The sequence below is a fragment of the Leuciscus leuciscus genome, assembly GCF_965113295.1.
Source record: "Leuciscus leuciscus genome assembly, chromosome: 4".
In the NCBI taxonomy this organism is placed as follows: domain Eukaryota; kingdom Metazoa; phylum Chordata; class Actinopteri; order Cypriniformes; family Leuciscidae; genus Leuciscus; species Leuciscus leuciscus.
The window spans coordinates 39055845-39127933 of NC_138728.1; the positions used below are offsets into that span (position 1 = coordinate 39055845).

Below are 72089 nucleotides of genomic sequence, written 5' to 3' on the forward strand. Positions count from 1 at the left end.
CATTGTGAACAAATGACATATTAGAGTATTAAGGTGTGTGTGTGTGTGTGTGTGTGTGTGTGTGTGTGTGTGTGTGTGTGTGTGTGTGTGTGTGTGTGTGTGTGTGTGTGTGTGTGTGTGTACACAAGAGTACACACTCCAGCTTATGAAATGTGTTTTGTGTTGTGTTTGTTGCACATTTTGTTGCCTTGATAACAGGGGTAGGGGGCTCCTCCTCTAATCTGGCAACCTTTTTAGGGGGCTTACCCTTTGGTGCCCAGAATGATAAAATATCTTTTTGCTTTTTCCCTGACATCTTTGAAAAATACAAATGCAATGGCAATGATTAATGTAAGTTTTGACAGGATATAAAATATTACCCAGAGCACTCTGCTTTAATACATGTAGCCTTAATGTAACTAGAAAGACTATTAATACAGTATAATATATCATTTTAAATAAAATGAAGAAATACATCTTCATTCCTTCCCATACCCACTAACATTTCCCTTAGTTTCAGATAACGTAAGCTAGCCAAACTGAGCCAAAGCTTCTGGCCTGGTTGCAAAGTAGTTGTAGAGTTTTTGACTGCATCAATAATAATGTATACGATGGGCTATATATTAAATGTTCTAGCCTAAAAATGTTAGACGAGCTTTCTTCCAACTTACCTTCTCCATCACGACGTGTGTTCGCGCAATGTTGTTGGTTACCTAGTAACGAACGTACGGTGGCCGAGAATGTTCCGTCAACTTCCGTGTGTTCGCGTATAATAACGAACGCAGTCTGGCCGAGATATGTGCTGGCGGCAGGAAACGTACTCGGTTACTAACGTAACCTCGGTTCTCTCTAGAGAGGGAATGAGTACTGCGTAATAGCTTACGCTAGGGGAAAAACTCTTTTCCACGAGATACTGAAGCCAAAAAATTATCCTTAATTTGTAATGTTGTAAAACGCGCTGCGGCAGCGTGCAGACATGGGCAAGACGGCTCGCGCGCCCATTGGCTGCTCTGCGGCAACTGCACCAGCCTATCGAGCGAGACCGCTCATGACGTCAGATCCAATGAGGGCGCTTTGCGCCCACTGCGTCACGTCCCGCCGAAATGGGCGGGCCTTGGGCTATAAATATAGGCTCGGGAGGCTGGTCTAGCTGGTTTTTCATCGCCGAAGCGAACCAGAGCGTGATGCATGCACGGCAAGATACGCAGTACTCGTTCTCTCTCTAGTTCTTCTCCCACTCCCCTCGCCAGTCTGGGAGAGGTGGGGGTACAGGGCTTCTCGTTTCTAACAATTGCAAATACTCCGCGCTCTCTTCTCTATGCAACAACAACTCATTTGAATATCATGCTATTACACTTACAACTCCCATTAAGATCCATTTTGTAGTCATTTATCGCCCCCCAGGTCAGCTGGGTAACTTTGTAGATGAGCTGGATGTGCTGCTGTCCACTTTCCCTGAGGACGGCACCCCACTTCTAGTCTTCGGTGACTTCAACATTCATCTCGAAAAGCCACATGCAACAGACTTCACCTCTCTCCTAGCCTCTTTCGATCTCAAACGACTCATCACCGCAGGTACTCACAAATCAGGCAACCAACTGGACCTGGTTTACACACGCAGCTGCACCACAGACAACATCTTGGTGAGACCTCTCCACGTTTCAGATCATTTCCTCATTACTTTCAGTCTACAACTCTCTACCCCTGCACCACCACCCCCACCACCAGTCATTTTCAGACGAAACCTGCGCTCACTTTCCCCCTCCCATCTTTCCTCTGCCGTGTCATCCTCTCTTCCCCCACCCTCACAATTCTCATCTCTGGATGTGAATACCGCAACGGACACCTTATGCTCCACTCTAATCTCTTCTCTAGACATTATCTGCCCTCTCTCCTCCAGGCCAGCACGCGCTACTCCCTCTAACCCCTGGTTATCTGAGGTTCTTCGGGAACACCGGACCGAACTCAGGGCAGCGGAGAGGAAATGGCACAAATCAAAAGACGCATCTGACCTGAGTATGTATCAATCTCTCCTCTCTTCCTTTTCTGTTGATGTTCATGCTGCAAAATCTTCATACTTCCACAACAAGATCAACAGCTCCTCCAACACACGATTACTCTTCAAGACATTCAACTCTCTCCTCTGTCCACCTCCACCACCACCCGCCTCCTCCTTAACTGCTGACGATTTTGCGAACTTCTTCACCACCAAAACAACAGCTATCAGCAGTCAGTTCTCAGCTCCACACACACAGGAACCCAGACCGACCCCTTCCATAGCCAATATCCCTCTGTCCTCCTTTTCCTCACTAACCGAGGAAGAAGTATCTACACTTCTCCTCTCCAGTCACCCTACCACCTGCCCTCTTGACCCCATCCCCTCACACCTTCTACAAGCCATCTCTCCCACACTTCTACCATCACTCACACACATCATCAACTCATCCCTCCATACTGGCACCTTCCCTACAGCATTCAAGCAGGCTCGGGTTACTCCACTGCTCAAAAAACCAACGCTAAACACATCATTTGTAGAGAATTACAGACCTATCTCTCTCCTACCATTCATTGCGAAGACACTTGAAAGAGCTGTCTTCAACCAACTAACATCCTTCTTGTCTCTAAACAACCAGCTGGATGTCAACCAATCTGGCTTCAAGAAAGGGCATTCAACTGAGACTGCATTACTGTCAGTCACAGAAGCCCTACGGATCGCAAAAGCTGCTTCCAAATCTTCAGTCCTCATTCTCCTGGATCTGTCTGCTGCCTTCGACACTGTGAATCATCAGATCCTTCTGTCCACCCTCTCATCACTGGGCATCACAGGAACTTCACTCCACTGGTTTGAGTCCTATCTCACAGGTAGGTCCTTCAAGGTCGCATGGAGAGGTGAGGTATCCAGAGCACATCAGCTGACCACAGGTGTTCCCCAGGGTTCAGTTCTTGGTCCCCTCCTCTTCTCCATCTACACCACATCACTGGGACACATCATACAGGCACACGGTTTTTCCTACCACTGCTATGCTGATGACACGCAGCTCTTCCTCTCATTTCAACCAGATGATCCCACAGTAGCTGCACGGGTCTCAAGCTGTCTGGCGGACATCTCCACATGGATGAAGGAACATCACCTGCAGCTCAACCTGGCAAAGACTGAGCTTCTCGTCCTCCCTGCCAATCCGTCTCTACAGCACGACTTCACCATCCAGCTAGAGTCATCATTAATCACCCCATCAAGATCGGTCAGAAATCTTGGAGTAACGTTTGATGACCAGCTGACCTTCACTGATCACATTTCAAAGACAGCTCGATCATGCAGGTTTGCACTGCACAACATCAGGAAGATCAGGCCTTTCCTAACCGAGCATGCAACGCAACTTATCGTCCAGGCCCTGGTCATCTCTAGGCTCGACTACTGCAATGCTCTTCTGGTTGGACTTCCAGCATGTGCGACCAAACCCCTACAGATGATCCAGAATGCTGCAGCTCGTCTTGTCTTCAACGAGCCCAAGAGGGCCCACGTCACTCCTCTGTTCACCTCTCTGCACTGGCTACCTCTCGCTGCTCGCATCAAGTTCAAGGCACTGACGCTTGCTTACAGATCCATCACAGGCTCAGCTCCCTCCTACTTTCACTCACTCCTACGAGTCTACATCCCTACCAGACACCTACGATCGGTCAACGAGCGACGTCTCGTGGTTCCATCACAGAAAGCCACAAAATCACTTTCCAGAACATTCTCATTCACAGTTCCATGCTGGTGGAACGCTCTCCCCACCCTCATCCGGAATGCAGAATCCCTGACAACATTCAAAAGACAGCTGAAAACCCATCTCTTCCGTGAGCACTTAACCTTATAAAAAAAAAAAAAAAAAAAATCCTTTCCCTTTGAAACATCACTTATCAGGCTTATGCTACTCTGAATAATACCTGAACTTCGTATTTTGAGCACTTCTTGCGTTGTTGTTGTTTTTGCCTCTTTATGATGACTCGCTGAATTTTTGTCCTAATTTGTAAGTCGCTTTGGATAAAGGCGTCTGCTAAATGACTAAATGTAAATGTAAATGTAACCGAGTACGTTCTCTTACGAGAGGTTCTCTCGTACTGCGTAATAGCTTACGCTAGGGGAACACAGTGTAAAACGCTGTGCGTGTTAAGATTCAACACTAAGATCCCAAGGGCAGGTGCCCGGGACTCATACAGTGCATAATCATAAGGGATTCACAGAGAATCTGGGAAGAGGGGCTAGAATAGCATCATTCCTGCAGAATATAACGCTCTATTAAGAGCAGATATATCAGGTGTTCCAAACAGCCAGGGCGAACTTGGCCTGAGCTGAAAAGTATTAGGGGACTTACATACTGCCCACAGAGGTATGTAGTCGATCAGTGATCGATGCTCTAGCGGTTTCAGCATCCTGAGCCGATAGCATCGGGCAGACAACACCGAATTATTAACCCTCTGGGGTCTGGGCTGTTTTTGGGGCCCTTGAGATGTTCTGACATGCCCTGACATTTGTGCTTTTTTCAGTTGCATATAAACATATTAATGGCAAAGGTGTAAATTCACTCTATATAGCACAAACAGGGCTACCATAATATGTGAGCCACGTGTATGTACATGTTTTCATTTTTGAGAGAATAATGTTTATGCATGGTTATTGAAAAAACTAAAAACTAAAATTTCTGAAATAAGGCCACAAAACACATAGTAAATATGTGTCAATAAGACTTTTGACTAATGGATGTCCTCGCCTAGAGTTTTTTCTTCAAAATTATGTGAAAATAGTCTTGCTTTATCGTTCACATAAAACCATACATTGATTTAAATTGATGTAAAACAGGTTTTGTTTGGAAAGCCAATATGAACGAGGAGTGGTTTACACCTGAAAATACAATGTCCCACCCACTCTGCATAATGATGAGCCATTCACTCAGGTGTGAAACTGACTGAGCCACAATGCAAGGACAAAAGATATATTTTAGAAGAAGACTTATATTGACCATTTAAGATTTTGCTTACATCTATCTTGTAAATATGTTTTGCTATTTTATTAAAAAGGTTACAATTACAACAATAATTACAATTTCAACAATATTTCAAGTGTACTCTTTCTTTGTAAAAAAAAAAGATTATAGGCCTACATTTTATCTATGTATTCATTAGTTTGAATATAGTCAACATTGGAACAGCTAACATCTTAGTTGATGACTTTATTTTTGACAAAAATAGATATAGAAATTGCTAAACAAAAGCTTATTTGACGTGGCAGTATATTCTACAGTAAAAACTGTACCCAAATCTAGTCAACAAGATGTTGTCTTTCATATTTCGCCTGACTGTAACGTTGTTTTCATGAAATATTAGGGCATATTGTTAATTTGCAGTTTAATACGTTGCTTATACAAATAGCCTACATTTTTACGATTTTTACTCATCTCAGTATAGCAATACAGTTTGCTAAAACATCATCATTCATTCACACACGCAATTTAAATTTTACTTCTGGCAAAGATGAAGTTGACGATAGGCTATTGACTCGCGATCTTCGCAGTAGGCTAGTGAACGCACCGGAGAAATGCACATTTATTAGGCTACATAGTTTTTTGTTTTGGATGGTTTTGTTTAGAACCAGCTTTCTGTAAATATATTTCACATTTTTTAGACATGTGAGGCGAGTAGGCTACGGTCTGGTTAATGATGATCTCCAGTTCAAGCACCTTATGTTGTGATTGCTAGCCTATATTTACTTTAAATCCAGGAAATTTGTTAATGAAAAAATTATTACAATTAAGATACAATTGATACAAAACGAAATTCGTTTTAAAGAAAGGATTTGTAGTTTCTGTTTTGAGGTCTCTGTGAAAGTTTGAAAGTCTTTTAGTGCGCTTTCAGAGCGCTCGCGTCCATAATGGAGAACTGTCACGTAATATTGTTTTTTCCTCATAAATGCGAACACGAAAAATAAAAGACAAAAGACTTTTAAGTAAAACTTACTCCGAAATTGTGTCCTCGGCGGAATTCGCTCTTCAAAATGCTGCCGTTCGTAGTCTGAGTTACAATCTTCCTCTCATGCATTCTTCCTCGCTGTCCAGAATCATCTGAAGAGCGTCTTTACTGGAGAAGCGTGCCATACTCAAAACGCGATGAACTATCAGTAAGTCTGATGAAGAAACTGTGTTTTTATGGCATTGATCTGGGGGCGTATGCATGCATACTAGATCACCTAAACTATTTACCATTTGAATAGCGCCGGGGGCGGGGCGGCCTCAACTCATTATAGAGATAATGAGGCAGAAGGAAAAACGGTACCTCTCCTTGCTTTCAAACGGATTACATGAGTTGAAAACCTTTGTTTTTTATATAAATTACTTCATTTAAAAGAAGAGATTTCAAGCTTCATAAAGACATATCTCACGTGTCTGTGTGAGAAGTATTCGGTGAGTTACAGTTCATTTTCGGACACGTTTCAGAATGGACTACACTGACAGAGAGAAGGCAGAACTCGCTTCGTGTTTATTTTTCTTTATTTGGCGAAAAGCTCAACACTTTGTTTTTATTATGAGTATACACAAAAATAATACACATTTAACAGAATCGATTGATGTACGAAACTCCTATGAAAAAGCAAAGTCAACAGAGTATTTATGAGTTTCTTTTACACTGATAAAAAAAAAGCGAGCTGGTATCGCCGGCGATACCGTCGACCTCAGGGGGTTAAGCCGAGAGCAGCTTAGCCTGCAGAGCGGGAACCTCTAGGTTGTAAAACCTTATAAATGTAGACGGGGAGGCCCAGCCTGCCGCCATACAGATATCTTGTAAGGCAATCCCACTAGACCAAGCCCATGACGAGGCCATGCCTCTCGAGGAGTGCGCTTTGACACCTAACGGGCACTGCAGGCCCTTAGATGTATAAGCTAGCGCTATAGCATCAACTATCCACCTGGATAGACTCTGTTTTGACGCAGCTAGTCCCTTAGAATGCCCGCTGAACAAAACAAAGAGCTGCTCCGTCTGTCTAAAAACAGATGAGCGAGACACATAGGCTCTTAACGCCCTGACCGGGCAAAGGAAGCCCGCGTCCCCTTCCTCTTCAGGGACCAGCAGGGCCGACAGGGAAATCACCTGTGCCCTAAACGGTGTGTTGAGGGATTTAGGAACATATCCGTGTTTCGGTTTGAGTATGACTCTTGAGTCATTGGGCCCAAACTCCATACACGTCGTGCTCACTGAGAGCGCTTGCAAGCCCCCTATGCGCTTTACTGAAGCGAGAGCCAGAAGAAACACTGTCTTGAAAGATAAGTGCTTTAGGTCTATTGACTGAATTGGCTCGAATGGGGTGCCTTTCATGGCTTCCGGAACCGTGGAAAGGTCCCAAATGGGAACTGAGGGAGGTCTGGGAGGATTCAGCCTCTTAGCTCCACTAAGGAAGCGAATGACGAGATCATTTCTTCCCAGTCACTGGGCAAGCGCTGGTTCGGCGAACACTGCTATGGCCACTACATAAACTTTGAGCGTGGATGGGGTTCTGCCCTTATCCAGTAGCTCTTGTAGAAAAGAAAGAACCTCCGACACCCCACAGTCTGAGGGCGATATGTCACGAGCTGTACACCAGCTAGCGAACACAGACCATTTCGAGGAATAGAGCCGCCTAGTAGACGGGGCTCTAGTCTGCATGATCGTGTTTAACACTCCCGCTGGGAGGTTAGCGGGTACCCGTTGATGGCCCACGCATGTAGGGACCAAAGCTCCGGGCGAGGATGCCAGATCGAGCCGTTGGCCTGCGAGAGGAGATACCTCCTCACTGGTATCGGCCATGGGGCGGTACTCGTCAGCTGCATGAGAACTGGGAACCAGGCTTGGTTCGTCCAGAATGGGGCCACGAGTAGCACTGAGCATCCGTTTTCCCTGATTCGCTCTAATACCTGGGGTAAGAGCGTGACAGGGGGAAACGCATAGATCGGGCAGCGGGGCCAGACGTGGGCCAGTGCATCCCTGCTCTTGGAGAAAAACTCCGGACAGTGCGTTTTCCTGAGACGCAAATAGGTCTATTTCCGCTCTGCCGAATGTTTTCCACAGCAGTTGCTGAGTCAATTGGGCGATGAGTTCGCTGTCTCCCAGTCAGAAAATATCCTTTCTGGGCACAGAACTGGACTCGCTGTCCATGACAGCACAGCTGTCGCCACAGCGCAGACTGAGTATTCAGCGCATGACAAAAACCTTTCGCTATGGCAATTTAGTCCCGCTCAAAAAGTTTCAGAAGATGCTGGGTCTTATGGCTTCAGCATCTCCGGTGCTTCAGCTGGGTCTGCTTCGCATGCGCCCGCTGCAGTTCCGGCTAAAAACGCGAGTACCGCGTCGAGCGTGGACCTCCGGTCCCTTACGCCCCAAGGTCGATCAGAATTGCGTTTCAGCTCTGAAACCTTGGAAAGCGACCGACTGGTACCGGTCAGGTGTAAACCTGGGGACTTCCTCGAGTGTGAAGGTAGTGTCTACGGACCCTCCACCTCGGGATGGGGAGCGCTGCTCGAGGGCAGACCGTTCTTCGGCCAGTGGTCAGAACGGGAAAGGCTTCTACACATAAACTGCCTGGAAATGATGGCAGTCGACAATGTGCTGAGGCGTTTTTGTCCCCAAATAAAGGGACATCACGTCCTGGTCCGTTCGGACAACATGTCAGTGGTGGCCTATATAAATCGCCAAGGAGGTATCAGGTCCCGAACCCTTTATAGGCTGACGGAACACCCCCTGGTCTGGGCTCAGCACAATCTGCGCTCGCTGAGAGCAGCGCACGTGCCAGGTCATTTGAATGTGGGACCAGTCTGTCCAGGAACATTGTTCCAGCAGGAGAATGGTCTTTACATCCACAGACAGTCTTTGCTGTCCAAACTTAATTGATACACTGCAAAAAATGCTTTTCTTACTTAGTATTTTTGTTTTGTTTCCAGTCCAAATATCTAAAAATTCTTAAATCAAGAAGCATTTACTAGAGAAGTAAAATGACATAAGAAATTCTATTTTGTTTGAAGGTAAAAAGAAAGTACTTTAAGTAATTTTGGCTTAAAACAAGCAAAATTATCTGCCAATGGGGTAAGCAAAAAAATCTGAATAAGAATGGAAAACAAGAAAAAAAATCTGAATTCGAAAAAAAAAACAAGATTTTTTTGCTTACCCCATTGGCAGATAATTTTGCTTGTTTTAAACAAAAATTACTTAAAGTACTTACTTTTTACCTTAAAACAAAATAGAATTTCTTATGTCATTTTACTTCTCTAGTAAATGCTTCTTGATTTAAGAATTTTTAGATATTTGGACTGGAAACAAAACAAAAATACTAACTAAGAAAGCATTTTTTGCAGTGTATAAGTACCAATGTAGAACATTATATTGAAACTGTGTCTATTCCTCGTTTAGTGAGGTCAAACATTAAGTCTACTGTAGGATCTAGGAAAAATCTAATTGTGATTAAACCAGAAAATCTCAATATTAGTGAACAAAAACAATTTATAAAGCTAGGTCTTCTAAACATTAGATCGCTCACACCTAAGGCAGTTATTGTAAATGAAATGGTCACAGATACACTGCAAAAAAAGGGGTGTCTAAAACAAGATAAAAACACTAAATCTGAGGGAAAAGGTACTTAAAACAAGAAATCTTGTCAAGTGAAATTATCTTGCTGCATGGACAGATAATTTCACTTGACAAGATTTCTTGAATTAAGATAGTTAAATCTAGAAACAAGCATGTCTACAGAGGTATTTGGAAGGCTTAAAATAAGCCGAAAATGCTGGTTTTAAGATCAGGTAACCAAATCTAACTTTTTACAGCCTCAAAATAAGTGAAATATACTAAATATAAGCATAAAATGCTGGTTTTAAGATCAGATTACTTAATTTTACGGCCCCGAAATAAGTGAAATATACTAAATATAAGCATAAAATGCTGGTTTTAAGATCAGATTACTTAATTTTACAGCCCCAAAATAAGTGAAATATACTAAATATAAGCATAAGATGCTGGTTTTAAAATCAGATTACAGCCCCAAAATAAGTGAAATATACTAAATATAAGCATAAAATGCTGGTTTTAAGATCAGATTACTTAATTTTACAGCCCCAAAATAAGTGAAATATACTAAATATAAGCATAAAATTCTGGTTTTAAGATCAGATTACTTAATTTTACAGCCTCAAAATAAGTAAAATATACTAAATATAAGCAATTACATATTTAGTTCTTACTTTTAGCTAATTAAGCTGAAGATTAGTAAAAAATATATTACATTTAGAGACAAAAATACTCAGTATTAGTGAAGAATGACTAAGCTCTGTCTTAATGCAAGCTGGTATATCTTGAAACAAGGCTTACTTCATGTTAAAACTAAACCTTAAAACCTGTCCTTATTTTTAGAATATACATCTTAATGGTACAGAAATCACAATGTCTTAGAGCTGTCAACATTTATTTAACACTTAACATCAGCAGTGAGTCAGGTATGCATGATTACAATCAATCTTTACAATAAACATTTGGATATATTTTTTACAATCCACTAAAGAGCAAAAACTAGCCCTCTCAGTTATGCATCAGCATTTTTCAATGAACATATCCTTTGAAATACAGGCCTCGATGAGGTAAAACGTACTCAAATTACACACAGGGGTTCCAGTAGATCTTAAGCAAATAACTAAGTGACACTGTAATAAGCTTGCAGAATACACATAACTATAGGCACCGCTAACAATAACAACTGGCATGACAAAATACTTCGACATTCAGTTACTTCTCAATGAAAGATTTCCAATCAGCCATTGCTTTCTTGTATGCACTAGTGGCATCTTGATCGTGGATTGTGTCACCAATTACCTCTGTTTGAATAACAGAGAGGAGCGTTGCAACACATTTTGGATATGTTAAGTGCAAAGTGTAGTAGTATGCCATTAACACCAACATCCCGTCTGAGAAATCTTCCTGCGGGAGGGTGGTCACAGGTACGTTACCCACAGCCCCGATGGTGGTTGATCCATCAGAAAGCAGAACTGGGGAGGAGAGAGAACGCTTCTCCAGGTACAGGACAGGGTCTTCGCCTGACTGGAACAGAATAAAAAGAACAATGTGTAGAGAGTGAGAAGACATAAAAATGTATTGAAAGTGTTCATTATAAAAATCATTTTTAGATTAAATGATCAGGTTGCAAACAATGACTTGAGCAGTCTTAAATTAAATTCACGTTTAAAAACTCATACTGGTTTATTATCAGACTGGAAGAAATAAACACGAATTACTTGCAATGGGGCAGGGGGGATATGCATTTAAAAAAAAACATTTGTTTGACTGATCAAGGTGAATTTAGGATGGATCAAAAACTGATACAAGCTGATGCAAGGTGGTTTAATGTTTCTGGAACGAATTAATCGAAGGTTTTGAAACATTTCTTGGTATTCCTTTCTGTGAACACCATTTGAGGGACACCAGAGGCACTTCTGTTTTCCCCTTTTCGCATAAATTAGGTCATATCTGTGATTGTGAACTTGGTGTATTGTTACTGTAAATGCACAACAATGTGAGAAAAATAAGACACTTCAAAGAGGACAGTAAGGAATCAACAAAAATGTTCTTACCTTTAGGATATGAAGAAGTGCCTCACAGCTATTTCCAAGCTTCTTTGGTGGTGAAGTAGGTGAGGGGAAAAGGGATGGGAGTGCATTGAAGAGGGCGAGCGTGAACTCCACTAAAGAATAGAAAGATGAACAGATTGGTCTGAATATATAAATAAAAATACATTAGCATATGGAACAGCAATTTACCTCCACGGACATCCAAAGGGAAAGGGGGTTTCAGGGCTTTCTTCCACACACCATAGAACTGCACCTTGGCACAAAAGTCTGCCCATCTTCCTTTCACTTCCTCGATGTATCTGCTGTTGGTGCCACCTACTATGCGCTGCAGTTCATCCATTGCCTAAGACAGCATTGTGCACAGTTATTCAACCATTCACAATGCTTTTTAGAACACAGATGGATAGACAGTATTTCAAGTGAAAAATAAAAAAAACAAAAAAAAAACATACATTTCGAACATCTTTGAAGCATGGATATGCCTCAAAGATTTTTGCAGGTCGGTCTTCTTCCCTAGTAATATCTGCATCAATGAAAGCCCGTCTGGCCTGAAACTCAAGGTCCAAAACTTGAGCAACATCATTTTTATTGGGTTTTGCATTGGGCTTATTGTACATGTTGCTCAAGGTTCTGTAGTGCCTAGCCTGCATCTTCATACTGTCCTGTCCGACTGAAATGACAAAAAACAGAGCTGAGACATTTCAATGTAAACACTTCAACACAGGGGAAATAAAGCGTGGTTAAAATACAATGCCCTATTTTTTTAGAAACTTACAGCAGTAATTTTTTTTTTTGAAGTTTGTTTGATTACGTGGGGGGAAAAAAAAGGAGGAAAGGAAATAAAATAAGTGTATGTACTGATTGAACAAATGACCAAACTGGTCACTAATTAGTTATTTAAAACAAACAAAAAACTATACTTTGAAATGCTTGATCGTTAAGTGATTCCTGACCCAAATCAAATCAATGAACTTAATTGAAATAAGGCCAATACAATAATTTGATATTGTTTACATCAATATGAACAATACGAGTTGATTGATTTATGTCTGAAAAAAAGTGTTCATCAACATCCACAATCTTATGAATCTTAGGAATATTTGATAAATAATTTATATTGAATCTCCAACAGTTAAGACTCTGATTTGCCACTCTGAAAGCCATCATCATAGATAACAGGTCGAGAGGTGTGCTGAGGTGGGCTTACCAACAACATCTTTTGCAGGTGTGGTTGGTGAAGCGATCACAGTCCTGGGTGAGGAGCCTGAGGCTGATTCGGGTGGCAGCAGTGAGGTTTTGGTTCCACCCTTTGGCTTCCTTGGCACAGAGTGGGGTAGGTGTAGTGGGGATGCTTTTTGGGAAAAAAATGACAAAATTCTTAATACAATTAAAAGCATGATGACAAGCAAAAACAGGCAGATATAAACACAGTGCATGTCTAGCCATGAACTCTGGTTTCATTACATGAGTAGACATTTTTTAGAATGACAAAAAACAAGTATGACAGCACCCTTTCATTTTTTGCCCACAATTTGCTCACCTGCACTGGAGTTGTCCTCGCTGATGTCACCATTGCTCTCAAAAATGGTATTATCACTTGAGATGCTTGTGTCTGTCCAATCTGTCTCCATGTCTTGGTTGTCTGCACTGAAGAGAGCTGTCTTGGCCACTCCTCTTTGTGGTATAGAGCCCTGCCTCTTCCTTGGGGATCTCATATTTTGGAGTCGCTTGTACATTTTGGTGTAGATGGTCAGCTGTGGTAGAAGGTTAGATAAGTTGTTTGTCTTGTTGCTGACCTGCACAGTTTTGGTTTAGATAAATAAAAAATATTGCTTACAGATGGAATATTTGGATCAGCATCACGTAACATAGGGTAATAGTCGACAATCTTCTGTGACATGGCTCTCATTTCCAATTTGGAGGGGTATCTTACTTCTTTCCCCATGGGACTAGCACACAGGATTGCAACCATGCTGGTGATTGTGTTCCTTACAAGTCTGCAACATAGCTCCTTTGACATCTTGTCATTCTTTTCCTTTCCATTGCAGAGCAATGCAAAGTACTGACTACGCACCATTTCTAACTCAGAATCTGTGTACACCACATACTCTGGAGGGTCTGGCATTTTCATTGTTTTCTCAGCAGATATGGGGGTTGAGGCTTGAGGCTGGCATGTTGGCACAGCACTAGTTGAGGGCATAATCCCACTTCTACTGCTGACATCTTGGTCCGTGGTATTTTCACACTATTAGGATTGTGTAGGATGAAAACACGCATATAGGGCTATTAAAAATATGGTACAATTCAGATTTTACTCATTTGTGTTTACATTTTGACTGATGAAATCCCAAAGTTTCTTTCTTCTGAGAAAATTTTCAGGGCCAGGAAAAAGATCCCTCAGGTCATCCCGGCTTAGGCCTTTCAAAGCCTCCTCATCAACACTGGCAGCTGTAAGATATATGACATTCTTTAGATAAAGCCATGGCAAGCTACCAAGCAACAAAGAAGTGCCTCAACATATCAGATAATGAATTACTATTACCAACTGGATTTTCTTTAGCTATCAGTTTTTAATATGATTTCTATCATCTCAAAACACATCATTAGGAAAACTGGTAACACTTTACAATAAGGTTTGTTAGTTAACATTAGTAAAATACATTAGTTAACATGAACTAATAATGAAACGCAAGTATACAGCATTTATTAATATTTGTTAATGTTAATTTCAACATTTACTAATACTTTAAAATCTTGTTAACTGCACTGTGAAGTGTGAACTAACATGAACAATTGTATTTGTATGAACTAGCGTTAACAAAGATGAACAAATACAGTAACAAATGTATTGCTCATGGTTAGTTCATGTTAGTTAATACATTATAATGAACCTTATTGTAAAGTGTTACCGAAAAACTCAATACAGCCATATTTATTCTGTTCTAAAACAAAGTAAACTTAACTTTTTTATAGGGGTTTTATCTTAAAGCATAACACTCGCCAAAATGTACGCTTTAAAATGTGGGATTTCTATTTCACAACCATATATTTTGCATTATAATTCCGACTCTTACTTATATTTTTTCATCCTAAGCTTATTTTAAATGTAATTATTTCAGCAAATGAAAGTTGAGGAAAAATCCAGCAAGCAGAAAAATTTTGAATTTCAAATAATGTATTCAGCTACTAATGTGCACTCTAATATATAAATAATAATACGTTTTATTTGTATAGTAATCATATAAACTTTATTCGTGACTTACCCTCCAACATAGATAGAGTGGCATCGTCAAAATTGTCCATCCTGGATTCATCAGCTCCCTGAAGCATTAAATGGATAGTTAACTTTGAAATTAAATTTTGGTATGTTTTAGCTTACCCCAAGATGTAGGTGTCTTTGTTTCCGCAGTAGTTTCAATTTTGATATTTTTAGGTCAAACCGTTCTTGTCTGTCAGTCATATAATGCAGTTCCATGGTCACCACCTCAAAGAGCATGCACAGAGTCCAAATTAAAACAATTCCCCATCGTAAGTACACATTGATGGACACGAAACGAGCGGTTTGTGTGAGAAAACGAACACTATTTATATCGTTTTTACCTCTTGTACACAACCACTTCCAATCTGAGGGCGCGCGCGCTTCCGCTTTTTGTGGCGGATCGCAAACAAATATGTGCATTACCGCCACCTATCTCAGAAATGGACCATTGACACTTTCCTATACTTCTTTAACCTATCAACCGACATAAATTCCCCTTATTTCTGAGATAGGTGGCGGTAATGCACATATTTGTTTTGCGATCCGCCGTAAAAAAATTAAATAAAAAAAAACAAGAAGAAGAAAGCGCGCGCCGTCAGATCATTTGAAAGTGGTTGTGTACAAATGGTAAAAACGATATAAATACTGTTCGATTTTCCACACAAACCGCTCATTTTGTGTCCATCAGTGCATGCTCTTTGAGAGTCACCATGGACCTGCATTATATGACTGAGAGACAAGAACGGTTTGACCTAAAAATATCAACATCGAAAATACTGCGGAAACAAAGACACCTACATCTCGGATGCCCTTGAGGTAAGCTAAAACATACCAAAATTTAATTTCAACGTGAACGTATCCCTTTAACAGACGGTACCGTACCTGGCAAAAACCCACAGCCAAACAGAGCTCGTTAGTATGTTAACATCAGCTAGCTTACTAAGCAAATTTGGACGACGTTTGAAAAACGGTAACCATCGCAGCAACAACAAATATGATTTTGGCAAGTAATATTTAACAATTCAATAAAGTTTACTGACCTTGAGCCGCTGTTCTTTCTTTCTCTCTCTCGCTGTTTACCAAATGAAACACGCCGGCGCCTCTTTCCGTTATTCAAGCGGAAGACCGAAATCACTGACGTCACGTCATTGGGGTGGGACCGTTCGTTTATATACTGTCTATGGGTGGGACCATGGGTGGGACCGTTGGAGGACATGGCAGAAAAAAAATCGGATGTAAGCATTAACTTGTTAATAAAATATTTTTAAAACAAAACATGTACCATCTTAAAATGAGTGAAGTCACATATATAATTGGGTAAATTTAGTGTTAAAATAATAAATACAAATGACTACATGAGTGCCCCCTCCCCCTCTCCCGCCCCCTCAGGGTCATAAGCACGCAACAACTGAACAACATCGCGCGCAAACGGTGCATCATGGCGGCGTGGAGGTGTATGATATGTTTCGTCTTTGTTGCCCTAAGTCTTAAAGTACTCCTTAGCCACATTAATGCAAGTCACAGTCGCAGTCCAAAATATGATACATTCAAACGCGATCGCGCTCAAATATAAAACATTATGGTTACCATATACATATCTACGTTTGAGCAGATATCCACAAACACAGTAACCGTAACACGGGTCTAAATATTATAATATTCACCATATATCTAGCAACAGTTCAACTGCAATGTGAAATTTATGCAACAATAACAAACTAATATGTAAGAATTTCTTACCTTACATCTTTCTTGTCTTCAAATCGCATTCTTCTTCTTCTTCTGAGGTAAATCCAATGTAAGCTCAGGCGTGTCTTTCAAACTCGACGAAAAGCAGAGACTTGTGAAGTGTTTTGGTGTTTTGTTGTTGAGGTAATGGGCACGATCGCGTTCCATGTGGAGATTTGCATGTGGAGATTTGCATGTGAATCTCTTTTGCGCTTGTGGGCGTGGTCAAATTAAAAATGATTGTTTTCAGTTTGAATCCGATCATTTAAAAGTACACACTTAAATGTTTATAAAGGTATATGGCTCATAAATAACCATAAATGGAGTAATTTAAGTTTATAGTGCTACAATGTGGAGAAAATCCAGCAAAACGCGCCGGCGCCCTCAGAGGGTTAATGGTACTCTTAATATCATATTTGTGAATTATTCCTTGAAACAATAATTATACAAATATAAATAATAAGCCTGTTAGCAATTATATGGGTAAAAAATAATTTAAATTTTAAATATTTTCACAGAGAACTGTCAACAGTGTCATCTCAGGAGTGCAACAGTACCAAGCTGCTCTCCTTGACACGCTAAGGGAGAGAATCAGAAGGGTGTTTGAAGACAATCCAGAGACAACTGCTCAGCTCCAAGATGAGGCTTTGGCTACATTTGATACGTTCATGGATCCTTTCTCAACCACAGCATATGGACAGAATAAAACCATCCGGGAACTATTCAATCCAGTCAACCCAGAGGAAGTTGTAGTGTCCCAGACTATTTGTTGGGTAAAGCGTGGTCTTTCAAGGGTCATGGCCTTAAGAAACAAAAGTTTTTACTATGTACCACTCATTCAAAGTCTAAAGCAGTTACTGACCAATTCCAGAATCTTCACCATGTTGAACACTGTACCACAAAGAAGCAGAGAGGGATTCTTGTATGATTTTACTGATGGAGCCCTTTTTACATCTCATCCATTATATTCTCAAAGGCCAAATGCATTGCAAATACTATTGTACACCGATGAAATTGAAATATGTAACCCTTTAGGCCCCCATGCTTCTGCAAATAAATTACTGATGTTTTATTATAGTTTAGGCAATATTGATCCAAAATTTAGGTCGAAGTTGGCTGCAATAAGACTCCTTGCTATTGCCAAGGCAAACGATATTTCTCAGTGGGGTGTTGATGTTATACTAAAAAGAATCCTAAAAGATCTGACACTTCTTTACAATGGTGTTAGGATTGATACCCCAAATGGTGAAATTGAGTTGTTTGGTGCTGTGATAGCCATATGTGGAGACACACTTGCCCAACATGACCTTGCTGGGTTTAAACAAGGTGTTGGTTTTGCTTATAGCAAATGTAGAAATTGTGAATGCACCTTTGAGGATATGCAAAGTATTTTCGAGGAGAATAGGTTTGCTGAAAGAACTTTGGAAAAGCACATCAGGCAGTGTCTTGAAATAGAAAAAGCAAGCACAGAAACATTGAAAGCATCCCTCAAAACCACTTACGGGATTAACAGAAGAAGCAGACTAGTTGATGTTCCAGCATTTGACCTGATCAAACAAACTCCACAGGATATAATGCATGTAATTTTTGAAGGCGTTGCACCAATGGAAATAAAGCTTGTATTAAAAAACCTGATTCTGTCAGGACAGATAGAATTGGATGAGATTAACTCAGCTATTCTAAATTTTCCTTACTCCCCTCTAGATATACGAGACAAGCCATGTCCTATTAGTGTCAGCACTTTAGCTGCTAATGACAATAAATTAAAACAGTCATGTCGACAAATGTTGATACTTTTAAAAATACTACCTTTTCTTTTGAATGATATGGACAACGAGTATGTCAAATTTATTCTCAAGTTAATTGAGATTGTGCAAATTACCCTTGCTCCTGTTATTTCCTTAGAAACTGTGTTACGGCTCAGACGCATGATTGAGCAACATCTGCATCAGTTCAAATAACTTTTTTCTGAAGCCAATGTAATACCCAAGCAGCATTACATGGTACATTTACCTAGCCAAATCATATCTCTTGGTCCTTTAATCAGAAGTATGTGTATGCGATTTGAAGCTAAGCACAGTTATTTTAAGCAGTGGGCTTCTAAGTTAAATTTCAAAAATGTCTGTAAATCGCTTGCAAACCATAATCAGTTCCTTGAATGTTCTCAAAATGAAATAAGCACTGAGCATCCAATTTTTGCTAGTGAAAGAGAATCGGGGCCTGTCTCAGTTGTCAAAAATATTGATTATTTTAAGAGAAAAGTCAAAGATTTTTTAGGCATAGAGGTCATGCAATCTGTTGTCTCAGTGAAATGGTACATCCTCAATGGCAATAAGTACATTAGTGGGAAATCTATGATTATTGTAGATGTAGATGGTGCTTTCCCAGTGTTCGGATTGATAAAAGATATCTTTGTGATTGATTCCTCTTATGTTGCTTTTGAGTACCGGCGTTATGAGACACTGAATTTGAGTCCAGAATTGCATATGAGCTGGCAGTTCCCAATGTAGCCCAGGCTACAGAATTTGTACATGAACTCATTGACTACATTTCCTATTTTTCAGTTAGCTTCAAGGAACATATGTTTGTGCCAATAAAATATAGTCTTTGTGATATTATTGCCCACAGAAGTAGACATTAATAAAAATCCCATTAAGGGATGGATTGATGTATTGGATGATTGAGTTTGGCTGTTTTGTGTTTCCTGTGCCTGTTTTGTTAAAGGACAATTCCGGTATTTAACACTTTGAGTCTCTTTTCTGGTTTGTTTTGGATGAACAAGAGTGGTGGACAAAGAAATTTTGACAATGGTTCCTGTCGCGACTTTTTGACTATTTTAGAATTGCCCATGACCGCTTTAGAATGGGAGTCTATGGCCATGCACAAACATGTCCTTAAAACAACCCTTAACGTTCGTTTTCAAAACTGTGCAACTCACCGAGTGGTTAGTGGTGTTCGTTGATGATTAAAAACAAATATATATAGTGGAACTATTTTTTCAGATACCTGACAAATGCGTATAAACTTCCGCTCTTCCGTTGCTCTGCTCACGCTAGCCTTCTGAGAGACAGAGAACCGAGCGAAAACTGGCGAAAAGACCTAAAAGACTACAATCAAATGTAAACAGCCTCGTTTCTGGTTGCGCAGTAATATCAACGAGCAATGTGTCCTCCAACGGAAATCAATGGATTTTACAAAATGCCAAATAAAACACGACAGAAACTGTATTTCGCTACACTACTTGGTTTTAATCATCAACGAACACCACTAACCACTCGGTGAGTTGCACAGTTTTGACACAGTTTAAGGGTTGTTTTAAGGACATGTTTGTGCATGGCCATAGACTCCCATTCTAAAGCAGTCATGGGCAATTCTAAAATAGTCAAAAAGTCGCAACAGGAACCATTGTCAAAATTTCTTTGTCCACCACTCTTGTTCATCCAAAACAAACTACAAAATAGACTCAAAGTGTTAAATACCGGAATTGTCCTTTAACAAATATTGGTCATCGAAAAAAAATCCATGGACTGTATGATGAGTTGTGGTGAAGGCTGTGTAATTTATCTTTCACATTGAACTTTAAGTCAGAGCAATAATAAACTGTTTCTTTCAGATGCTTTTTGTGTGACTCTTGAATCAAGCAACTTGAGTTTGTTACTAAATCTTAAAACAAGATTTATTTTGGGGAATTTGGGGGAGCGATGTAATATATCTTATTTTAACAGTTATTTACCTAATTTCAAGATTTCCTGCCTATTTGAGACAAAAAAGATAAGGTTGTGCTTGATTTAAGATTATCGTGTAAAGTTGAACACTTAAAATAAGAAATTCACTCTTAAAACAAGATAAATTATCTAACACTCCTAAATCTAAGTTTTTTTAATCTTGGTAAGAACCAAATAATTTGCAGTGTAATAGTTTCGATGTACTTTGCCTTACTGAAACCTGGCTTAAACCAAATGATTATTTCGGTATTAATGAGTCTACTCCTCCTGGATACTGTTATAAGCATGAGCCCCGTCTGATTGGTCGTGGCGGCGGTGTTGCAACAATCTATAGAGATATTCTTAATGTTACTCAAAAAACAGGTCACAGGTTTAATTCGTTTGAAGTAATTGTGCTAAATGTTACGCTCTTAGATGTAAGAAATAAATCCCTATTATCTCTAGCCTTGGCTACTGTATATAGACCTCCGGGGCCCTATGCTGATTTCCTAAAAGAGTTTGCAGACTTCCTCTCAGATCTATTGGTCAAATGTCGATAAAGCATTAATTGTTGGAGATTTTAACATACACGTAGATAACACAAATGATGCGTTAGGAGCTGCGTTTACAGATTTATTAAACTCCTTTGGGGTCAAGCAAAACGTTACTGGTCCCACTCATCGTCTTAATCATACGCTAGATTTAATTATATCACATGGAACCAATCCAAGCGATATAGATATTATACCGCAAAGTGATGATGTCACTGATCATTACATGGTAACTTGCAAAATACGTACTGCTGAAATTTGTCATGTTGCGCCACGTTATCGACCAGGCAGAACAATCCTTCCAACCACTATAGATAGATTCTCAAATAGCTTACCTGATCTATCTCAGCTGCTCAGTGAACCCAAACAAACGGATGAACTAGAGGAAATGACTAGCACTATGAGCACCATTTTCTCTAGTACATTAGACATCGTTGCACCAATTAGATTAAAAAAGGTTAGAGAGAAAACTAAAGCACCATGGTATAACAGTGCTACGCATGTTATCAAGAGAGAAACTCGTAATTTAGAGCGTAAATGGAAACAAACTAATTTAGAGGTCTTTAGAATCGCGTGGAAAGACAGTATGTCACATTATAAAAAGGCCCTAAAAGCAGCCAGGGCTGAGCACCTCCACAAACTAATAGAAAATAACCAAAATAATCCAAGGTTTTTATTTAAAGCTGTAGTCTACGATGTTGAAAATCGATCGAGAAAGCCTGAATTTTTAAAAAAAACTCATCCCGCCCCTCCACACGCACACCCCTCCCCTCTGTGCTACCTGATCCCTCCCACCGGGAAACGACCTGAACAACGTCACTCAGTCAAGCGGTAGTAAACAATCGGAGATTTACCATGTGCGATGTCGGATTCGCAGGTAAAGCAACATTTAAAGTTATTAAATGCATGTTAAACATAATGTATATTATAATGTCATCAGTGGCCAAGCTTAGGTTTTTAACACTATATAGCTAGTCTTTGTAGTCTACCGGAGGTATTTGAGGAAGCTGTTGATAACTAACGCCACTGGTTTAAAAACGGAGAAACTCAAATAGGTTTTCACAGCAATAATTTGGTGTTTTGAGCGTGTGTATCGGAATTACTTATTATATAAAAGACGTTGTTGTTACTTTTTTAGACCTCCCATGATAGCACACCTGACTCTCCGGCCGTGGGTCCTTCCACGCGCCCACCTAGACGAAGGGGGCAGGGCGCGACACGGTCTGCTAAAGGACGGGGACGAGGTGCCCGAGGCCGAGGATCTGGTCGCGGTTTGACCCTAAATCTGTCTCCAGAGGATGTCCAGCGGATGCAGGATCTCCAGGCGCAACGCATTGATTTTGAAGATGTATGTCAAGACATATTTACAATATGTGCAACATCACAAACACACACACAAACATTTGTACTGTACCAGTGCATTTTATGAGTCTTTAAAATTACCAAAAACCCACACCATGTAAATGCTTTGATATGTGTTTGCTTGTATGTTTGTACTACTATTACTACTACTGGCATTTAGCAGATGCTTTTATTCAAGGCAACTTGATTTACATTTGAGAGAACAATACAAGCAAGAAATCACATAGGAAGATGTAGCATGGATAAGTGCTAAATATAAAAAAAGATAAAAATAACTAAATTTAGGTATATATATATATATATATATATATATATATATATATACACACACACACACAGGGCCATATTGCACGACAGTCCCTGTGTCCAGCTGGACTCAGCAGACTGACCAGCACTTATCCATGCTACATCTTCCTATGTGATTTCTTGCTTGTATTGTTCTAAGTCGCCTTGGATAAAAGGATCTGCTAAATGACAGTAGTAGTAGTGTCAAATATGGTAACATAATTCATAAAACAAATCTTTTCATGATTCAAAACAATATAATTTTGTGTTTCAACCTTGAAAATCTCTCATTATAGACATTGATTGGGAGGTTGAGCATCCAACAATCACACCAGATGCTCAGGGATATTCTACACCATGATCCCTCCCTGGTGTTTGATTTGAGGCTTCGGACATCAGAAGGGGCTCCACCAGTCCCACCATCCACAGCTGCTGCTCCCTCCTGGTGTGTGTGTGCAAGGTGTCGGGAAATGCCCACAGACCAGGGCCCTCATTTATCAATGGTGCGTACGGACAGATTTGTGCGTAGTGAGTGCGTAAGAACAATTTCACGCAAAGTGTGGGATTCACCAAGTTGTACTTATACGTAGAAATGTGTGTAAATATAAGCACACCTCTGAGCATGCTTACGCAGATAATCTAGTGGTAGAATAGCGACACTACACATAAAAAGCATTTAAGAGTGTCACAGTAAGCATTAAGCAATCCACATATGTCCTGTGTTTCCTTTAAAACACTCAATTTATAATTTGTCTAGTTTTAAACACGATGCTTAATTGGTGTCAAACCCTATAAAAGACAGATGTGAAATATATTTGTCTCAGTGCAATGGCTTATCTTGTGTTATTGGAAGACTTGGCAAAAAATGCGCTCCGCAGAGAGCGCGTTTTCCAAGATCGCGCTGATCTGCTTGGCGAGAGCACAGAGTGGCTTCTAAGTAGGTACCGCTTTCCCAAAAATGTACTGCTGGATTTGTGTCGTGATTTAGGACCAGTGTTGGAGAGAGAAACAAATCGTACGAAAGCCATTCCCGTGCACATCCAACTCCTGTCCACCCTTGGATTTTTAGCTACTGGCACATTTCAGCGTGAGGTTGGAGACATATGTGGTATATCCCAGCCATCAGTGAGTAGGATCATGCCGGCAGTTTTGGATGCAATTATTTCCTTGGCCCCAACCTACATCCAGTTCCCTTATCGAAATCCTCAACAAGCCGCAATAAAACGGGACTTTCATGCCATTGCTAGATTCCCAAACATAATTGGAGCTATAGACTGCACCCACATCGCCATAAAAGCACCATCAACCAACGAATTTAATTATGTAAATAGAAAAGGGTTTCATTCTGTTAACGTGCAAATAATTTGTGATGCAAATTTGTTGTTATTAAACGTCGTTGCGCGGTGGCCTGGAGGAACACACGACTCGTTCGTTCTGCAGAATAGCTCTGTGGGTGTGCGTCTCCAAGAAGGCGCTGTTGAGGATGGCTGGCTCATTGGTGAATTTAAGGCTACAACATGTTTAAAATGCTATTGTAGGGCTATGTACAATTACTTAAAACTATTTCATCATTAGGTGATCAAGGTTACCCGCGAAAGCCATGGCTAATGACCCCCCTAACCAACCCGAGGACCGAGCAGGAACAGGCGTACAACCGTGCCCATGCGCGCGCTCAAGGAGCACAGTTGAGCGCGCAATAGGCCTGCTGAAAGGACGATGGCTGTGTCTGTCAAGCACGGGAGGGACACTGCAGTATCAGCCAGAAAAAGCATGCAAAATCATCATGGCTTGCAGTGTGCTACACAACTTGGCCATCAGACAGGGCATCCCTCTGCAGGAACCCCCAAGACCAGACGGCCCTATGCCCGATGCAGTGCCCCTGCCACCTCCTAATGTCGCTGGCATTCAGACAAGACAGAGGATCATACAGACATTTTAGGTAAGTCTGGCCATTGGTCGAGTGCAGAAACATTACAGCGATTTCATTTTGTGTTTTGCAGCTTCGTGGAAACAAATAACTGAAATCACATTAGTCAGCGTTTTATGGTTTATTAGCAATTGTATTTGCGCAAGAGGCAATCTGTTTCAGAGACTCGTTGATTTGAATCAATACATTCGTTATGTTGCTCAGTTGATCCTTTAGGTCATTAATGGATTTTGTTGTTTCCTCTTGATTTTGTAGCACCGCCTCACTCAGCACTCTTGGCGCACGGCGCATGGAAGGGGCAATGGATGGGCCCGGCTCCTCAAGCTCCTCAGGCACAACGGGTGTCGCTATTAAGGAAACACATGTTCACATTAATTTAATTGAGTTTATCCTATGAATGATTTCATTAAAAGTTTACAAATTGAAATAAAATGTATGCAAACACAATATCCTATTCCAGTTGGTTTATTTTACCTTCACTTTGGGTGTTAGATGGCCGGTTTGTTCTGTCGCAAGAGCATCAGTGTCACCGTCCTTAGTAATCCCGGACAGAGCCGTGTCTCCGATGATGCAGGCTATGCGGTTGTCCAATGGGGAAAGTTCCGTTGTTGTCTGTCCTCCTCCAGTTGCGGACATTTCTCGTCTGTGTGCTGTGACACGTTTTTTAGCCAATACTTTAATATCAAACCATTTTTTTTTTTTTTTCTGGGACAGTTCTCTCCTCAGACCCAACGGAATTAACTGCCTTGGTGACATTCTCCCATGCAGCATTTTTTCTTTTATTTGTAATTCCTCCTGCAGTGAATGAACTAAACAATATCTGTTGGTTGGATTCAACTTCATTTACAAGTATCTCTAATTCTGTGTTTGTGAAGTTTCTCTTCTTTGCTCTCTTTGCCATTATTGCAGTGAGGAAAAAACACAATCACGTAATTTTTAAAGGGAAGTGTTGTCACCATATATGGTTAATTGGAGGCGTTTCCGAATGCTAATGACCATGAATGTGAACGAGCATGGTACTTACGCACATGTGGTATTTATCAACAATGATTGCTTACTCATGTGCGTAAGAACTGCGTGCGCACGTTTGATAAATGCGGATTTTCTTGTACTTAGGCACATTCTAAATTTCATTCGTTGGACAAAATATAGAACCTTTTCTACGCACTGTTGATAAATGAGGGCCCTGGAAAGGAAATGTTGTCGTTTCCGACCTGAAGAGTGCATTTCCTCCATGCCCCACATGGAAATCTTCATCCTCATGGAGGGTCATCTGCGGATGGCTCGGAGCCTGTGGAATGACATCAGGGCAGTAGAAGATGCACAGTCCCCAGGAGAGAGCAATAGGCAATTCCGCCATGCAGCCTACAGGCAGTGGGTTGTGTGGCAGTATGGGTCACTGGGGAGTGGACGGCATGTGGTGGTACCCAGCTGCTGTGTTTGGGCCATCAGGGACAGATTCCCAGATCCAAATGGACATTATGTTGGATTCATCCCAAGCAGGGTTTATCTTAGCTAACTGTCCTGTGTTCAATTTCAATAGGACAGAGTTTTATTTATTTTATTTTATTTTTTAATGCAAGTTACTTGCCGTTATTTATTGTCATATTTACAGTTTCAATAAAGAATGAAAAATATGTATTGAGTTCTCTTCTTTTTAGAACATAGGAAAATCACAATCGTGACAGTTATTTTACATGACTTTATTGTAATAAAATAATGGCATTGTGCAAAATAGTGCAACGTGAAGGGATTATATTGCATGATGTTGCCGTCATCACAGCCTACTTTGGAAGGGGCTGACCTATGACCTATGATTTTTTTTTTTAATTACAGTTTTTGATAGAGTGCAGTAGTAACATATTCAAATATAACTTACCAAGCCCTCTGCTGACTAGAGTGTCAAGTAGTTCTCCGGTAGAAGGAGCAGGAATCCCAGACAAGACACCATACTGACGGGGGTCATCTGGTCTCTTCTTCGACTTCCTTGGCACAGCGCTGCTTGACAGCTTCTTTTCAATGATGGCGCTTTGAAGGTCCCTGATGTATGCATAGTCCTTGTCCTCCTTGATGACGTAGAGGCTCCACTTCCGGGATTTTTTGTTGAAAACTTTGCCGTACCTGCAAACAAAAGAATGATAAACGCTTACAAAAATACAAAGTGTTGTTGTTGATGATATAGGTTATGTATGTTATCGAGAACTAGGTATGAAAAGAAAAATGTTATAGAAGTTTGTATATCACATACTGTAAAGAGCCATCCGGTTTTCTCTTAGGGGGTCGGTTGATGTGGTTATTGTAATCTATAGCAGCAAGCATAGCTCTAGCTGCATACACAGGCGGTGTGAAACTGAACCTCTTGCTGGCATACATCAACATATGATTGTGAAAGGCCTTGAGTTCAGCAGTGGACCTAAAAGCACATTGGGAGGAAATGTAAATGGTTTGTGATGTCAGTAATAATTTTAAATTGAGATATTTCTGAAAGCAAGCATATTCCACATAGGTAAACCCAATTTACCTGAAGTTCAGGAATTTGTGCACATTCTTGAGCCAGCGAGCATCGAGGACTAATTCAGTTAGTCACGAGTGTGCCTCTGATCCCTTTTTTAGCCACGCCTTGTCCCTGTCCTCTGGCAATTGACCATGCTGGCAGGCACCTAGAGCCCACTCGTGCTCTCCAGTTACATGGTGCAGGACACCTGACCATAGTTCCTATGACCAGATGTAACATTGTTAAATAGATTATCCAGACAAATTGAAACCAATTTAACTTTATACTTTATGCTTCACAGCCTATATGAATACTTACAAAGAACTCCTCATATGTCTCAGCTGATTTGCAACAGTGCCAGAAGTGATTGCAAATGTCTTTTGTCCAGTTTATGAGCTCTTTACACCCTCTTTGCTGTCCTGCCTGTAAATAAAAAAAAAAGACATACCATGGTGAAAACTTTAGACAACTCCATTTCATGTCCAGCTCCATTTCATGTTTGACCATCAAAAAATTGGTATTTAGAAGTTTTGAGCTTACTGATTGAATTTTTTTGGCCAGCGACTTGGAGCCGTGCCACATATCCAAAGTGTGTCGGATTCCACCATCTTTGTATATTCCAGTGTCTGTATTGGTGAAAAGCATAATAGAGATAACACATTTAGGTTTTTGTGTTTTTGTTTTTGTTTTGCTTGGTATGAACACATGCAGCTTGATAAAACTAACAAAGGAAAAAATGGTAGAAATGTGTGACAACATGAAAAATGAAAATATACTTGACATTACAGTACCAGTAAATAATTTGGAAACATTACCTGATTTCACAAACAGTAGATACACCAATTCCAAACAAATGTGAAATGGAACGGTACTCAAGGTTTGTAGCAAGCCGCCACAGGCAAATTGTTGTAGTTCCACAGGGATTGGTGCTCTGAGTCTTGTGACCTGTCGAGTGAGAAAGGGCCTAAGAATGTTACATAAATGATGGAATGTGAACTTTCTCATCCTGAAGTTCAGTAGCCATTCTGTGTCTGTCCAATGGCCACTTATTTCCTCCCACCAAACAGATAGCCATGGCGTGGTTGAATCCACACACTCCTAAAAGTCCCAATTAAAAAAGGTAGAAAAGAGTACAATAAACAATACTTTCTCTCTCTGTATAATATATATCCACGTGAACAATCGTGCTCGGACCGCAGCAAAGAGTGAAAGCCACCTAAGAGGACTTGCTGTTATTTGTATTAATAACAAAGTTGGCCAAGCAATACCGTACAATGATGTCATCAGTGACTTTGCCTCCAGAAAAGCTAGGAAGGAAAGATTTTGAGGACCGTTACACTGTATTGAGACAGTTGAGAAATAATAATGTTTTCATAATAATTGTCATTGTTGAACCCTTGCTGTTATTATGTTTCTGATTTCTCAGTTTTGTCATTATTTTAGCAAATCATTTATTTCAAATGTTTTGAGACCGTTTGTTTTTTGGAATTTTAAAAGAGTTAGTAAAGGAGAAAAGTAAAAGTTAATTTTTTTTTATTTAAATAGCTAATTTTGATTAATTATTTATTTTTTATTAATACATAACCTCACTGTATTAATTTATAATATAACATTATAGTGTGACATTTGTGTCAATATTCGTCAAGCACAGGTGACTCCGTGTGATGGGCCCCCAAAATCAAATTCTGCCTAGGGCCCCCAAAAGGCTCGGGCCGGCACCACACACACACACACACACACACACACACACACACACACACACACACACATATATAATGTATATAACAAAAATAGAACGCAAACCGATAAAGGTCACATAATGTTTCTAAATGTTTTCCCCTATAAAGGCTTTTGTGATGGAACAAGAGAATGATGATATTTCCCATTTAACGTGTTTCTTCTTTAACTGAGAAACTCTTTTACTTTTGAAAGAAAAAGTTTTATTTGAATGTCAAATAAGCTGAACTTAAGGTTGAATCTTACATTTAAGTTGTAATCTTAATTTGTGCATGTATTAATACACAGCCAGTCTGTGTAAAAAATAAAACCAATACAGATTTATATGTTTTTGTGAAGGAATAAGAGAATGTTGAGGAGAATGTCCCTTGTTTAGATTGTTTCTTCTTTGACTGAGTACCTCCCATCAGAAGGCACAGATGATGCAGCGATCCCAAGGATTTTTATTAATTTTTTTGCTAGTTTGCTTAGATATGGGAAGGTTTGTTCATGATTTCTACACCAAACTAATTGTGTTATTGATCTAATCTTTCTTTTTAATGGCTAATGTGAACTGTATTATTAACTTACCATAGCATTATTAAATGTATTTCACCAATACATTCAGCTCTGAGTTGTGTCATCTTTTATATATATTTTTATATTATATCTATTATTTCTATGCACTTTTGTGATTATAACCTGCAGCGTGTGAACAGGACTTTTAATTTGGTATCCGAGTGTGACGTCATAAGGCGGCGCCGTGCTCCCGCATCTGTTGTGATTCAGCTGAAGAAAGGTTTGTGTTTTAAGGTGTTTAACGCGATAGAAACCGTTTAATCGTCTTCAAGCGACGTCTACTGATTCAGGCATTAAGTTCAACAATGCATTGCTTTATCTAACATTTATTAACGTCGTGTGAGCAAAGTAACAATGAAAACTCCTGAGTAACAAAAGGTGCGTTTCAATTCGGTCTCTGGCGTGCAGTGAATCAAATACTTTTTCAAAATGATTCGAAGCGCTATATTTCTATTTCTACAAATCATTAAATACTTAAACTGCCTAATATATTAATGGTCTTTATAATTTCGAGTGCTATTTTTTTGTGCAATCAGGTGATTTTTAAGTACATTAAATCTGACTGACTCCCTTACTAGTTTGCTGAACTACTGAACTAGAGCAGATTGAGACGCACACAGAGATTTTGTTTGGAATTTATTTTTCTCTCTGTTAACTATTCTAATTTTAAACAGGAAAAAACACAAACAAAACACAGAAAAATTCCTGGTGAAGAACTGAGATCCACATGACACTGTTATAAAAATGGCGTTTATTAAAGAGGAGAGTGAAGACATGAAGACCGAAGAAACATTCAGAGTGAAACAAGAAGAAACTGAGGAACAAACAAAGATTGAGTTTATTAAAGAGGAGAGTGAAGACATGAAGATTGAAGAAACATTCAGGGTGAAACATGAAGAAACTGAGGAACAAACAGGTTAGTTTCTCAAAGTTGAACTCTGTTATCTGATCCCTATTAAAATGTCCAGCTCTACAGAAATAAATGATATTTTTTAGGGGTGCGCCCATTGCCGCTGGTAGCCACTTTGGCTATAATATAAGAATATAATATAATATTGTCGTATAAGCATAATTCCCTTATGATGCCCTGCCCCGCCCCACCCCAAGAAAAAAAAAACTTTGTTTTTGCCAGTTTAACTTTTTTTACCAAACATATAACTCAACTCAATACCAACAACACAATAGCAGCATCACGGCATGCAGGGTTTTTCCTGCATAGAGAATTATGAGGCGGCCGCCTCCGTCAAATTTCATGCCGCCTCCGGCTCTCGACAAAACTCGGACAGACAGTCACATGGTCATATACACTTTTCCCACCGTGACGGTTCTGTTGCTGCTACCGCTTGTGTCCATTCTCAAACCGTATAGTGCTGTGCAGATCGCGGATAATCCACGGGTCGGGCGGGCCAAGTAATACAAACATTCCATTCCAAATGGGTCTGGGGTGACGGTATGTGGGGCTTCTATGATATTAGACTGCGTAGCCTATAATAAAAGATGATGAATTTCAAACCTGAACCAAACATATTTTTATTCAAAGATCAACAGTCTGTCATTATTCTTTAGTCTGCCACAAAACAATGACTGTTGTAAGTAACAGTGCGTAAATCAGACCTTTCAGTATAGCCTAACGCTAATAAGCTTAAACGAAAATAACAAGATAATTGTGAAGTGAAGTATTTTGTCCTCGCGGCTGCAGCAACTTGCGCTCTAATAATAGGCAAAATAGGCTACAGAATATTTCGTTCTGTATTGACAGGTGCAATATTTGAAAATCGATCATATTTTTTTTTTATTACATTTATATCTGCATTTATGTAAAAACTTAAACTTTCAAACATCAAAATGTCATTTATTAATATGTTTTCATGTCAAAATGACATACAAACATCTTTTCCTATTCTATTTTGCCTGGAAACGCTTCCAACAGGCTTGCGTGTCGCGTGAAAAATAGCCTAGGCGTCGGTTCTATTTATAGCATGCACGTGTTTTCCGCGCGGCTCGAGGCGCGTGTCACGCAGGCAGTGTGCAAGCTCTAACCTGTTAACAGGGGAGCCGAAATAAAAATGGACACGCCACGCAGCCAGTGTGTCGCCGGCCTCAACCTCCGCAGACAGTTTTTAATGTTTATCAGACAATAACTACTCAAGATTTTCCTTTAGTATAATTTTCGGGACAATTAGGGCCAGATTCGGGATTCGGGACAACAGTTTAGATTTCGGGACTGTCCCGAATTTTTCGGGACGTCTGGTCACCCTAGTAGGCCATATGATGATCTTCAAAAAAGTATTATCTTATTATTAAAATACATTATTAGGATTTTACCACCTCCGCCTCATTTTGAGCCAGGAAAAACCCTGCTTGTAGATGGTTGCTCGTCGTCTGTATCTTCCTCTCCTTGTACGCATCTCAGCATTGCTCCTGCATTAATTTAGAAATGTGAAGAAAAAGGATCAATATAGAAAGAGACAAAATATTCAAGAATCTTGAACTGGAAAAAATTATAAACATTTAAAACTGAAAGCATGCAGCCAAGGAGCTCTCCCCCTTTATTAACTATTTGATAAATCTAATCTAATATAAAAGCATAATAGAATGAGTTGCAATATTTCAGACAATTCAACAATGTTTGCTTTATATCATTCAAAATGACATTTTATATTTATATCTTACCTACAGGAATAAAAGCAAAATGGTACTGAAGCAAGAGGAACTGTTAGCCTACCTTGTAACGGAGGTTTGAGCCGCTGATAGCAGACTAATGCTGAGTTAGGGTTAGGTAGAGTTAGTAACGGAGGTTTGAGCCGCTGATAGCAGACTAATGCTGAGTTAGGGTTAGGTAGAGTTAGTAACGGAGGTTTGAGCCGCTGATAGCAGACTAATGCTGAGTTAGGGTTAGGTAGAGTTAGTAACGGAGGTTTGAGCCACTGATAGCAGACTAATGCTGAGTTAGGGTTAGGTAGAGTTAGTAACGAAGGTTTGAGCCGCTGATAGCAGACTAATGCTGAGTTAGGGTTAGGTAGAGTTAGTAACGGAGGTTTGAGCCGCTGATAGCAGACTAATGCTGAGTTAGGGTTAGGTAGAGTTAGTAACGGAGGTTTGAGCCGCTGATAGCAGACTAATGCTGAGTTAGGGTTAGGGTTAGGTAGAGTTAGTAACGGAGGTTTGAGCCGCTGATAGCAGACTAATGCTGAGTTAGGGTTAGGTAGAGTTAGTAACGGAGGTTTGAGCCGCTGATAGCAGACTAATGCTGAGTTAGGGTTAGGTAGAGTTAGTAACGGAGGTTTGAGCCGCTGATAGCAGACTAATGCTGAGTTAGGGTTAGGTAGAGTTAGTAACAGAGGTTTGAGCCGCTGATAGCAGACTAATGCTGAGTTAGGGTTAGGTAGAGTTAGTAACGGAGGTTTGAGCCGCTGATAGCAGACTAATGCTGAGTTAGGGTTAGGTAGAGTTTAGGGCTGAACGATTAATTGCATTTGCGATAATATCGCGATATGATGAAATGCGATTTTTTAAACCGCAAAGCTGCGATTATAGTCTGGTCACGTGACACGCGAGAGTAAACCAGTCTGATTTACAGATGAAGCATCAACTTGGCACGCGACATATACTATTTTTTACAGTCTATGGACACATATAGACCTGGCTACAGGAAATAACAGTTTATGTTTAATTTATGTTATATTGTGTTATAGATTCTCTCCAACGATTCTGTATTGTATATGTCTGAGCTTAGTTTTAAACACAGACGTGTACGACGCGCGTGCTTTATAAACAACCGTATTCTGCTTGCTTCTAATTCCTCTGTCTCTCACACACACACACACACACACACGACACCACTCGAACCTTACGAGAAATAATCTTTAATAAAGTTCGGAAAAGTTGAAGCGAGTTACAAGGACATTCAGGCTTCATTGCGCAAGATATGAGATACGCGCGGTCTGCGTGATGTTACTTCAGTAAGTTAGTGCGCGGTCTCGCCCGCCGGTATTTTACTAACAAATGTTCTACGAAGGCATCATATGTCTTGGAATGCAGTTGGCTTATATATTAAAAATATGAAAATCACCGACAGAAGCTGCTTTCAATTTCAAATACTCACGTGCGTTTTGCGAAGAGCATTTGAGCATGCGGCTGTGAGCGAGTCTACGTGGTTAAATGTACGTTTACATCTCAAAATGCTTTTATGACGCGAATTTACCGGTAATGTGACACAGTCAGTTATTAAACAAACAGGACAAACCACATCTTATAATTTCAAAAGAGATGAACACGTTCAGACAGCCTACTCTTAAATACTGAAAGCACTCTTTGTTTATTGCTTGTAATATTTTTTTCCCTCTTTGTTATTTGTTTTGAAGCTATATTTGTTAAAATTATTAACATGTAATTGCATTAATTTAGTTTTTTAATGTGTAATTATTATAAGTAGGCCTAATTATAATTATGTAATTAAATATTTTAAGTTTTATTAATAAGATCAATTAAAGAAAAAAAATGTATCGGCTCATGAGGTGCCTAAAGATTCCCTTCCCTATTTTACAATGATTTATTGCTTGTTTTTGTTGAAAAATAGAAAAGATAAAGAGCTTAAAAAATAATCGCATATTAAATCGCAATCGCAATATTGGTAAAAAAAATCGCAATTAGATTATTTTCCAAAATCGTCCAGCCCTAGTAGAGTTAGTAACGGAGGTTTGAGCCGCTGATAGCAGACTAATGCTGAGTTAGGGTTAGGTAGAGTTAGTAACAGAGGTTTGAGCCGCTGATAGCAGACTAATGCTGAGTTAGGGTTAAGGTTAGGTAGAGTTAGTAACAGAGGTTTGAGCCGCTGATAGCAGACTAATGCTGAACACACGACTAGCTGACACATTCTCTGACTGTTTTCATCGACTGCAGCAGATTTTAAACACCGACTTTGAACACAGACTGAAGGCGCTGAACACGCGTTTGGACATGATCAGTCATAAGTATCAAATTACATTCATTATGCAGTTATTAATGCAATTATTAGAGAGAGATGTTGCAATAATGAGACCGAAAAGCATGTGCGTCAATATTATTATTTATTTATTAATTCAATTCGGTTTAATTAATTCGTTCATTCTTTTTTTTTCTTTTTTATTATTGACAGATGACAGTAGACTAGCCAAATAAATGAAACACAAAGCCCTTTTAACAAGTAGGCCTATCAATAATGATTTATTTGTTATATTATCTGCAATAAAAATCCGTGCTGCAGGACTATCCATTTATTTAGCCTATATTCAGTTTAATTTTCTATTGATTATAGATAGGACTATATACTTTATTTATTAAAATTAAACTGCATGTTTCTATTGATTGTGAAGCTAGACATTGAAAATTGCAGATCAAGCGCACGGGGCGAAATGCTTTTTCTTGTTATGAATTGTATCCTATTTTCCGTTATTACGGTTGACTACGCGAAGTGATATGGAACTGTAATGCGGTCGAGACCTGCCTGGAACTACTTTAGCCGTGCGTTTCCCTGAAAATAATGCACACCTTAGAACGTTCATCAACCAATCAGATTCAAGCATTCAACGGCCCTCCTGTAGTATAAACAAAGATAAACAATAGATAACAATTATTATATCAATGTGTTCGAATAATCAAAAGTCATGCTTGTATTAAGAGAAGTGTTTTTGTGTTATGTGCTTACGAATTTATTGTTTTAAATTGCTAAGTTCTAAGTTACCTTGCTAATAAATAGTGTATCCACTAGGGATGCACTGCCATTTTTGCCGGATCGGGTTTCGCTCAGACGAGGCCGATCCAAATCCGATATTGTGCGTATATTATTCTGTGTTATTGTTAAGCCCCCACAAAAGGCACACAAACATTGTAAATCACCATAAAGTTTTCGTGCACAAAATTATAAGTGTTCTGAAGCCATTATATAGTATAATGTGAGATAGAAATTAATATTTAAGTCGTTAAATTCAAGATCACGTAAACGTTTCCCTCCGCTGCGGCTGTCAATCATTCTTCATTCAGCATTCAAACAGCGCGTCGCGTTCGGATGAAACTCTCTCCAAGATGATTCAATGTTACTATTATTAGATAAAGGTCTATGGTTTTGCATAAAACAACTTTATTTTGCTGGACTTTATTGCTGTCCCTTAATCTTGTTACTTCCTACCGGGTGTCTGTTAGATCACAACACTGGAGTAAAGTCAGAGCACTATTTGTTCTTCACGCGCACAGTTACTGAAATTTAAAACTGTTAAAAGAAAATGCTGAATAGACTATTGCATAGATAGATACTGTATAATACACTACGCATCAATATGTCTTTTCTTTGTGCTTTAAACTTTTAAATGCGGACTCGACGCGCGCAGCGCTGTGACTCATGTTGCTTCAAGCGTATCATTCTGCGCTGGGGATGCGCATAAGCGCTTTGTGCCGCACTGTACTGGAGCCTGTCATATCATAATACAGTGACGCAATGAAAAATTATTAATAGCCATTCTTGTTCTGTCTTATCTATCATATGTTGCTTCCTCATTAAACAGCTGTGCTATACATTAAAAAAAGGCTCAATTTTATAGGCTATATATAAAATAATTGTTTTTTTTTATCTTGTTTTTCATGAATGTATTTACAACAATACAAAGAGCAATGTGTAACGTTTTACCAGATTTAGTGTTACAATTATGTAAGGAATAATTGACGACAGGCCGTTGAATTATTAGAAAAATAATGCACACCCGAGGTGGTAATGCGGTCACGACGCGAAGCGGAGTGGCCGTTACACCTCGGGTGTGCATTATTTTTCTAATAATTCAACGGCCTGAAGTCAATTATTCCGCTTATACTACAGTTACCACACCTCGAAACATTGTTCAGATTATGTTTTTCAAGACGATTGTAAAGTTTTTGTCATTAAAACGCTCTTGTATGTAGGACTAATTTCTTACGCATCTAATCCCATGCCTCCGTTGCTAATTCCAAAACGTCATTTCAGAGTTAGTAACGGAGGTTTGAGCCGCTGATAGCAGACTAATGCTGAACACACGACTAGCTGACACATTCTCTGACTGTTTTCATCGACTGCAGCAGATTTTAAACACCGACTTTGAACAGACTGAACGCGCTGAACACGCGTTTGGACATGATCAGTCATAAGTATCAAATTACATTCATAACCGGCCTTAAAGTGTGTTCCCGGCTTTATGCAGTTATTAATGCAGTTATTAGAGAGAGATGTTGCAATAATGAGACAGAAAAGCATGTGCGTCAATATTATTATTTATTAATTAATTCAATTCGTTTTAATGAATTCGTTAATTCTTTTTTTCTTTCTATTATTGACAGATGACAGTAGACTAGCCAAATAAATGAAACCCAAAGCCCTTTTAACAAGTAGGCCTATCAATAATTATTTATTTGTTAAATTATCTGCAATAAAAATCCGTGCTGCAGGACTATCCATTTATTTAGCCTATATTCAGTTTAATTTTCTATTGATTATAGATAGGACTTTATAGTTTATTTATTCAAATTAAACTGCATGTTTCTATTGATTGTGAAGCTAGACATTGAAAATTGCAGATCAAGCGCATGGGGCGAAATGGTTTTTCTTGTTATGATTTGTATCCGATTTTCCGTTATTACAGTTGACTACGCGAAGTGATATGGAGCTGTAATGCGGTCAAGACCTGCCTGGAACTACTTTAGCCGTGCGTTTCCCTGAAAATAATGCACACCTTAGAACGTTCGTCAACCAATCAGATTCAAGCATTCAACGGCCCTGTAGTATAATGTCTCTTATTTGTTCCCCACTAAACTTTTTTTTTTTCACAAAATGTTCAGATTTTATACAATTATTGTGCACTCGTGATTTTTCTAGACTAAACTTTACTGCTGAATTATCCACTAATCTAGTTTATTATAGCATTTATGTCAGATTATGATCATGGACTGTTAAACAGATTGTAAACTAAGGAAGACGGACGGTAGTGGTGAGTGCTCAGGTTCTGTCAATATATAAGTCTGCCACCCCGTCAAAAATAAATGTCCCACAGAACAACCAGAGAGGCAGGACTTTTGTGAAGCCATACATCATTTCTGAGTTCATATTGGTGGTGCAAATGCATCCTGGAAACCCTCCAAGAACTGAGTTTGGCACCCCTGGTGTATAGGATCTAATATGCATGTTATTAGTATATGAGTCTTAATGTTTGTGCTTTGTGGCATTAAACTGGGATTACCTTTTCTGTCTTTTTTCGCCTCAGACCTGATGCCGTTGAGAAAGGAGAGTCAAGATCTGAATGAAATGGAAGAGAAAGATCAGTACAAGACACATCATGATTTCATGACTGAAGAAAAGTCTTTGAATTGCTCACAGGCTGAAACAACTTCCTCACAAAAAACGGTTCAAAATACACCAAAGACAGGGACTATAGGTAATTTCACCTGCCATCTGTGTTTACTAAGTTTCAAAAAGCAAGGACACCTTGAAGTCCACATGGGAGTTCACACTAGAAAGAGGAAGCTTCACCCCTGCCAAGAGTGTGGAATAATTTTCACTGAAAAAGTAAACCTTAAAGTCCATATGAGAATTCACACTGGAGAAAAGCCTTTCACCTGCTCTGTGTGTGGAAACACTTTCAGGCAAAAAGGAAACCTTAAAAACCACATGAGAATTCACACTGGAGAGAAGCCTTTCACCTGCCAACATTGTGGAATGAGTTTCAGGCAAAAACAAAATCTAACTTATCATTTGATAGTTCACACTAGAGACAAGCTTTTCACCTGCCAACAGTGTGGAACAAGTTTCACTAAGAAAGGAAACCTTACAAAACACATGATCACTCACAAAGAAAAGAAACCTTTGATATGCCAACGGTGTGGAAATACTTTTAATCAACTTGGAAACCTTAAAGTCCACATGAAAATTCATGCTGGGGAGAAGTAGAGTAAAGAAAAGTAAAGTTAACATTTGTACGTTAGTGTTTATACAAATTCAAGTATGCCAGACCGACACCTTACGTACCGATACGCTCATGAGATCGCGTTACACACTTAATTTGTAACAGCAAGATCTATAAATGATATGAAACATGTTTATGTGTGATGAATAGTTTAGGCTTTAGATTAGGGGATGCAGAAATCTTTGTATAATGATTTATTCATGTGTTTACTGCAGTGTAAGTGCTGACTGGTGAGGGTACAGACAGCTGTCTTCTCTGATACACATGGACTCTTTAACTGCTGTGAACCTGTTGTGAACTTCAGTGGAATGTAAAACTGGTTCACATTATCTCTCATTATTACATGGCTTGGCTGAATTCCAATGTAGAATGCGGTCTGTTATTTCTTTATAACAGACCGCTGCGAAATATAACAGACCGTTGCCATGAAAAACAGAGCGTTGCTATGGACGCGGAACGGACTATTTTCTTTGGCGGAAGCAATACAATCGTTTTTAAATCAATAAACTCCTTTTTAAATCAATAATTTGTGTCAAATTATTTATTTATTTTGTAGGTAGCCATGTAATAAGCGGGATAATGTATAGAGAGGCGGTCGTTATAGCGGATAACAACCCCTTCAGGCTGATCCCGTTCAGCCTGTCGGGGGTGTTATTCGCTATAACGACCGCCTCTCTATACTTTATCCCTTACTTAACACAAGTCTGTGCTGAAGAGTGAAAGGACTTAAAGGACAAGTTCGGTATTTTACACTTAAAGCCCTGTTTAGAGATCGTATCTGATGAAATAGAACGGTTAAGATAAAAATTTGGACACATGCTGCTGTCCCGAGAATTTTAGGTTTATTTCGCTTCCCCCCCCACCCCCACAATGGTTGTCTATATGCACTGGAAGATTCCGTCCTAAAAACACATTAAACTTTCGTTTACAAAGACGTGAAACTCACCGAGTGGTCAGGGGGTGTTCACTGATATATTCCCTCAAAAATCGCTGAAAAAGATGCTTTCCAACAGGTTTTATCTTAGTTTTTGTCCAATTCCATTGACTTAATAGGACGTGCTGTGAGACCGCAGTACCTTTACGGTATTACTCCGCCGCTTCTTCTTCTGCTTCTTCTGTGTATTCAATGAAATGCCCGTGGTTTGCTTGCAATTGGCAAAGGTGCATTATCGCCGCCAACTGGGCTGGAGTGTCTATTATTCAAGCTCTCAACGGAAGAATCACGGGTGTGACGCGTTTGGCAAAATAGGTCCACAAAAGCGAAATAAACCTAAAATTCTCGGGACAGGAGCATGTGTCCAAATTTTAATCTTAACCGTTCTATTTCATCAGATACGATCTGTAAACAGGGCTTTAAGTGTAAAATACCGAACTTGTCCTTTAACATAACCCACTGCAATCCCCTGACTGTAAATGTTTATTTGCTTGAAAACTAATAAATTACTCTTCTTTAAAACATTGCTTATTTGTGCTTTTGAACACAGACCTGGGGCTCGTTCTTCGTACGTTGCTTATTACATCCGAGATCAAATGACACATCCAAGATGATATCATCGTGCTAATCATGATCTGGCTAACTCGGTTCTTCGAACACACTTGCCGGATAGGATTAGTATAGCTGGATTGAGTTATCTGAGATAATTGCGCGTTCATGCGCTGGTTGAAAAGGGGATATGTATCGATAGTAGAAACATTGATCAGCAACGCTGCTATTGGCTGTTCAGCGTGGCCAAAGAGCGCGCTCAGTTTTTCACCTCAGCAGAGCAAGAACTAATAGTCCAAGTTTATTCGGAATTTTAATGTTTAATCAAAACGCCAGGGAACACCTCAAAGTCTGCAAAAGCCAGGAGAGAGGGCTGGCAAAAAGTAGCAGACAATTTAAATCCGTTAGAAGTGGCCATGTTAGATGTTTTTATCACTTATTAGCCTATATTTTTGTATTTTAATAATTGCATAATTACTTTGTTCATTGTAGAGTCACCACACTAGAACATGGGAACAAACAAAAGTGAAGTACAAAAATATTCTACATAATGATAATTTTTTGTTATATTATAGTCTCTTTTATAAAAGACACTGTTAAATAAATGGTTGTCTGTTTATAAAAGCAACCAAGAAAAAGGCTGAGCAAAAAAAAAAAAAGAAGAAAAGATCTTAGTAGCCTACACTGTAAAATAATTTTTGCTGCATTAAATTAAGGCTGTATAGTAATTTCAACTGTTAAATCTTGAGGATTGATGAATTGCTTTGACTTGTGAAAGTGAAAACTGATAAACTTATGTTAATGTAAAAATATTTTCCCCGAGTGTAGTTCATTGTAATGACATTGTGTTTTCCTCTTTTGTGCACTTTTACATAATACACCAACACTAGTCTTGTATCTGTTCCCAAGAAAGTGGTGGCTGAAATATGTGCAGTAAGTGGACATTTTTTTTTAATAACTTTCCAAAGGAAAGAAAGTATAAGACTTTGTCCAGTGCAATGGAAACAAATGGACATTACAGTGAATAAACCCTCTCAGATAACTGTCATATGGAGGAACTAGCCTACCTGCAAGTGCATAAATAACTTTACTTCATTTATACTTGTATGCTTTATGGCTGCAATATAAGTTGCAGGATTCCACATCTACAGAAAGGCTTACAGAAGAGTCTGCACAGACAGAGGAGACACAGGCCTACAGGTGGGCAGTGTATAGCCAACTTTTCCTTTTTATTTGTTGCATGAGGCATGTGTCTAATATCTCTTGTTGCAGGCACTTGACCACTGGCTTTTCTTTACAAAGAACAATTTAAATAAAACTCAAGGAACTAAGTATATTGGTCTTTTATTAAACATATAATGATGTTTATCACTGGTTCGGATCGCTGCCGCTGCGGAGTAGCCCGGTACCTGCGTGACTCGTCATAGACGCACACAGAGAGAGAAGTAGTTCCGGCTACAATGTTCTTCCGAAAGACGCATTATTCTGTTAATAAACGCAAATTTATTATTGCTCGCTATAGCACCCAAAGCCTCAAAAATAAAGCCTCACATTGATAAAGCCTCACAAATAACATGCAAGTATTGAGGCCCCAGACAGAAGTCATTTAGTAATAGCCTATATTCATTATTTTTTTACCTACACACAAGTGTTAATACTGATATTTTTGTTATTGCATTTAAAATAGGGCACATTTATAGGCTACTCCTAGGCTTACGTTTTTAAATTACAAAGGGCCTACTAATGTTTTTGTTATTGTATTTTCAATATTATAGGCTATTATTTGTGCATAAACATATCTGTTTATAGTAAACATACAGTTTGTTTGAAAACAACATATTTTGTCATCCTTGCTGCAAGCTTACAAGAGCGATAATATCAATAAATGTAAAGGGGGGCCCTAAAATATTTTCTTGGGAAAAAGGGGGTCTCAGACAAAAAAAGGTTGGGAACCACTGGCTTAGAGCACCTTTAAATGTATAAAAACTATACTTGAGTATATTTGTATTGTACTAAAAACATACTCAAGTAAATTTTATTACATATTTTGCACCTGGGTTATAACATAAACAGAAAATTAAAGAATTCAAATTAAAGATTTTAATATTTAAACAATCTGAGTAATTTTGTTTTTTAATTACAAGTTGCCTCTATTTAGGGCATGACTACCTACACTCACCTAAAGGATTATTAGGAACACCTGTTCAATTTCTCATTAATGCAATTATCTAATCAACCAATCACATGGCAGTTGCTTCAATGCATTTAGGGGTGTGGTCCTGGTCAAGACAATCTCCTGAACTCCAAACTGAATGTCAGAATGGGAAAGAAAGGTGATTTAAGCAATTTTGAGCGTAGCATGGTTGTTGGTGCCAGACGGGCCGGTCTGAGTATTTCACAATCTGCTCAGTTACTGGGATTTTCACGCACAACCATTTCTAGGGTTTACAAAGAATGGTGTGAAAAGGGAAAAACATCCAGTATGCGGCAGTCATGTGGGCGAAAATGCCTTGTTGATGCTAGAGGTCATAGGAGAATGGGCCGACTGATTCAAGCTGATAGAAGAGCAACTTTGACTGAAATAACCACTCGTTACAACCGAGGTATGCAGCAAAGCATTTGTGAAGCCACAACACGCACAACCTTGAGGCGGATGGGCTACAACAGCAGAAGACCCCACCGGGTACCACTCATCTCCACTACAAATAGGAAAAAGAGGCTACAATTTGCACGAGCTCACCAAAATTGGACAGTTGAAGACTGGAAAAATGTTTCCTGGTCTGATGAGTCTCGATTTCTGTTGAGACATTCAGATGGTAGAGTCAGAATTTGGCGTAAACAGAATGAGAACATGGATCCCTCATGCCTTGTTACCACTGTGCAGGCTGGTGGTGGTGGTGTAATGGTGTGGGGGATGTTTTCTTGGCACACTTTTGGCCCCTTAGTGCCAATTGGGCATCGTTTAAATGCCACCGCCTACCTGAGCATTGTTTCTGACCATGTCCATCCCTTTATGACCACCATGTACCCATCCTCTGATGGGTGTCCATGTCCATCTCACAAAGCTTGAATCATTTCAAATTGGTTTCTTGAACATGACAATGAGTTCACTGTACTAAAATGGCCCCCACAGTCACCAGATCTCTGGAACGGGAGCTTCGTGCCCTGGATGTGCATCCCACAAATCTCCATCAACTGCAAGATGCTATCCTATCAATATGGGCCAACATTTCTAAAGAATGCTTTCAGCACCTTGTTGAATCAATGCCGTGTAGAATTAAGGCAGTTCTGAAGGCGAAAGGGGGTCAAACACAGTATTAGTATGGTGTTCCAAATAATCCTTTAGGTGAGTGTATATCACACTATTTTGATGCCATTGGTATAAGACTATCAATATTGCTATTTCTTCCATGTCTCAAGGCAATACCGCTTCACCGCATACAGACAGGTTGTCCGCTGGGCCTATGGCATTCTGGGCAGGCACATCAGGAAGCCCTTACCTGCATGTGTTGTGTCAGCCATTAGAAGACAGTTTCCAGAGGAAGGAGGACTCTATAAAGGTTTTGAATGGCCCAATTTTGTTGACAATCAATAGAAAATAAACAAACAATCACAAATTGTTGTATAAAACTTTTTATGATCATATATACAATTTAACAATCTTTCGGGTATCACACTAAGATGTTATTACGTGTTAAATCGTGAATGCTGTGATAGATACACGCCAACAGCCTCATCCTTGTTGATCCTCTGGGGGGATCTGGAAAGGGGAGCAGGTGTAGTGGAAGACAAAACTGTGCTGCGTTCTCGTAGAGCCTGTGGTGACCTGGAGTATTCCTCTCTCCAGGGTTCTCAAGTTTGATCAAAAGCTTGGAGTGAGATCACATGCGGTTAGGGGAGGAGCTCTAATGGAGCCCCGCCCCCATCCCCCAATTTTACACATTTTTCATAATTAACCAGTATAAAAATTTAAACAAACAAATATACTGTTTACAATAGCTGTCAAAGTTATACCTGTATTGTTTGACCCATCTGTGATCAATGTAAAAGGATTTTCCCTAATTTTCATCACCAATTCATTTCTAAAATATGGTGCCACTGCTCCACTGATAATGCACGCTGTTTTCTTACGAGAGGTTCTCTCGTACTGTGTAAGTCTTACGCTAGGGGAAAATCTCTTTTCCGCGAGATACTGAAGCCAAAAAATTATCCTTAATTTTGAAATAATGTAAAACACGTTGCGGCAGCATGCAGACACAGGCGAGACAGCTCGCGCGCCTATTGGCTGCCCTGCGGCAACTGCAGCAGCCTATCGATAAGGCCCACTCGTGACGTCAGGTCCAATGGGGGCGCTTTGCGCCCAATACGTCATGTCCCGCCGAAACGGGCGTGGCCTTGAGCTATAAATATAGCTTCGAGAGGCTAGCTAACTGATTTTTCATCTCTTCAGCGGAGCATACGCATCGCTGGATCCAGAGAGAAGAAGCCGCGCCGTCAGAGAAAGCCTTGAGCGGGACGAGCTTGTATCTGGAGCCGCTGGCCGCGCCGCCTTCAGCCGCCGTTCCTGCTACGCTATCCGGCGTTATATCCTTTTCTTGCATAGTGTGTGTTCGCCGCCACGACTCACACTCCTTCACAAAAAGAGCAGAGCGTCTTTTTCAAGATGCCTCGATCCTTCTGTGGCTCGTGCCGAGCCCCACTCAGCGACGGGGACCGCCATGTCGTTTGCGTTTCCTGCCTGGGTGAAGGACATGCAGCTCTCGCGCTCACCGACGGCGGATGCCCTCACTGCGAGCTACTACCTATGGGGACTCTGAACACTCGCCTGGCATGTTTCCACGAGACTGCACTCCCCGCTGTGATGCCCGCCTCGACGCCCCCATCTCTTCTGCTGGCCTCTTTGGATCGTCCGTCAAGGATTTCGCGGACAGATTCGCCGAGGTACAAAAGACGTCGCAGGCCATGAAGCACTTTCTACCGAAGCGCTCTAGCTCCGCAGCAGGCCGCTCTAAACAGCCGTCTGCTTGAAGCTCGCAACCGCAGCCTCCGCCCCCCGCCGCCGCCTCACAGCGCCGACAAGCCCGGGACCCGAGACCACGCTCTCGCTCTACCGGCCGCCGCCCCCCTCCGCGTGGGCCCCGGCCGAAGATTGAGATAAAGCCCGAGGCTTCAAAGTCTTCCTAGCCCGCCTAGGAAAGCGACGGTGTCCAAGTCCCGCTGCGGCCAGACTTCCACCCAAACTTCTCGCTCGTTCAGTTCCAGAAAATGCGACTGTCCCAGTGTATTCTGCAGTAAACAAATCGGTTACACTGCCCGCTTGCCTGCACACAAACGCCGTTTTCACGGCGACCCAGATAAATCCCATAAAGAGTGTATTTTCTGGTGTTCCGGCCACGGCCGATGGTGTTATGAGTGTAGTAAAAATGCCCACTGTCCAGTGCCCATTCCTACACACAGACACACCCCGCCCCACAGGGCTCGCGCACATAAAATCGACTCATGTCGGTTGCGCACAAAATGTAGTGAACGTGCCCACGTCACAGTGCCCACAAACACTACACACTGCATGTCTCTCGGTTTCTGTAAAAATGAAACCAACACACATACAGTCAGCTCAGGCCGACGGTGTTTTCAGTGCAAATGTGCTCGCTGTCCCGCGCCCACATTCACTCACAGACATGACGAATCCCACGGGTTCCCCCCCGCTCGCCATCTCTCAGCTACCCATCACGAGAGAATCGAGCGCGGGCGGAGCGCCCGCTGTTATCAGCGCGCTCCCCGCCTCAAACGCTGCAAATGCGGTGTCTATATTACAGCAGACCGAAGCGCTCCGGCCGCCACTATGTCGCGACCAGAGCCCAGATCTCATTCAACCCCTAGCTATCCATGCAGATGCGTGGGCGAAGCTTCCCGGGGTATCAGAATGGGTGCTGAACATTATAGAAAGAGGCTATTCGCTACAGTTCACGCGGCGCGAATCGAGACCACGGTAGAAAAGGAAGTAGCACATCTACTTCGTGCCGTCTCCCGTGTGTGTTCTTTTCCACTGTCTCCCGTGTGTGCTCTCTTCCACTGTCTCCCGTGTGCTCTCTTCCACTGTCTCCCGTGTGCTCTCTTCCACTGTCTCTCCTCTAATCTGGCAACCTTTTTAGGGGGCTTACCGTTTGGTGCCCAGAATGATAAAATATCTTTTTCCTTTTTCCCTGACATCTTTGAAAATACAAATGCAATGGCAATGTTTAATGTATGTTTTGACAGGATATAAAATATTAGCCAGAGCACTCTGCTTTAATACATGTAGCCTTAATGTAACTAGAAAGACTATTAATACAGTATAATATATAATTTAAAATAAAATGAAGAAATGCATCTTCATTCCTTCCCATACCCACTAACATTTCCCTTAGTTTCAGATAACGTAAGCTAGCCAAACTGAGCCAAAGCTTCTGGCCTGGTTGCAAAGTAGTTGTAGAGTTTTTGACTGCATCAATAATAATGTATATGATGGTCTATATATTAAATGTTCTAGCCTAAAAATGTATAGAAATAGCCTAAAAATCGGTATAGAAAAATTACATTTTGATAAATGGAAACTAAAATTTAAAGCAACAAACTAAATTCCCTGATATTCCATGACTTGGACAAAAAATATATAAAATTCCCTGACTTTCAATGTATGGAATAGACATTTTAAAATTCCATGACATTCCAGAAATTCCATGACCCGTGGGAACCCTGGTTCGATACGATACACTTGTGTCACGGTTCGGTACGGTTCGGTTCAGTCCGTTTTTGATACAGCAAAAAGAAAGAAAGAAAGAAAGAAATGCCAGAAAAATTTCCTTGAATTAATTTTTTGTTTACAAACCAATGAATTAATTTTTTGTTTGGGAACAAACCAAGATGGCGCCGCGGATGGCTGCCTCGGTGTTGAGCTCTCCAGTTGTTACACTGTTTTTGTTAGTTTGTCCTGTTTTATGTTTGTCATACGCTATCAGTTATACCAGGGACGAACTGCTGAACATTCGGCAGTGCACACCAACTGATCACCAACCAGTTTTTGATTCTTCTGGCGTTTTGCGGAACATTGTCGTCGGTTGCGCCGCTGCACTGTGGAAACAGTATAAGACGCGCAGGCGTGGGAAGCGAGCCGGCACACTCGTTAAGCTCAGGCAGCGCGGATTCAGAACGGCGCTGCCTAGCATCCATCTGGCGAATGTCCGCTCTCTCCCTAACAAAATGGACGAACTACTTCTGCTCTCACGCAAAAACAAGGACTTTACCAACTCTGCTGCTCTTTGTTTCACGGAAACCTGGCTGAACGAAGCCATTCCGGACAGCGCGTTACATCTACCGGACTTTCAGCTGTTCAGAGCAGATCGCGATATGGAGTCAACGGGTAAAACGCGCGGTGGTGGGACATGCTTTTACATCAACAGAAGGTGGTGTACTGATGTAACTGTGTTAAGGAAGATGTGCTGTCCTGATGTGGAAGTGCTTTTCCTTAACTGTAAGCCGTTCTACTCGCCGCGGGAGTTTTCCTCGCTCGTTCTCATCAGTGTTTACATTCCACCGCAAGCACACGTGAGTACGGCGCTGCAACAGCTGGCTGATCTGATCACAGAAACAGAACAACAACACCCGGACTCTGTTCTTATCATTCTCGGAGACTTTAATCAGGCAAAACTCACACGTGAGCTGCCTAAATTCAAACAGCACATTACATGCCCTACCAGAGACAATAATATTTTGGACCATTGCTACACCACAACAAAGGATGCATATCGCTCCGTCGCCAGAGCAGCTCTAGGACTTTCCGATCACTGCCTGGTTCATCTTCTACCAACTTACAGGCAAAAACTTAAAACTGCTAAGCCAGTAATAAGGACTGTAAAGAGATGGACCAACGACACAGAGCAGGTCTTACAAGCCTGTTTTGAATGCACTGACTGGAGTGTTTTTGAAGCTGCTGCCAGCGATCTGGACGAGCTCACAGAGACTGTAACATCATACATCAGTTTCTGTGAGGATTTATGCATCCCTACCAGGACTTACTTATCATTCAACAATGATAAACCATGGTTCACACCAAAACTCAGACAGCTTCGTCAGGTCAAAGAAGATGCCTACAGGAGTGGGGATAGGATCTTGTATAATCAGGCCAGGAACACATTGACAAAGGAGATTGAAGTGGCTAAGAAGAGCTATGCCAAAAAGCTGGAAAACCAGTTTTCCTCCAACGACCCTGCATCAGTGTGGAAAGGCCTGAAAGACATTACCAACTACAAGACACCATCCCCCAGCATCGACAGCAACAAGCATCTTGCGAACGAGCTGAATGTCTTTTACTGTAGATTTGAGACCCCCGATCAGACACCCCATACCCGCCCTGACCATCTCTCTACACAGCCATCAACACCTCCAGCCATCTCCCTCCCCTCCCTCCCTGCACTTCAGATCAGTGAGGATAATGTGCGTCAGATCTTCAGGAAACAGAAGAGAAGGAAAGCACCAGGCCCAGACGGTGTTTCACCAGCCTGTCTGAAAACCTGCGCTGACCAGCTGGCCTCTATCTTCTCACTGATCTTCAACAGATCACTGGAGCAGTGCAAAGTCCCTTTCTGCTTTAAACGCTCCACCATCATCCCAATCCCGAAGAAACCAAAGATCACAGGACTCAATGACTACAGACCTGTTGCCTTAACATCTGTGGCCATGAAGTCATTCGAAAGACTGGTGTTAGCATATCTGAAGGACATCACTGGACCCTTGCTGGACCCCCTGCAGTTTGCCTACAGAGCAAACCGGTCTGTGGATGATGTGGTCAATATGGGACTGCATTACACCCTACAACATCTGGACAAACCAGGGACCTATGCAAGGATTCTGTTCGTGGACTTTAGTTCTGCCTTCAACACCATCGTCCCATCACTGCTCCAGACCAAACTGACCCAGCTCTCTGTCCCTAGCTCCGTCTGTCAATGGATCACCAGCTTTCTGACAGACAGACAACAGCTAGTCAGAATGGGCAAAATCACGTCCGACAGCCGCACCATCAGCACCGGTGCTCCACAGGGATGTGTTCTCTCACCACTGCTCTTCTCCCTGTACACAAATGACTGCACCTCTAAAGACACCTCTGTCAAGCTCCTGAAGTTTGCAGACGACACTACTGTTATCGGACTCATCCGGAACGGTGACGAGTCTGCGTACAGACAGGAGGTGGAGCAGCTGGCTCTTTGGTGCAGTTATAACAACCTGGAGCTGAACACGCTCAAAACAGTGGAGATGATCGTGGATTTCAGGAGAAACCCCCCTGCACTCCCTTCACTCACCATCATGGACAGCACTGTGACTGCAGTAGAGTCATTCAGGTTCCTGGGCACCACCATCTCTCAGGATCTGAAGTGGGACACTCACATAGACTCTATTGTGAAGAAAGCCCAACAGAGACTGTACTTCCTGCGTCAGCTGAGGAAATTCAACCTGCCACAGGAGCTGCTCGTACAGTTCTACTCAGCTGTCATCCAGTCCATCCTCTGCACTTCCATCACCGTCTGGTTCGGCTCTGCTACCAAAACCGACCTCCGTAGACTACAGCGGATAGTTCGGACTGCTGAGCGAATCACTGGCACTACCCTTCCCACACTCAAAGTACTGCACTCATCCAGAGTGAGTAAAAGGGCTCGCAAAATCACTCTGGACCCGTCACACCCAGCACACTCTCTGTTTGAACTGTTACCGTCTGGTCGACGCTACAGAGCACCGAGCACAAAAACAACCAGACACAGGAAAAGTTTCTTTCCCCAGGCCATCTACCTCATGAACACTTAAATGTTCCCCTACTGTGGAACAAACATGTGCAATACTTCCCTCAGACATTTCATTATAGCACCTTATAACTTTATATATATTTATAATTTATAATCTTTTTATTTTATTTTTTCTATTTTTTTTATTTTATTTTTTATTTATACCTGTTACTTGTCACTTGTCTTGTCACTTTGTATTGTATGTGTACTGGAAGCTACTGTCACCAAGACAAATTCCTCGTATGCGCAAGCATACTTGGCAATAAAGCTCTTTCTGATTCTGATTCTGATTCTGATTTATTTTATTAAAACTAACATCATAAATATGATATTTACTCTTCTTAGAAGCAAATAAAAGAAAACAGCTCCTTGGACAAAATGAAATGTAATATTGTAGTAGGCTAGTTATAAACACAGGTTTATTTTAGTTCAGATTAACATTTGAGGGCAGCAATTGTATTCATAATGTCAAAATAAAACCGACGTAATGTAAATTGAAAGCATTTTAGCTTGGTGCCCAAACTCTCTCAGTAGAAGATCTTGTACTTTCCGAAAAATCTCTTGTTCATCATGTTCAACAACAGAACTTTCCAGATGAAATAACTTCATAGAAAAGTAATCATAAATTGCTTTTTCTGTAGAGGTTATCATGGATCTGCAATTGAACAAAAGATGGCAGACTTACCCCTGAATCTAATCACACCTGCCTTACCACCTTTCAGTCATGTTAATCGATTACTTTGGTCTCATTGAGGTGAAGAGAGGTAGAACTCATGTCAGAAGATATAGTGTGTTATTACATGGCTTGGTTGAATTCCAATGTAGAATGTGGTCTGTTATTACTTGATCTGCAAAGGATAACATCGTTGCAATGAAAAACAGCGCGTTGCTATGGACGCAGGATTCTAACTGTAGAGACGGAACAGACTATTTTCTTTAGCGGAAGCAAACCAATAGTTTTTAAATCAATATTTTGTGTCAAATTATTGATTTATTTGGTAGGTAGCCATGTAATAAGCAGGATAATGTAGAGCGAGGCGGTTGTTATAGCGAATACAACCCCTTCAGGCTGATTCAAGACCCCTGCAGGCTGCCTCCGCTTCGCGTCGGGGTCCTGATCAGCCTGCCGGGGATGTATTCGCTATAACAATTGTATTCGCCTCGCTCTCGCCCTTACATATTTACCTGATTTAAGTAGAGCTGTTTATCTCGAAATGGCCTGTTCTCTGAACTAGGGATGGGCATTCGATTACATTTTCTTAGTCGATCGTCGGGAGAATTAACGATCGACTATCGATTAATCATTAATATTTTTATATTGAAATTCATTATTTCTTTAACTTTTTATAAATTAAAAATGCAATGAAAATACAAAAATACAGTTTGTTTGTCCTCGATGAGATCTTTATTACAAGAAGATCAACTTGTGGCAGTGAAACTGGACGTTCGGTAGACTTGAAGATTCCTGCGGTGCTCTAAACCAGCGGAACCTGCAGCTGCGAGCCGGCGTTCTTAAACAGAGACCCATGGCCACTTCATCCGTTTTCTGTGATCGGATAGCTATCCGGTCGTGAAAAGACCAAATCTAAATGCCCTCCGAAACGCATTCGAGACGGATTTAAATCCGATCGCTCAAACCACTTCAGGAGGAGATCTGAGACGCATTCCAGACGAAACTGGACAAGAGTAAATGCATCTGGTTGTTGAAACCACATATGTAAATTTGACTTATCCCAAAAATGATAAGAAATAAACGTGTGAGAGCGTGTTATAGGCTATATGTCATGTTATATCCAGATATGACGACGCTACTTCAACACGCATCACCACAGATGAGCATCTATTCATCAAGCCAACGTGCAAACTATCGCAAATCAAAGTGAAAGTCATTCATCAACACACAATCATCTTCATTAAAAGTAAAGAACCGAAATGATCTTACCAGGGCTGTTGCCGCAATATCTTGTTGCGGTCTTTGATTTAGACATTTTCGCTGATGATCAATAAAATGCAGCTCATATCAGTTGCTTTCGATGACGTGCAACAATTTAAATATGCATATAGCGCGGGAATTCAAGATCGGATTTATATCCGTTTTGCAAAAACACATTTATGTGACCAGTTGTAAATGGAATCGTTTTGATAAATCAGATAGCTATCCGATCTGAGAAAACGCATGAAGTTCCCATAGAACTTCTGCACCAGTCTACTGATTTCTGTTGAGAAAGATAAGCATGATGTTGACATGATCTGGGATCAGACGCGACCGCAACCTGGTGACAGCCAGTCCAGCCGCTGAAAATACCCGCTCTGAGGGGACTGACGTTGCCGGGATGCACAGGTACCTCCGCGCTAAAATTAATTCCATTGCTTCAAGACTCTCACTACGCAACGCAACCTGCATTAGTTTAATCGATAACAAATAAACGTGATCGACGAAATTCTTAACGATCAATTATCGATCGTCGATTAATCATGCCCATCCCTACTCTGAACACATTCCTGTATTTGTGCCCTTTTAAAAGCTTTATTTGTGGAAGGGGTCAAGGTAAAGAGATAATTTCGGATAATGGAACCAACTTCACCTGGGCAGAGTGAAAGTAGAAAGAGGCTCTTGCTAACATCAACCAAGACAAAGTACAGAAGGCACTGCTGAGAGAGAATGTGAAGTGGACTTTTAATCCTCCTTTAGGTTCTCATCATGGAGATGAACGGGAACGAATCATTCGAATCCTCAAAGAGATCCTATGTTCCGTACTGAGACAGCAGACGCTTGATGATGAAGGCCTACAGACTGATCTATGTGAAGTGGAAGGCATACTCTACAATTGTCCAATTACTACAGTTTCTGAGAATGCTCAAGATCCAGAAGCCTTAACCCCTAAACATTTGCTTCAGATGAAAGTAGTTCCTATTTTGTCTCTCTGGCTTTTTCAAAAGGATGACATCTATTCCAGATGAAGATGGAAACAAGTACAGTACATCTGTGATCTTTTCTGGAAACAATGGATTAGAGAGTACCTCCCGTTAATGCAGAAGTGGAACAAAATCAAACAAAACCTAAAAACTGGCAGTATTTTGTTCTCATTATCGATGATTCTCACCAAAATTATTATCGACTTTACCACGGAATTCTTGGACTTTAGGTTGAATTTTGGAGACATTCCTGGATAACAAAGGGTATGTACCACGATTTGAAGTGAGGAAAAAGAAGAGTATTCTGGAGAGACTTATTAGCAAATTATGCTTCCTTAGTCATGAGAATATGAAGAAAATGATGTGACAGAAATATTTTAAATTTTCAACATTAAATGTACAGAGAAATGCAGATTAAGGATGCTCAGGTCAAAGGCCATATATACTTACCCAAAAAGTGCTTAACACAGTAGAACTCAGAACAAGTCATATGATTAGCTTAGATCATTTTAAACTAATCACCAGAAGAAAAAAAAACGCAGTGAAGAAGTATTGATTTTTACTCAATTGTAAGATTTAAATGTACATGTATCTTTTGTTCTGGAAACTCACTTGGTTGTTGTGGCCAGTGATCTTTCGGCAATGAAAAAAACTTTATTTCTACAAAGAGCAACTTGGGTATAGTAATAGAATTAGTAATAGAAGTACTAAAGATTTTACGCTCAAAAGACAACAAAGGAAACCGCTCAAGTGTGATTGAGGTAGTGATAGCAGCTTCTTGACGGGACGCTGTCACCTTACTTCAGGGAAGTATTGTATTGTATTGTAAGTATTCAGGGAACTACCTCTAGATACTGTAGTTATTATTTTTAACAACTGGAAGTTGTTTAAATTGTCTGTGGTGAAGTCATATTAAGTAGGTTGTATTCATATTAAGAATTTCCACGACAATGGCCATAAGACCAGAGGACTTTGACAATGAAAGAATTATGGCTCTTTTTTTAACTAAATATAGCGTTCAGCGTCAGTTCAGGCAGGCCACGTAGTCAAGCTCAGCTATCAGCTGATACCCAGACCTAACAGCTGATCCGATTCCTAAGCACTCAATTGGTCCCTTTCAAACAGGTCGCCTTATTTAAATCCATTCTCAGTCTGCCTGCTTGGCTGCTTCCACTGCATTGCTTGCAACCCACCTCCTCCCCTAGCTCCTCCTTTAACTTCTGTTTATCTTAATCAGTGTCATTCTGTTTTCATTGATGCATGCTCTGTTCTCAATAGGGGATTTGTTTTTGCTGCTTTCCCAGTTTAAAATGGGAGATTGTCCCCAGAAGCTGCTCCTGTTCCCTGACTAGCTTTCATGGAGCTCATGAAAATGATGGGTTACTCAGAACAGAGCCATACCTCCAAATGTAACTTTAACAATCATGCAAATAATTTTTTTTTTTTTTTTGGACTAAAATAATTGTCTATGGTATTTTTGACTCAAATGGTCCGACTAGAATTGTCATAAGTTTACAATTAGGGGCCAGCATTTTGAAGCCATTACATTTCTTATTGGAACTCAATGGACTGATTTAATCATTTGAATATAATCAAATACATGTTTGATAATTATTATTTGTGTATTATTTGTGTTTGTATTAGTATTTGTAAGTTAGAGGTTCCACATGCATTGTACGGACATTTCAAAAGATTGCCATGTGATCACATGACAAACATAATGTAAACATTGTGTAAAGAGTAATTGCATTTTGGTTATTAATAGAACCCGGAAATCATCCTGTGGTGTGGCAAGAGAGGACTCAAAAGCGAAAGTGACAATCACAGTTCTTTAATAGAAGCAGTAGTCTGACCACAGGTAATCCCAAACAGAAAGTTCAAAACAGCAAACTGAAGACGCCAGCATAAACTGGTAAATTACGAGAACACAATTTTCCTCTGTGGCAGGGACGAACTGAAAGCAGGTGAAGTAGCAGACCCCGTGAATCAGGTAGAACAGGATTCTGGCGGCGAGCACCGAGCAGGTAACAGACTTCAGTTCTCTGTAGGTGTACAATGACGGGAACAGAGTATTTCCAGCAGAAACAGTTATTCCGTAGAACAGACAAGATAGGACAGGACAAGATGGCAATATTACTCAGGTCAATGTGCATCTGAGACAACAAACAATCTGACAACAAGACAAGGAAAGAGAGGGTAGAAGAAGCCGAGATAATGAGAGAAGATGAAGAACAGGTGGAGAGGAATGAGTGTGATGAAAAGTGAAAACAGCTGTCAGTAATGAAAGAGAGCGTAGTGGTGAACTGTGTGTGTGTGTGTGACCAGCAGAGGGAGACAGAGAAAGAGGCAGGATCATGACAGTACCCCCCCTAAATGAGCGCCGGCGAGACCGGAGGAAATCATCAATGAGTGAGGGATCCAGGATGTCCCGGGGGGGAAACCCAGCTTCTCTCCTCAGGACCATACCCCTCCCAATCGACCAAATACTGGTGCCCACGACCACGACGGCGCATGTCCATGATTTTGCGGACAGTGTAGACTGGAGAACCCTCAATACGAACGTCGGAGAACGAGGAGCGAGAGGGTGAGCGATTTACAGGTTTAAGACAAGAAACGTGAAATACTGGGTGAACACGATGAAGATTAGGCGGCAGACAAAGTTTGACGGCGACAGGGTTAATGATCTTGATTATGCGGAATGGTCCGATGAAACGAGGTGCTAGTTTACGAGACTCGGACTGGAGAAGTAAATTTGCCGTGGAAAGCCACACTCTCTGACCAGTCATATAGCGAGGACTCTTGACACGAGACCGGTTAGCTGTGATACTCATGCGTCTTCTCGAACGACAAATTGCCAATCTCACCCTCCTCCAAGTACGCTTGCAGCGACTGATGAAAGTTAGAACGGACGGGCAGTTAGAATTAGTCTCTTGTGACGGGAATAAAGGGGGCTGATAGCCGAGACAACAATGAAAGGGAGAGAGAGACCCGTGGCAGAAGATGGAAGAGAGTTATGGGCATATTCTGCCCAGGGGAGCTGCTCGGCCCAGGACGCAGGATTACGATAGGCTAGACTGCGAAGAGTGCGGACGACAATCTGATTGGCCCGTTCGGCCTGACCATTAGTCTGGGGGTGAAAACCCGAGGAAAGGCTGGCGGTAGCTCCAATGAGGCGACAGAATTCTCTCCAAAACTGCGAGGCGAATTGCGGTCCCCTATCGGAAATGACGTCGGTGGGTAACCCATGTAACTTGAACACATGATTAACCATAATCTGGGCTGTCTCCTTGGCAGAGGGGAGTTTGGCGAGTGGGATAAAGTGAGCGGATTTAGAAAAACGATCGACCACAGTCAGGATGACAGTATTACCGGCCGAAGGAGGGAGACCAGTAATAAAGTCGAGAGCAATATGGGACCACGGACGAGTAGGAACCGGTAGCGGACGCAGCAAACCAGCAGAAGGAGAATTACTAGCCTTGGTCTGGGCACAGACAGAACAGGACGCGATAAAACGACGCGCATCACGATCTAAAGTGGGCCACCAGAAACGTTGACGGATAATTTGGATGAATGACCCCACTGAAGGACAGCTAAACGTGTAGGCACCGGGACAAAAAGATAGCCCCTAGGGCAGTTTCGCGGGATGGCAACACGAGAAAGAGAGCGCTTAACCTGTCTCTCGATTCCCCAAACCGTTGTACCCACCACACGACCGGGAGGAATAATCTCCTCCCGGAAGGTGACGGTGGTCGAGGAATCAAAGAGACGAGACAACGCGTCAGGCTTGACGTTCTTAGAGCCTGGGCGGTAAGAGATGGAGAAGTCGAAACGCGTAAAAAATAGCGCCCACCGAGCTTGACGTGCATTCAATCTCTTGGCGGAATGGATATATTCCAAATTACGTTGGTCAGTCCAGACGATAAAAGGGACGGTGGAGCCCTCCAGCCACTGTCGCCATTCACCTAAAGCCAGGCGGATGGCAAGCAGTTCGCGATTACCGACATCGTAATTACGTTCTGCGGGAGAGAGTCGATGAGAAAAGTATGCGCACGGGTGTATCTTGCCATCAGAGGCTGAACGTTAAGAAAGAACGGCTCCTACCCCCAGCTCAGAAGCGTCGACCTCGACAATAAACTGTCTTGTGACATCCGGAGTGAGAAGAATGGGTGCAGAGGTAAAACGTTTTTTTAGACGGTCAAAAGCCTCTTGTGCAGACTCTGACCATCTAAAACTGGACTTAACGGACGTCAAGGCGGTAAGCGGCCTGGGCTAAAATTGCGTATAAAACGCCAATAAAAATTAGAAAAACCGAGAAAGCGTTGTAACGAGACACGAGAATCAGGAACGGGCCAGTTGGCGACCGCCTGGACCTTAGCTGTAACCATACTGATCCCCTCTGCAGAGATGACTGAGCCCAGGAACGTTACAGAGGACGCGTGAAACGTGCATTTCTCCGCCTTGACAAAGAGTCGGTTCTTGAGTAAGCGTTGGAGGACACGACGAACATGTTGAACATGGACTTGAATAGAGGGTGAGAAAATCAATATATCGTCAAGATAGACGAACACGAATATGTTGAGCATGTCCCGAAGGACGTCATTGACAAGAGCCTGAAAGACGGCGGGAGCGTTGACCAATCCGAACGGAAGAACCTTATATTCAAAGTGCCCGAAGGGTGTGTTAAAGGCGGTCTTCCACTCGTCCCCTTCTCTAATTCGTACCAGATGATAGGCGTTACGGAGATCGAGCTTGGTAAAGATCCTTGCTCCCTGCAAGATCTCGAAGGCTGATGACATCAGTGGCAAGGGATAGCGATTCTTGACTGATGTCATTCAGCCCCTGATAATCTATGCAGGGACGCAAGGACCCATCATTCTTCTTAACAAAGAAAAAACCAGCGCCGGCAGGAGACGAGGACGGAACTATGGTGCCGGCATTTAGAGACTCGGACAGATAATTCTCTAATGCCTCCCTTTCAGGAGCAGAAAGGGAGTAGAGTCTTCCCCGAGGAGGCGTGGTTCCTGGGAGAAGATCAATACTGCAGTCGTACGGACGGTGAGGGGGGAGAGAAGTGGCCCGGGAACGACTGAAAACCTCCCGCAAATCGTGATACTCCTCCGGTACTCCAGACAAATCCCCAGCCTCCTCCTGAAAAACAGAAATAGAAGAGACAGGGGGAACAGCAGAAACTAAACACTCAACATGACATGACAATTTCCACGAAAAAATGGATCCCTTGGACCAATCAATGTGAGGATTATGGAGTTTAAGCCAGGGATGGCCCAAAACCACAGGAGTATAATAAGGAGATCGAAAAATTTAAAAAGAAATTGTCTCTCTGTGATTACCAGAAACGGTAAGAGTCAATGGAATAGTCTCTTTCTGTACTCTAGGAAGGGAACTACCATCTAGGGCGTAAAGGGGGGTGGAGTCTCTTAAGTGTGTGATGGGAATACCTTGCTGAAGTGCCCATTCTTCATCAACAAAATTTCCCTCTGCCCCAGAGTCGATCAAGGCGGAGCAGGCGACTGACAAATCGGACCAATGAAGAAGCACCGGAAGTTTGGTACAAGAACGTGAAGGGGTAACCTTGGTGACGGCGCTCGCCAGTAACCCTCCACCTACTGACGAGCGCTGGCTTTTACCGGACATGAAGAGACGAAATGATTGGCAGCAGCGCAATACATGCAGAGACGATTAGAAATCCTCCTCTCGCGTTCCTTAGGAGAGATGCGAAGTCCTCCGAGCTGCATCGGCTCGGGATCCGTGCTGGTGGTTGGAGGAATGGAATTGGCAGGCGGCGTGGAAAGGAGAGCGACCTCCATGCGGCGAGCCCTGAGCCGTAGATCGAACCGCTTCTCGACTCAAATCGCCAGGTCGATGAGATCGTCGAGCCGAGCAGGCACCTCCCGGACGAGAATCTCATCCTTCAAATCAGAATTGAGGCCCTCCATAAAACGAGCGACCAACGCGGGTTGATTCCAGCCGCAGGTGGTAGCGAGGGTCCGGAACTCAATAGAAAAATCGGGCAGGGAGCGCCTCCAGTCGAGAAGCAGTCGAGAAGCCTCCTCACCGTGGGCTGAACGGTCGAAGACCCGGATCATCTCGCCTTTGAAAAGTGAGAAACTGAAGATGCAATCCGTCCCCGCCTCCCAGTTAGCCGCTCACCCGAATAGACAGGGGGATTATTAATCCGGGGCTCCGGCGAGTCGTGAGGATCATGAGAGGCGGAGGGCTGGAGGCGCATATTATGGACCTGGCAGGAGAGCTCAGACATCTGAGCGGCTAGCGTTTCGACAGCGTGTCTCGCGGCGAAAATGTCCTCCTCATGCTTGCCCAAAAGGGCACCCTGGTGCTCGACCGCCGACTGGAACGAACTGCCACTCGCTGAGTCCATGTTCTGGTCAGATTGTTCTGTGGTGTGGCAAGAGAGGACTCAAAAGCGAAAGTGACAATCACAGTTCTTTAATAGAAGCAGTAGTCTGACCACAGGTAATCCCAAACAGAAAGTTCAAAACAGCAAACTGAAGACGCCAGCATAAACTGGTAAATTACGAGAACACAATCTTCCTCTGTGGCAGGGACGAACTGAAAGCAGGTGAAGTAGCAGACCCCGTGAATCAGGTAGAACAGGATTCTGGCGGCGAGCACCGAGCAGGTAACAGACTTCAGTTCTCTGTAGGTGTACAATGACGGGAACAGAGTATTTCCAGCAGAAACAGTTATTCCGTAGAACAGACAAGATAGGACAGGACAAGATAGCAATATTACTCAGGTCAATGTGCATCTGAGACAACAAACAATCTGACAACAAGACAAGGAAAGAGAGGGTAGAAGAAGCCGAGATAATGAGAGAAGATGAGGAACAGGTTGAGAGGAATGAGCGTGATGAAAAGTGAAAACAGCTGTCAGTAATGAAAGAGACTGTAGTGGTGAACTGTGTGTGTGACCAGCAGAGGGAGACAGAGAAAGAGGCAGGATCATGACATCCAACCGTTTTTACAAGGAGGGACAGAGCAGTGTAGAATAATGGTTGAATATGTTAAAAATAATGCGAATTTTAAAAAACTAAGCATAAACACATGTTACAGTGCACTCCACAAACACAATCAAGCCTTCGAAAAAAGGTGTTTTACCACCCCTTTAAATATTGTGTTACTCAATGAGGTTACATTTAACTATGTAGTAGTAATACTGTTGATGATAGCTAGGGCTGCACAATTAATCGAATTTTAATCACGATCACGATTTTGGCTTCCCATGATCAAATTCGCGTGATCGAGCGATATTTAAAATGCGTCATTCTGTTCATAGAACAGTATTAAAGTTTTTTTTTGTTTTTTTTTAAGCCAATCTGGCGCTCTGTAAGCCGCTGTCTGATCACGTGCGTCCATGCACCAATCAGAGTTGTTCCCTGCACCGCGCAGCAGCTCAGTCAGACAGAGTAGCGTGAGGAAAATACCACAACAGATAGCAGTCGGTCGACTCATAAGGCTATAATCTATCTTAACAAAGAAAAAATGTCTAACGTAGCAGAGGGAGCGGCCGAGGGGCTTGTCCCGAGAATCGGATCGTCATCCATTGTGTGGAAACATTTTGGGTTTCAGGCAAGTGACACAAAACAAGAACAGGTCATATGCAAAGAGTGCCATAAAGTTGTTTTGGCACCACAAAGCAACACAACGAACCTCTTTAACCACTTAAAAAAACACCATAAAGTTCAATACGATGAATGTATGAGGGCCAAGAAATGCGTTGCAAAGACTAATCATCCCACAACATCAACTCAGGCATCCATCGAAGCGAGCCTCTTTAGCGCATCACCATACCCATCCACCTCAAAGACATGTGCTCAATAAACACGGTGACAAACGAAGGCTTCAAATTCTTGGTCAACACTCTGGATAAACGGTACGTGATCCCCTCGCGTAATTATTTTTCAAAGGTGGCACTACCTGCGATGTACAGAAAATGCAGAGGGGAAATAGAGCGTGATCTTGCCAATATAAAGTACTTTGCAACTACAGCGGATCTGTGGTCAAGCAGGACAATGGATCCGTACATGAGTTTGACAGTTCATTACATCGATGAGGATTTTGCAATGCAGAGTCGATGCTTGCAAACATCTTTTTTCCCGCAAGATCACACGGGAGAGTCAATTGCCCAGGGCCAGAGGGAGGCGATGGCCTCTTAAAGCTTGCAGGAGCGGGATCGGCTTGTCTGCATTACAACAGACAACGGAGCTAATGTGGTGAAGGCAGCTTCTCTAAATAATTGGACTAGGCTTCAGTGCTTTGGCCACAGACTCCATCTAGCAATAGGTGAGTAAAAGTTATATTAAAAAATTATTAAAAGAATTGTATATTAAGTAAAATATATATATATATTAAAGGACAAGTTCGGTATTTTACACTTAAAGCCCTGTTTACAGATCGTATCTGATGAAATAGAACGGTTAAGATTAAAATTTGGACACATGCTCCTGTCCCGAGAATTTTAGGTTTATTTCGGTATTTTTATCTTAACCGTTCTATTTCATCAGATACGATCTGTAAACAGGGCTTTAAGTGTAAAATACCGAACTTGTCCTTTAAAGAAAAATATTACAATAATTGTATTTTAATAAAAAATATATATAATTAATTGAAATAATATGCTATTTGTGATTATTAATTGGAGTTGATCAGTACTTATTTTGCTAATGTGTGTGAATATGTTACTGATAATAACAATAGTAGCTTAATATAACAACTGTTATTTCTGCTAGTGTTAAGAAACCAAAACCAAACAGTTTTACTCATGTTGTCTGACATAAGATTTAACTAACTTTAATCTTGAACAATATGATTCGGGTTTAGGGCTGGTCCGAATACCATTTTTTGAGCTTCGAAGCTTCGGTAGTAATGAACATCGAATATTCGAAGCTTCGGAGAGAGGGGGCTGAACATATTCTTCTCTCTAATAAAGGCAGGAATCTCAATGTGTCGGTATGTCCGTTTGCATTCTTATTTTTTTGAGAACCGTTCATCCAGTCGACTTCACAAGGGAGTGCAGTGTTGCATTTGGTGCAATATAGATGGACACGCGAGATGCGACACATTCAGAATTAATAAATTAGTAAACTACAGAACCGCGCGAGCGGGAAGCGGCGCACCTCACGCGGGCAGGGCTTATATGCTCCGAGAACAGACCGGAACGGACACTGCACTAGTGCTATAAAACGCACACACACAGGTCTGTTAAATTAAGCAATACTTTTAAGGTAGTCTAATATTTTTTCTGACTAACAAATTACTGACACAGTAAAGGGTAGATTTAAATAAAGAAAAACGAAATTTAAATAAAGAAAAAACGAAATTTAAATAAAGAAAAATGAAATTAAGTTAAATTAAAAACGAGATTAATTTAGATTAATAATAACGGGTAAAAAGCCTAATACATTTTGTTTCTATTATTCTATTTTCCACAATGTCAAATCAACGCAGCTTAACCCAAAACACAAGCTCAGGCATGCACTTCGGTCCATACAAACTCCGCTGTTCTGCGCTCTAGCCAGAGAACACGTTTCCCGTTGCTGGAACACTTTTAGGCGTCGGTTCTATTTCTAGCATGCACGAGTTTTCCGCGTGGCTCGAGCCGCGCCTGAGACGCGTGTCTCACGCAGGCAGTGTGCAAACTCCAACCTGTTAACATGGGAGCCGAAATAAAAACGGACACGCCACGCAGCCAGTGTGTCGCCGGCCTTATTCAAGCGTGAATGAGAACCGTTTCGCGGGGGATCCCAGGTGTGCAAAAAAAAACAAAAACAAAAAAAACAATATTCGAATGTCAAATTTTCACATCGAATACCAACCCACCGAACGAAAATTCGAATATTCGGGTCCAGCCCTATTCGGGTTGTTTATCAAATCTGTGGTTTAATTTTACATATGATTTGACTTGTTCATGTTCTTTTTTAGAGAATGCAATGAGAGATCCTCGGATTGATCGAGCAGTGGGTCTCTGCAAAAAGCTGGTAAGCTGTTTCTCTTACAGCTGGCGACGTAAAAAGCAGCTAACGGAGGCACAAAGAGAACTGAAGCTTCCAGAGCATACACTGAAGACCGAGTGTCCCACAAGGTGGGGATCAAGGCAAGCAATGATTGCACGAGTCCTGGAGCAGCAGAGGGCGATTTCTCAGGTCTTGTCCGATGACAGAAAAGCCAGACACCTCATCCCTACCTGGCAGGACACAGATGTCCTCGAGGCCATAAACAAATCCCTCAGCCCTCTATTGGAATTCAATTTACTGATGCGCTTTCCAGTGAGAAGTATGTCAGCGTTTCCTTTGTGAAGCCAGTCCTCCACCTTTTCAGATCCTCCATCTTGAAAGTGAACGATGATGAGACAGACCTAACCTGCACCATCAAGACAAAAATCCTGAGCTATCTGGATGAAAAATACAATGACCCTCTGACACAAGAACTGCTTGATATGGCTTCTGCGCTAGATCCACGGTTCAAGCTCAGCTACGTCAGTGAGGACAATGTTGCACCAATTCATGCCAGACTAACTTCTGAAATGGCGAGGACTGCACCTGCAGTCATGGCTGTAAGTAAATGTATATAATTGCAGAATATATGATAATTTAATGCTTTTCAGTGGATTAAAATGATATGAAATCCAGTGGCTTAATATACTCTCTGGAAATGAGTGTTGAATATGTTTAGATTATTAGGGCTATTTATTAATCATATCTTATTTACTACACTCTTCAAGGAGATGGGCCCAACTGATCCCCATGGTGAGACTGCTGAGGATGCACCCACTACAAAAAAGAAAAAGACCTTGGGGAGTTTCTTCAAGACTGCTGAGGGAGCAGCGGCAGCCACACAAAGACTCAGTCCTCTCCAAGAACAACAAGCTATTTCTTCTGAGCTACAGTCGTACCTACAATCAGGTAACCTAGACAGTGAGGAGGACCCGCTAGACTGGTGGAGGGAACATCAGAGACTCTTCCCACGTCTCTCAAAACTGGCGAAGAAATACTTATGCATCCCGGCTACAAGTTCTCCCTCTGAGAGGATGTTCAGCACAGGGGGGAATGTGGTGACCTGCCTTCGCTCATCCCTCAAGCCAGAAAATGTTGACAGGCTAGTGTTTCTTTCCAAAAACCTGTAAACTACAGTACTCTTTTCTGCATAGTTCTTCTGCCTTGAAATGTTCTTATTTGGTTACATTCTGTTATGGAATATTTGTTTCTTATTGATTGTATATTTTGAGTTTTATTCACATCCATTATGCAGGTACAATGCAAGTTTATATTTTGCTTCCTAAAATATATTTACACAATGTAAAATGTAAAATAGTGCCCTGTTGAAGTTTTGCTACATTTTCTTTATTGTTTTAATTTATTTAAATTTATTCTTTAACCCTCTGAGGTCGAGAAACGCGCCGACGCGTTTTGCTGGATTTTTTTCACATAGCAGCAACATAAACTTAAATTACTCCGTCATTTATGGTTATACAGAAAAAAGAAATATAAAAAAATAATCTGTGATATTTCTACTTTTGTATGTGTCCACTTACAATCAAATCAAAACATTGTGCTTTTGTAAAATAAAGAAAATAAACAGGGTGTGCGTTCTGCCTCTCCGTCGCGGTGAACTTTTTTTTCTTGAGCAGATGAGCACGTCTATAAACTGAAACAAAACTCAGCGAATACTTGTCTCACATTTATGAGCCATTTACCTTTATACACATTTAAGTGTGTACTTTTAAATGATCGGATTCAAACTGAAAACAAATATTCTCTGTTTAAGTAATTTGTATAAAACCAACAGGATGTCCAGTATCTCAAACGCTTGCTAATTACTTTTTAATTCGACACGCCCACTCGCTCAAAAGAGATTCACATGCAAATCTCCACATGGGACGCGAACGCCCTCGTTACCTCAAACACAAAACACAAAACACTTCACAAGTCTCTGCTTTTCGTCGAGTTTGGAAGACACGTCTGAGCTTACATTGGATTTACCCCCAGAAGAAGAAGAACGCGATTTGAAGACAAGAAAGATGTAAGGTAAGAAATTCTTACTTATTAGTTTATGGTATTGTTGCATAAACTTCACATTGCAGTTGAACTGTTGCTAGATATATGGTGAATATTATACTATTTAGACCCGTGTTTACTGTTAAATACTGTTTGTGGATATCTGCTCAAACATAGATATGTATAACCATAATGTTTAATATTTTGGAGCGCGATGGCGTTTGAATGTATCATATTTTGGAGCGCGCTGTGGGTTTTAATGTATCATATTTTGGAGCGCGATTGCGTTTGAAAGGAAAAATGCACCAAACATTAGGCTTTATGTTTTTACTATTATCTCATTTCATATCATCATAACGAATGGAAACATTTGAAGTAACATATGATAATCAATATATTTTTCTCTAGCGTAGTTGTTCTTGAAATCTTTTGGAAGATTTAATTTATTGTTCAGGGTTCTCAAGTTTTATCAAAAGCTTGGAGTGAGATCACATGCGGTTAGGGGAGGAGCCCTAATGGAGGCCCGCCCCCGCCCCCCAATTTTACCCATTGTTCATAATTAACCAGCACAAATTGAAATGATAACAATTGGTAAATCTGATAAATGACAGAGCAATTCATCACATCAAATATACTATTTAATGTTATATTTCAAATTACAAATATACAAAAATATAACAAATTGCCCCCCATGAGAAAATTTTGTGCATTTTAATGTTAAATCCATCAATCTGGTGCACTTTGAGAGTTCAAAATTAAAAGCTCCAAACTATATTCAGTGTGCAAATTAAACAAAGAAAAATGTAAACCTCTTTTAGTTACAGTGTCTATTTACATTACACCTACTACATAATAATAGTTATAATATTAATCCTATGACCGTAATAGCCATATTTTGTAAAAACAAATGCACAAAAAAATAAAGGAAACTTTCATAATTAGATTTGTACCTATTTCTATACTTGAAAGAGATAAGCACATGATCTTTTATTTTGACGCAAACTGCATCAAGCTTTTATTTTGGCGGAAAACATGGTTTACAAACGCCTCTCATTAAATTTCTAGTGAATTGCGGTAATCGTCAAATATGCAGATATGGAAATAATCTGTAACTGGGTTATGGGTTCCTACACTCACGACATGGCCTAAGTGTTTTGAAAGTAGTTATGCTTACCGCGGATTACTCATCTCTCTCCTGATCCTCCTCACTATCATCATCATCATCACAGGAGCTGATGAAGGGCAGAAAACATACTGTATATTTTGACACAGTTTACAGTGTCTGCTTTAAGGGTCAGTTTCTATTGTTTCACGCTATTTCTCTGCACATTCCTTGCGTTTCTTCTCCATATCGCTGAATATTTTGACAGATACACACTGACACTGCTGCACGCTCACTCACTCGTTTAAAGTTGTGATTGGGCCAGCCCAGTGTCAATCAAGAAAAGAACCAATGGGCCGCTGATCTACATGTTTCATGGGCTGGTCTGTCAGAAAAAAAAAAACTACTTTTTTTGACCAATGCATTACACCAGCACAAACCCAGCGCGTTCGCGCGATGTTGTTGGTTACCTAGTAACGAACGTACGGTGCGTGTGCGTGCACACTTTGTGTGCGTGCGCCTCGTACACAACATTATAAAGCTTGCAGGACAACTTGGTTGGCATCATAGACATGTATAGAAAGGCTAGATGGCTCAAGGCGGAGTCAGCTGTGTCGTCACTTGGCGGCCATCTTAGGTCAGGAGACTGCGCTGCTGCTCCCTGCTGCTGTGGACGGAAGGTGAGTGACATACGCCAACTAAAATGCCCGTAACTTGCTGAATTCTTGACGGATTTACAAACGGTTTGGTTTATTACAAACCTTATTAACGTGGCTATGATTTGTGCTGATGCCGTTTGTGGCTATAATTTTTCACAAGTATGCAGTTAAATAGCCGCATCCCTGACGTTTATGACACACCAAGCCGTTTGAAAATCGGTTGAAAATTGAGCAAAATATAGTTATTTCAGCACTACATGCACAATAGACTTTAATGTTATAACTGGACGAGCGGTCCTGTCCTAAGATGGCCGCCGTGTGACGTCTTCGGGTCCCATTGGCTCTCAGCGCCGGTAAGCTATCTAGCCTTTCTATACATGTCTATGGTTGGCATTGCCTTTTCAGCGTGAGAAATACATGGTGTGGCGTGTGAGCGTGTGAACTGGTTGAATTGCGTGTCTCTCACGGCCAATTCGTGAGACTTGAGAACCCTGATCTACGGAATATATCAAACCTATAGTAGCCTAAAACCGAAGTCATACTTACACTGTATTTATAGATCTATGTTGAGAAAAAGTAAAGATGTTAGTTAATATTTTGGAGCAGCTTTATAAAAACATCAGCAGCACCACTCTCGTTGTCTTAGCAAATTAGGGGTTAAATATAGGGTTATAAAACCATCTATGCACATAATATAAAAAGGTTTTACTGCAGCCGGAGTTTTAAAACGTTTGTTTGGCCATGGCTTTACTAAACTGCCCCCTTACTTAGAAATTAGCAGTTAGCATGTTGTTAACAGTGTAGGATTAATGTGATATGAATAATGCTATTTGGGTGAACATGACGCTGTTTGTAGTTTGCATTTACTTTTGGATGTGAAACTTACTTTAGTCAATTGTAGTAGGCCTAACTGTATTACAACACTTTGTTAATGAATACTACAGAACCCTGATAAAGTGTAGCCTACTGTTTTGTTTTTACTACGGTAAACTGTAGTGTAGTTCACTCAACAGGCAATGCCATCACAATTGTCTTTATAATTGTCTTAACAATTGTCTTTACAGTAGTGTACGCACCACACAAGTAAAATATGCACCATTTAAGTGTTTTTGCACGAAAGTGTTTGCTAAGTGTTTTTGCACAATTCATGTAGCCTACTTGTGAGCATCTGCATTATAGAGAATAAGTCAATTAGGTGTCCAAATGGTACTTTCATAGCAGGCAATGCCATCACAATGGTGTTTATTAGTGCACATACGTAAAATAGGCTACACTATAGGCCTAAGTGCTTTTGCATGAGTCATGAACTTGTGAGAAATAAAAACTATAGTAAGCATGATACATTTAATTTTTGTTTATTTGATGAATGGAAAGTTTAAAATAATTATTTTATATTATTTAACAAAAAGCTTTTGTAGCATTGTAAATGTCTTTACTGTCACTTTTAATTCATGTAATGTATCCTTGCTGAATAAAATTATAAGTCTACTTTCTTTAATTAATTTTTTTAAATATGTATTCTGTTAAGTTCACACAACCGGCCATTACAATTGTGTTTATTACAGTAGTGAACATATGTATGCATCAAGTCAAGTCAAGTCAAGTTTATTTGTATAGCGCTTTTCACAATACAGATTGTATCAAAGCAGCTTCACAGTATTAAATTTAAATAATACAACAAAGTTTATTTCAAGAGGAATTTATTGATTGATAAAATTAAATTAAATATCCCCAAAATATCCCCAACTGAGCAAGCCAAAGGCAACAGTGGCAAGGAACCGAAAAACTCCATCAAGTGACCTAATGGTGTCCTAAAACTCCATCAGGTGACCTAATGGAGAAAAAAAAAAAACCTTGGGAGAACCCAGGCTCAGTCGGGGGCCAGTTCTCCTCTGGCATTTATGAGCTAGAGGCCGGATTGTAGTTTGAACTGTAGGATTATATGAATGCCTGGCTGAAGAGATGCGACTTTAATCTAGTTTTAAACTGGGAGAGCGAGTCTGAGCAACGAACAGTATCAGGAAGACTATTCCAGAGTTTTGGAGCCAAATGTGAAAATGCTCTCCCTCCTTTGGTGGTTCTGGATATCCTAGGTATGACCAAAAGCCTTGAATTTAGTGATCTTAAAGAGCACGATGGATTATAGGGCGATAGAAGATCCGTTAAATAGACTGGAGCTAAGCCGCTTTGTCATCAAGACAAAGGAAGAAATTTCTCCACAGATTTACAGGATGTCAGTGAAAGTGGATTTTATCGATGATACAATATGGAAAACATAACAGAAAAACATCTATGGTTTAAATTCCATTTGATGATGTTCAACAAACAGTGAATAGATATTGCATACGTACACATATAGAATAATATGAAGAAATTGAAGAAGATCAGAGGCAATATTACATACCCTGTCAATGTACTTCATGCAAAAGTTACAGTGATTTATTAAAGCAGTAGGCTACTAAGGACTTTTTAGTTCACTAACAAACTTTTAACATTATTATTTCGCTACTGGTGATGCCAGTCAAGAGAGACACTTATTAGCTTTGGTTTGAAATGTCAAATTCAATTGCACTATTTTCCAACAGACAAACAGACGATTGATAGAACTGTTGTGCCCACATCTAGCGTCCTCTATCAAGTCACAGGAACCTGTAGAGGAATTGTAAGGAAAAACAGAAAGAAAAAGATGACATCACACAGCAGTCAAGGCCCCAAAAAAACATGACAATTACAAATATCTACAAATAGTCTACAATGCTGCATTTCCAACATCAAAATAACTTTTTAATCATTATCTTTACTCGTCAAAAGAAAATGCAGCTTCATGTAAACGATACCAAGATATCATACAAGTGGCTATAAATATTTGGCTGGAGATATTGTGAAATTGTGACAGACAAGCATTTAATTACAGATTACTACAGCAGAATAACATTGTGGTCAACTTCGTAATAAACACAAAACTTCTTCATGTCAGATCATGTTCATTATTTTCTTACCATCCGCCCACTCTCTCGTTTTGCAGCTGGTGCTTTCAGGGTTTCCAGGTCCCAAAGTGGATCTGCTTTAGAAGTCTAAAATTACAAGAAACTTATTATTAGTGTACGAACCACCATTTGATTTTTGTTATCTGATTACTTGATAATTCAGGTTATTCTGTTTAATCATGTTCATATTGTTAAAAACAAGTTACATTTGTTTCTTGGATATTAAACAGGTCTCTTTTTTATGTATTTAAATGTATATGTAATTTTATGCCAATATTAAATCAGTTTGATGCTTAGAAGGCATAATTATTGCATTGCCAATGAATAATAGATCAAAAGATACAACTGCTACTGGTCTTCTATCCAAATACAGAGGCATATAATGATGGCACTTGGCACATCTATGGCGCTTTTCCACTACACAGTACCAGCTCGCCCCGACTCGCCTTTGTTTGGTTTTCCACATGTATAAAAGTTGTACCTGTAACTGCTTCCAGGTACTTTTTTTCGTATCACCTCCGGCCAGGTTCTGAGCGAGCTGAGGCGATACTAAAACATTGTGAAAACCAGGCAGACTGCTGATTGGTCAGAGAGAATCGTCACTATTCACTGCATCACTGCAAAGTAACGAGTGAATAACCCCGTCATTTTTAAATAGTTTACTTTTTGCTATGAGAAACAGCCACATCCAGAGGATCAAAAACAGCATATACACTCGATTTCCTCCATTGCCCTGTGTGTGTGGGTAGCGGGAGTGTGTCGCTATGACAACCAGGTACTATTGTGGAGGTACTAGCTGCAATGGAAAACACAGTGAAAAGCTAGCCGAGCCAAGCTGGTACTGTGTAGTGGAAAACTGCCATTACATGGCATGCCAACTACTGTTCCACTTCCTTCCCTAGTGTGGAACCAGGACCATTATGATGTTTACCAGACAATGTCATCTGAACAAAGGGACACAAACCTGAACATCAAGGGCATATAGTAAAGCAAATGTCTCCAAATACATCCATTTTAATGAATCTAAACCCTAATAAAAAATTTGATAGTTTCCTACCTGGACCATGCCCCACCCATCCATCAAGTTACAAGTAATCCTGTTTACAAACAAGACACATACAGAAAAACACAGGTGAAAAAAAAAAAACATCTTTCACAGACATAAATATAAATGAAGTTTTATTAACTAAGTTTGGGAGGAACACATTCAGATAATTAACACGAGTGGATAGCACTCAGCAAACAATGACAAGAGGGTATATATAGACTCAACAGTTTTACCTCGATCCATTAACAGTTTGCATCATCCCTCCACCACCCCTTCTCCACACTTCTAGTTCTGAACACTTACACGGGGGGAGTACTCTGGATTCGGGCCTAATCCGAGCTCGGAGCCCTCCCTCCGGACAGCACGCCAAATAGGCATTAAACCTTGCTACCTGAAATTATATGTAAGTGTGAACTAGTGAACATTTATTCATACAAAACTGACGTTTAATACAATATTTTAAATTAAGTTATTTCTAAAGATCTGTATGAACTGTATATAGCATAGTTTTTTAGACAATGAATAACAAGCCAAAAACTTTGTAGTTATTTTATTCATTATAATTTAAAAATTAACAAACAAAATGCTTAAAGCTGCCGTCGGCAACATTTTTTTGATCATATTCAGTGTAATCGACACTATAATCCGACAGAACAACATAAATAAGGTGGTTTTAGAAAAAAACCCGAGCTTCTAACTCCACCTGGAGCGTGTTATTTGTTTTGCAAAAATCCAGCGCTCCCGCTTCATCAGGTCCAATCAGCGCAGGGGGGTGTGAGATCTGACTGTCAATCACAGGTCGTGCACACGCCACAGATCCTCACTCACTCGCGCACGTTAATATCACATGCACACGCCACGCCTGAAGTTCGCCTGGAGATTGCATGAAGCGTGATGGCGGAGAGAAAATCTACTAACAAGCTTCCAATTCCTCGGTTATTGCTATCTATGGATAGATTAGCCAGGGCAGCCTACCTCCGAGTCCATGGTGTTGATAGATGCTGAAGAGACGGACGCGTTCACAGAAAATCAGGTACACACGCACAGTGACGCACTGACGAGCACGACCTCGATGGGAGGGTGCTCGCTGGTAGTGGGGAGGGGCATGAGAGTTGTAAACATTCAACATTTTGGCTAATCGACCCAATCTGCCAGACTTGCCGACTGCAGCTTTAACTCATTCTTCAAGAAGGGAGGAGGGCTCCCAGGAGTCCTTCCATTTGGTCCCACTGTAAAGATACAACGTTTAAAGTAAACATTTACATTTGCTGAGTAACTCTGTCAGGCTAGCAAAATGGTATATCATTTTATGAAATATAACTATTAAAAAAAACTGTTAACATTGTTAATGTTTAAACTGTTGTGTATGGTGTCAGTGTGTAATAAACTGTACATTAGTACACCTACCAGGTCTTGCATGGAACCCAACAAATAAGGACCTCCTCTGTTCCCTATAGAATAAACACACACAGAAAAACTATCACAACACAACATCCAGCAACGTTTGTCTTGGCACAAGTCTTGCAATTGTGGTGGTAGCAAGTAAGTCATGTCAGGAGTACTCAAAATATACTTTGTTGGAAAATATTAACATGTAATAACATTAAAACAAGAACATTTATTGCTGTAAGGTGGTGTTTCAAAGTGGTACAGTACAATATCATACATCTGAGTGGTCTAGTAAATTACATGAAAACATTGTGACATTTTATCATTCTACTATTTTATCTTTACATTAATGTTTTCAAGGTTTCTGCAAGTTTCAAAAAGTAAATTACATTTAATTAGTAAATAAATATTTTTAAGATTTTAAGAATTTAAGACCTATTTCATGTCAATACTTGCAAAAAAGTATGAAGGCTATAAGGAAAATCAAAGACGAATAATTA

At 40.8% G+C, this 72089-nt stretch overlaps 1 protein-coding gene and 1 long non-coding RNA gene across 4 annotated transcripts; one reads left to right on the top strand and one right to left on the bottom strand.

Annotated features, from left to right (window-relative positions):
* Window positions 1-10758: 10758 nt before the first annotated feature.
* Window positions 10759-13797, bottom strand: LOC309496401 (uncharacterized protein; the record flags this gene model as incomplete). The annotated part of the gene is made up of 7 exons (XM_082166395.1): window positions 10759-11070; window positions 11601-11710; window positions 11787-11940; window positions 12050-12267; window positions 12805-12948; window positions 13138-13351; window positions 13435-13797. 7 exons carry the CDS (start codon window positions 13795-13797, stop codon window positions 10759-10761), a joined length of 1515 nt encoding a protein of 504 aa, XP_082022521.1.
* Window positions 13798-29329: 15532 nt separating this feature from the next.
* LOC309497467 lies at window positions 29330-39618 on the top strand. Of its 3 annotated transcripts, none has more exons than XR_014205534.1 (3): window positions 29330-29422; window positions 29877-30118; window positions 37464-39618. It is a non-coding gene; the product is annotated as an uncharacterized lncRNA (long non-coding RNA). The 3 variants fall into 3 exon arrangements; XR_014205536.1 differs by lacking the exon at window positions 29330-29422 and adding an exon at window positions 29493-29580; XR_014205535.1 differs by lacking the exon at window positions 29330-29422 and having other exon boundaries at window positions 29455-30118.
* The last annotated feature ends 32471 nt before the right edge of the window (window positions 39619-72089 follow it).